The sequence below is a fragment of the Dermacentor andersoni genome, chromosome 8 (assembly GCF_023375885.2).
Source record: "Dermacentor andersoni chromosome 8, qqDerAnde1_hic_scaffold, whole genome shotgun sequence".
NCBI lineage: Eukaryota > Metazoa > Arthropoda > Arachnida > Ixodida > Ixodidae > Dermacentor > Dermacentor andersoni.
Genome location: NC_092821.1, coordinates 132442353 through 132513629, shown reverse-complemented (window position 1 = coordinate 132513629; position 71277 = coordinate 132442353). Strand labels below are relative to the sequence as shown.

The 71277-nt window shown below is 45.6% G+C and overlaps 4 protein-coding genes across 4 annotated transcripts; all 4 read left to right on the top strand.

The window, feature by feature from the left end:
* Positions 1–13723: 13723 nt before the first annotated feature.
* Positions 13724–35551, top strand: LOC129383349 (uncharacterized). Its single transcript, XM_055067793.2, has 6 exons — positions 13724–15388; positions 24587–24695; positions 26426–26532; positions 27719–27766; positions 31740–31878; positions 35544–35551. The coding sequence occupies exons 1-6, from the start codon at positions 13724–13726 to the stop codon at positions 35549–35551; spliced, it is 2076 nt and encodes a 691-aa protein (XP_054923768.2).
* Positions 35552–37523: 1972 nt separating this feature from the next.
* LOC129383404 (uncharacterized) lies at positions 37524–45034 on the top strand. Its single transcript, XM_055067967.2, has 6 exons — positions 37524–37635; positions 38669–38715; positions 38786–38824; positions 38918–38953; positions 43249–43345; positions 44811–45034. The coding sequence occupies exons 1-6, from the start codon at positions 37575–37577 to the stop codon at positions 45032–45034; spliced, it is 504 nt and encodes a 167-aa protein (XP_054923942.1). The 5' UTR covers positions 37524–37574.
* A 2119-nt stretch (positions 45035–47153) lies between these two features.
* LOC129383348 (uncharacterized) lies at positions 47154–53626 on the top strand. The gene is made up of 4 exons (XM_055067792.2): positions 47154–47498; positions 49624–49659; positions 51680–51875; positions 53358–53626. The coding sequence occupies exons 1-4, from the start codon at positions 47397–47399 to the stop codon at positions 53390–53392; spliced, it is 369 nt and encodes a 122-aa protein (XP_054923767.1). The 5' UTR covers positions 47154–47396; the 3' UTR covers positions 53393–53626.
* Positions 53627–54901: 1275 nt separating this feature from the next.
* On the top strand, positions 54902–67996 carry LOC126526025 (uncharacterized). Its single transcript, XM_055067966.2, has 9 exons — positions 54902–56035; positions 56111–56149; positions 56267–56299; positions 57381–57480; positions 58681–58793; positions 59126–59173; positions 60173–60208; positions 61677–61842; positions 67855–67996. The coding sequence occupies exons 1-9, from the start codon at positions 54902–54904 to the stop codon at positions 67860–67862; spliced, it is 1677 nt and encodes a 558-aa protein (XP_054923941.2). The 3' UTR covers positions 67863–67996.
* The last annotated feature ends 3281 nt before the right edge of the window (positions 67997–71277 follow it).

Genomic DNA, 71277 nt, shown 5'->3' with positions numbered 1-71277 from the left:
CAAATCTTGAAGTCATCACGAAGTGCTCCAAAACTTCGTTTCAAGACATGAACCGCACCACGGATACAGGAAAGGACGTCACCACGCACGCCTATAGTGGTGAGGGACGGTGGACGAAGTAGGAAAGCAAGGGAAACCTCAGCCTGGTGTTAAGGCCTCGAAAAAGGCCTTCAAATGCTGATGCACGTTGAATCGCAAGCCTGCCTATTTGAGCCTCCTGGATTTGATAAGGAGCATGTAGAACGCATGAACTACACTCAGTACATACGCACTTACTGTGGCTGCTGTTGTAGTGTTTCATCACATATGGTCGGTGCATTTTTTGCACTTTACCGAAAGAAGTGCACGTCGTAGCCCCGACATGCTTGACAGCCATTTGAACCCACTTCTTTCTTTCGGAAAGCAAAATTAACTTCACTTCCATATTGTTTATGAATCCGTTTGAACCCTAAGCCCTGAGGCCATGTGTAAGTTTACTTCGTTGAGTAGTACTTGCCGCTGAGTTATTTGGCACATGTAGAACAATAATCTAATTCTGACCAAAGACACGATCACAGAGATCGGAGGACATAAATGAAGGACCTGCGTTTCCTGTCAACTTTGGAAAGGCAAGTATTGCAAAGAACAGGAGCGACACAGGACCCGGCACATACGCCTTGTTATTCTTGTAACTTTTTTTTTTCACTTTCTTTTATTCGAATCAGGGTTGATTAAAGGGGCCCTGAAGCATTTTCTCTCTAATCGAAACATACCGCGATTGAAGTATGTCGTCCCAGGAACCTCACACCGCAAAAAGGTTTCCAATCCTTCAACTCTAAGTGCAGTTACCGCAACGACACCTTGCTTTCACTCCCTTTTCGTCTCTGTTGACGCGATGGAAGTTTCACGACCGAGAAGCAACGGAGCAAAGTTCTGGCCCTACGTTTAGTGTCGCTGCGGAGGAAAGGTTCGTCACGTGACCCCGTGGCGGCCACAGTTGACTATGCTACGCAGTACGCCACTGCCATCTCGTAGGCCACGCGCAGCTAACGTAGCTACGCGCAGTGCAAATATGAAATGACTTGTCTGCCTATTCGAGATTGCAGACCTATATAATAATCGTTTATTTCGACTCAAAATTGGCAACTACATACTACTGAGAATGTTCTCGCGATCACGAAATGATCTCAATAGCGTTGATGCACCAGCTGCTTTCGATGACGACATTGCGCATCCAAGAGCAAGCGACTATTCTCTGCTTTCGATGCGAGTGTAAATTCCCTGATGCGTGTAGTACAATGATGTATCGCTCATATGCTGACAGCAGCAAGAACGGCAACGCTTATTTTGACCACATTCTAAAAGTGTTTGAGGGCTCCCATAAGGAAGCTTTATCGCTCTTTCGTGTGATTAATGACCTTCTTAAGGCACGGTTCCTCCGTCGTGATCAGGACACACCCTACCATCAATTATGCAAAGAACTATTTACGATACGCAAGACACAATGCTCATTCGAGCACGTCAGCAAATGCCTCTCACTTTCGCAAAAATTTTACCTCGTCCTTGAGCTTCTCAGCCATGTGTGCGCCGACGCAGTCGTTCACATTTAGACCCGCTTTAGAAGGCACACAGCACAGAGATTCTTTTTTTGAGGTAGCCTATACGCAAGTGTTGTCTCAACAGCGCTTTCATGCTGGCTCCCTAGGAGTTCCACGACACCAGAGGGCGCAGTTCGCATTCGGCGATCACGCCTACTCTATAGCCCTCTCCCACGCGACCCTAAATTAGGTCCGTATGCCTCTTCTCCCCCACAAAAAAAGCCGGCAGGTCCGACGCCCTGTGGCAGTTAATGTTTTGACAGGCAGTGTGCAGAGAGCCTACCACGTTAACAAAACGACCATGAGAGCGACAAGACGTAGACGGCTTTTTCATGACCTACCTGACACGCAGGTCATGAGAATCATTTAATGACCTATCATAACGGGGCACTGTGCGAGTCTGGAGGACTTTTACACTCCACTTGCTGGCCGATCCTGTGCCATTGATAACATGACTGACAGCACGAGCCAACAGCGACGGCGAGAATGCGCTTCGATATATTGCGTATATCGCAGCTTATATGGATCTCATGAATGTCTTGTTTGAATTTACATCCTATCCAAGAAAATGTAGTAAGGTAAGGTTTGGAGAAAAAAGGGAGAGGCAACGTAAGTCTCAAGTATCCTGACCATTCCACTCGTTTCATACGCTGGATATCCTCGTATTCAGGCAATGAGGTTATTGATTGTTCTTGCATCCCCTCTGGAACACCTATCTTGCCTTCTCGCAGGTGGCCAGGGTACAAAGAAACCTAAACCAACCCCCGACAAGGGTCCGGGTGAGTCAAACATGTTGATAGCTCTTGTTTCACCGTCACGATCATGACGTGGCCTCCTTTAGAAATACAAATGCAGCAAAAATTATAGAAATATTTGTTATGGATACTAGGTCTTGTTTCTTGTTTCTTCCCTAGTGTCTTGACTGAATTTGCATCCTATACAAAGAAATGTAGTAAGTTAAGATTTGTAAAAAAAGGGACAAAGATATGCAACGTAGGTGTCAAGTATCCAGGCCATTCCAGTCGCTTCGTACAGTGGCTATCCTCGTATTCAGGCAATGAGGTTACTGATCATTTTTGCATCCACCCTGGAACACCAATCTTGACTTCTCGCAGGTGGCCAGGTGACAAAGGACCCTAAACCAATCCCCGATGAGAATCCGGGTGAGTCGACCATGTTGATAGTGGTTTCACGCTAACGATCATTACTTGACCTGCTTTAAGAACACAAATGCATGAAAAATGGTACAAGTATCAGTTATTGATACTAGGTCTTGTTCCTTGCTTCTTGTCTTGTCTTGTGTCTAGTTTGAATTTACATCCTATACAATGAAGTGCGGTAAGGAAAGATTTGGAGAAAAAAGCGAGAAAGATAGACAACCTAAGTCTCAAATATCCTGACCATTTCACTCCTTTAGTACACTGGCTATCCTCGTTTTCAGGCAATGAGGTTATTGATTGTTCTTGCGTCCGTCGTGGAACCTCCATCTTGCCTTCTCGCAGGTGGCCAGGGGACAAAGAAACCTAAACCAACTCCCGACAAGGGTCCGGGTGAGTCAAACATGTTCATAGTTCGTGTTTAACCGCCACAATCATAATGTGCCCTGCTTTAGGAATACAAATGCGACAAAATAATCGAAATATTGTGTATTGATGCTAGGTCTTGTTTCTTGTTTCTTGTCTTGTGTTTTGCCTTGTTTGTATTTACATATTATACAATTAAATGTGATATGGTAAGATGGGGAGAAAAAAAGAGAGAAAGATAGGCAACGTAAGTCTCAAGTATCCTGAGCATTACACTCCTTTCGTACAACGGCTATCCTCGATTTCAGGCAATGAGGTTATTGATTGTTCTTGCATTCCCCCTGGGACACCAATCTTGCCTTCTCGCAGGTGGCCAAGGAACAAAGAAACCTAAACCAACCCCCGACAAGGGTCCGGGTAAGTCGAACATGCTTATACTTGTTTCACGCTCGCGATCATTACGTGACCTACTTTAAGAATCTAAATTCATGAAAAATGCTCCAAGTATCAGTTATTTATACTAGGTCTTGTTCCTTGTTTCTTGTATTGTCTGGTGTCTTGTTTGAAATTACATGCTATACAAGAAAATGTGGTAATTTAAGATTTGGAAAGGATTCTGAAATATTGGAGACGTAAGCCTCAAGTATCGTGACCGTTCCACTGGTTTCGTACACTGGCTATCGTCGTATTCAGGCATAGAGATTACTGATCACTTTTGCATCCACTTTGGAACACCTATCTTGCCTTCTCGAAGGTCGCCAGGTGACAAAGGACCCTAAACCAACGCCCGCCAAGGGTCCGGGTGAGTCGAACACGTTGACAGTTTTTTGACGCTCACCATCATTACGTGTCCGACTTTAAGAATAAAAATGCATGCAAAATGGTCCAAGTATTAGTTATTAATACTAGATCTTGTTCCTTTTTTCTTGTCTTGTCTTGTGTCCTGTTTGAATTTACGTGCTATACAAGGAAATGTAATAACTTATGATTTGGAAAAAAGGGAGAAAGATAGAAAACGTAAGCGTCAAGTACTGTGACCGTTCCACTCGTTTCGTGCATTGGCTATCCTCGTATTCAGGTATAGAGGTTACTAATAATTTTTGCATGGACCCTGGAACATTTATCTTGCCTTCTCGCAGGTGGCCAGGGGACAAAGAAACCTAAACCAACGCCCGACAAGGGTCCGGGTGAGTCGAACATGTTGATAGTTCTTGTTTCACGGTCACGATAATTACGTGACATGCTTTAAGAGTACAAATGCAAGAAGAATTCTCAATATATTAGTTATTGATACAAGGTGTCGAACACGGAGTGTGGCTTGTTGGATCAGTATGGCTTAAACAATAAAACCAGCAGTCGCTTCCTTCTTTTCTTGCACATTTATGCTCAATCGCAATTGCAAAGTAAAATATTTTGAAGGGAACGCACACACGAGAAAGCACGTCAACAAAGAAAGGAAATTACTCGTGTGACAAGCATACACGTGCATTTCAATAAATCCAACATTGATCAATAGGTTGTTGAGCCTAGAAACTACACTATGTAGCTTAGTTCTTGTAAAAAACAAACTGTGTGTACCACCAAGATTCGATATTTATTTCGACCATGCCAGTGCTCTATACAGCAGCGGTGGATCGTGCAGAGTAAAGTGACTTACTAAGTTGGTTAGGTTATGTTAAGCAATGTTATGTGTCGTTGGTTGGAAATGAAGTTGATTCAGACAGCATGGCTGACGTATTGTTATTGCAAGAGCAGCTCTATCGTTGTAGTGACTGCAGACAAATGGGAATGCTGGCTTTGTTAGACCTGGCTGTTAGGGCTGCTACGATGACAGAGTAATTACGTCGTCATTGCAGCAAGACCGGTCTACGAAGAGGCGCTAATTGTATCGCCTCTCCTCCACAGAAGTCGGCAAGCCGCCGCTTTGTTACCCTCATCCAATCAAGACGACAGTTGAAGGTGAGCACCTGATGCCGTCTAAGGCAGCATGGGCTTCGCACCCTTCAATGGCTGGCGAGAAAAGAAAAGCTGAAGAGGCCCAAAAATGGTTTTGCGGTGGAACAGTGCGCTGCGAATCAATACTGTGGGCAAAGAAGTGAAGAAGTAGGACACTAAAGACACGCGCAGCACAGACTATCAACTGTTTTGTGAAACAGTTGATAGCAATTGAGCTCCATGTATGTCTAGTGTTGAAGTTTTTGATGTCCTTGCTCAGAGTATTGGTTCGCCGCGCCGTGTTCTATCGTGTAACACAACCAAGTAGTCTACTGTAATACATTCTTAAAGGAAAGGTGTGGCAAATTTATGCAAACTTTTTGTAGACCCACAGTACGGTCCAGTGCTAGACGAGGCAAACTATGTAGTTTATCCAAACTTTCTTAAACGTATCATCTTCACAGACAAATGAAAATCGTTACTAGAAGCGTTAGGTGAAGGTTAGGGCAAAGGTCTGCTTGCGCTCACTTCCTCGCAGGGTTCCCAAATTTACACCTTTGGGGCTTATCTTGTCCCACAACAATAATCGTCATCTGTTTTGCCCGCGTTTCCTTTGTTTAACGCTGCGAGCCCGGTACTTGCCAGTCGCGAACGGCATGCGCGTTATCAGTGTGACGCAGCATTCTCGACAGGAAAGTAGTGAGCGCCGAGTTTTCAAGAAAGGAAACGCAAGCAAGGCAAATGACGATTATTTTTCTGGCACAAATATACACCCTAAAGGGTGCAACCGTTTTAAGAGTGTACACTCTAAAAACAGTTGCACCCTTCGGGGTGTATATTTGCCACACAACGATAATCATCATCTGTCTTGCCCTCATTTCCTTTCTTTAACGCTGCGAGCCCGGTACTTTCCAGTAACGAACGGCATGCGCGTTATCAGCATGATATAGCGTTCCCGACAGGAAAGTAGCGGGCGTGGCATTTTGAAGAAATGAAACGCAAACAAGGCAGATGACGATTATTGTTGAGTGGCAGATATACACCCCAAAGGGCGCTGCTGTCTTTAGAATGTATTTCACGCCTCACACCCTGCAGTAGCTCAGTGCACTGTAAAAAAGTTTAGACCCTTACGAGGAAGCTTTAGCTCGGGCCCAACTCCAACGCGGCCTATTCAAATGCATGTAAAACGCAAAAACGTTTTTCTGAGATAACCCCTGGACCGATTTTAATGAAATTTGTTGCATTTGAGACAGAAAGTCAAATTATAGTGACTATTGGTCGTGGAATTTCCATTTATGTCCTGAATTTCGTTTAAGGAACTTTCGAAACTTCGAAAGTTTGAAAATATAGAAGAACGAAGTTTACAGATTCCTAGCTCTGCATAAAAATCAGATATCGCGGTTCTGTAAACGGAATCCATTAGATCATTGAAAGCAGACAAATTCGATAAGTCAGTTTATATCTTACGCGAATTGGTTACCTTGTCTACAAGGGTTCTGCAAAAGCTATATTTCCATATTACTAAATTTTTTGAGATTCATGTGTAACATATCAATTTTGTCCGCTTTAGATGCACTATTAAATGAAATTCACGGAATTGTATCATCAATTTTTGTTGTTGAGTTACAGAGTTGTAAACCTGATAGTATCGTTTTCTAAAAATTTTCAATTTTCGCCAATTTTTAATAAAACATTGACGACATAAATCGAAAATCCGAAACCAACAGTCACTAGATTTTAAGTTTTTGTTTTAAATGCAACAAACCTAGTCAAATTTGGTGCTGTGGTTGCAGAGAAAAACGAATTCTCCTTTTACATGTATTTAGATAGTGTGTCTAGTGACTTTTGAAGGAGAGGAAGAGAGAAGTGCAGTGCCCTAACTGTCTCTCAGAGGAGGACACCTCAACAGCACTGCACAGGGAAAGGGGAGTGGGGAGAAAAAGATCAGGGAGAGAAGGAAAAGAATATTTAGATGGGACACCCGAGCTAAAGCTTCCTCTTAAGTGTGTTTTCTTGCTGCACTGGTAGCACCCTTACCGTTAGGGCCTTGCAAAACTTTATAAAGGACGAAAACGCAGCTATAACTATTCGTGCTATAACAGAAGACGTAGTTGAAGACTATGTAATCATTCTGACAGCTTCTGGCGCACAGAAATATGCGGCAGGAGAGTTTCATGTCCCTCCCGGTGAAATTCTCTTGTCGCATATTTCTGTGCACCCAAGGCTGTCAGAATAATTACAGTTTTCAACTACGTCGTTTGTCATCGCACGTCTGGTTAGAGCTACGTTGTCGGCCTCTATAAATTTTTGTAAGGCTCTAATGTTAACAGTGTTACCAGTGCGAAAACACCCTTAAGGGTCTAATCAATTGTGCAGTGTGGTTACGGAGCCGCGCTGCTGAACATGAGGTCGCGGGTTTGAGTCCGACCACGGAGGCCGCATTTAAATAGGGGCAAAATGCGAAAACTCTCGCGCATTTTAAAAGAGCCTTAACCCGAGCTTATTGGCACTGCTTCATGGCGAAAAGCAGAGCAAGAAACAGCTCGTATACTTAGATGTAGGTGCACGTTAAAGAATCCGAGACGGTCAAAATTACTCGGGAGTCCCCAGTTATGGCGCACTTTATAATCAGGTAGTGGCTTTGGCACCTAATACTTCAAAATTTAAGAACAACAAGTTATCTTCTGGTCTCTCGCCAGGCATGCCCGAAAAAAATGAAGGCCGAACTCATCTGGCGTTGTCTGTCGATGGTAAAGCGATTAGCATTCGAGCTATGTGACGACACTCCGTACTTCTGAGGTCACGTTTATTAAGTGTCTGTAGTGGTCATTTTAAATTATGGGGTTTTACGTGCCAAAACTACTTTCTGATTATGAGGCACGCCGTAGTGGAGGACTCCGGAAATTTCGACCTCCTGGGGTTCTTTAACGTGCACCTAAATCTAAGTACACGGGTGTTTTCGCATTTCGCCCCCATCGAAATGCGGCCGCCGGGAGTCGATCCCGCCACCTCGTGCTCAGCAGCCCAACACCATAGCCACTGAGCAACCACGGCGGGTATGCAGCGGTCATTTCGAGACGGCCGCTGCTTCATCTATACTCAACATATTCCGCTATTGCCCGACTTCGCTATGACGCCCACTTGCCAAGGTCGCCCATGAGCTTGTCGCGGTGCTGACTGTATGACGCCGACTCCACGCCGCCTGTGGAACGATGAGAACAGTGCGAGCATGACGGCATGGCCACAATGAGATAACGTTAAATAATGACAATGGTATAATGATGACAGCGTGACGACGAGGACATGATTGCAATGAGGTTGCGACGTTGCGCGATGACGACGGTATGACGACAAAGGGATGACGAAGCTGCGATGACGACGATGGCACTGCCACGAAAGCATGACAACGGCGGCGTGTGATAACGGATGCATAACGGCGTCTGTCTGAAGACGACGCATTGACGACCATGGCATGACAGTGGCGGCCTAATCACGATTGAGTGAGGGCAGCATGATTAAGATAGACTGAAGAAAGAGGAATGATGTCGATGGATTGACGATGGCTGTGTGAGGACGATTAGCCGATGACTGATGACGATGAGGTGATACAATTGGATGACTTTACTAATACGACGATTGTAAAACGACAGCGCGATAACCATGACACGACGGCAATGATATGGCGATGACTGTGTGATGACGATGGCGTGACCAGGACGGCGTGACGAAAGTCGGATGTGGAATTTGTAAGGATGGCGATTGAACGACCGCGACGGCATCGCGACGACGGTATGACAACGAATGCATGATGACTAAGATACGACGACGATGACACGACGACAATGGTCTGACGATGATTGCGTGACAACGGTGGCATGATGAGAGCTGGATGTCGACGTTAGAGTGAAGGCGATCGAATGTCCGCAATCGCATCACGCCGAAGGTAGTACAAAGAATGCATTACGAGGAGTGCATGACGAGGATGGCATTGCAACGGTATGGTGACAATGGGATGATGACGAGCATAGGCGCCGACTGGCACGAGGTCCTTGCGATGTTTTCCGGGAATCGCCGGGGGGAGCAAAGCCCTCGCCTCTCCCCGGCAATGCCGAAGCCATTCCCCCCCCCCCCCCCCCCCTGCCAAAGTGTCCTTACCAGAATTCTGTTATCCATGTTATTTGAGGTTTTTTTTTAGTTTCCTCTATGTTTTCACTTAAAATTTGATTGCGGTTAAAAGCTTACTAAATCCTTGTTGGCGCGGAGGTGCACGGCTTTTGATTCGTACTTCCGCGTTATTGTGCAAATCCTGACAATAGGACGACAAATGCATTAGGAGCACTAGCGGCGGCTACCTGATCCGTATTTCCTCACTCGAAAATTTTTTCTAATTTTAACTGTGAACGACATCAACACAGACGCAATATACTTAAATATATGCCCAAGACAAAATTTATTATGTTTTTGAAAGGGAGAATGTGGCCAACTAGCAAGCATCTTTAATGACATGGATAGCCTATGCACAAGGAATGAATGTGTAGCTGCATGTTGTCCTGCTTCGAATTGATTTCCGTGCTTTCTTGACCGTGAAAAAACTTGCAGACTTCAGTGTCCCCTTCGGCAGAGTTTTGTATCAAGGGTGTGTGAAATGAACGCGAACGATATGTGTCGCAGGATTGCCTCTCTTTCCAGTAGGAAATGCTAACGACCCATAGAAAAAAAAAAGAACTCTTGTAATAATTTACATCCAACAGATGCGTGTAAAGCGTGCGGACAGAAAGCAACGCTGCGACCCATGCTCTGGAAATGTGCTGGAAACAACGATACTGAAAGCACCTCCTTTCGCGACGCGTCCATAATCGCGGCCGTAGCCAGAGTACGGAAAACCTCGAGCTCGTTTCTTGCCGACGCCGCTCCGGCTGCGAGAGCCGCCGGCGACCTTCTCCATCGGTGTCGCCGCCTCTAGGAGGCGGTTCTCAAAAGTTCAGAGGTGGCAGACCAGCTCTGGGTCGTCCGGTAAGCCGAAGATGCCACCAGAAGTCTAAGGACTTCGAGCCGCCACCTGAGGCCACCACAACAAAAATTGCCGGACCATTCTTTAATAATGTTTCTTCTTCTTCTGTAATAATTTGCGACATTTATTAGGGAAGAAAACATCGCTAGTTGCACGCAGAAGTCATAAACATATATAGTTTAATCAGTAACCGAAATAAGGCCAAGCCGGATTAATTCGAAATCAGAATCAATAGCCGTCACGGGCAGCGGCGGTTTTACTCGGAGTCACAGCAATAAAAAAAAATTTACAGTGACGTTTCACTTGGTGAACGCGGATTATGCACAAGCGTATGAGCGTTTTTTCCTTTTTGTGCATTACGCGTATAATGTTTGCATTGTGGCAAGGCGCCTGGCACATTCCTCGGGAGTCTCCCCGGCACGCCAAGCCCGCGCCTTTTGCCGGACTAATTCAGCTCGAGCCCGGCGCTTGGCAACGACTTCAGAGTCGGTCGACTCGCACTTGGCCTGCTGTCACTGGCGTCGCGGCTCCCTCCTTCTCGCTCGACACTCGGCCTCTCGATCACGAGACGAACCCGGCACGCCCATAACAAACACAGTGCCCGTAGGAACTGCCACCGGAGGTCAACCCAGCACGCCTCCGCTTACCCTCCTGCTCCGTGACCCTTCGCCTCATTTCTCCTTCCCCGGTTCGCTCAACGCCACCTAGACTTTCCTCCAGGTGCCATAGCCATAATTTGAGCGCAGCTGTATATGCGTTTTCACTTCGCGATACACTGACTGGCACGGACAGTCTGCCTCGTGCGGCAGGTTGCAAACGGAGCTAGGTGTGGCGCGACTGCCTCGCTAATCTGAAGATCGCGAGAAGGAGCGCGTGGGTGAAGCGTGGGCGCCATTCACAGCAGCCGCCGCAGACAACCTCCACTCATGCTTTGTTTAGATACAGATGACGCGCACTACTCTGGCGCCATCTCGTAGCCATCTTCGCCGCGAAAACCCTCGTGCGCGGCACTGAGCTTTTCTCCTCAGGCTTTCGCCATGCCCTCCTCCTCCGCTTTCCTCCTCGCGTTCTCTTCGCTGTCGTCGCTTTTTTTTCCTCCACCGCAGCGCTCCGCATTTGCTTTCATTTTTCGATGTGCTCGGTCACCCGGTTGCGAGGTACGTCACAGGCGCCCACGCTTGCCGCGGGAACGGACGCCGAAGAACAAGTGTCTAAAGAAGAAAAAAGAAAACTAAAGGCTGCAGTTTGACTGGAAAGGCGAATCAGTATTAGTGATAACGATGTATAGGACAATTACACGAAGGAAGATTTCTACCGTTTAAATTCGTGTAAGGGCCGCACCCCGAATAGCGAGTATTATACATAAAACCAACCGAGAAGTAATCGTATTCGGTGCGCTCATTCTGAGCGCGCTCAGCAGCGAATTTTTGCGCACATCGTACTTTCGCGCGTGGCTACTGCATTTGCTTTGAGATGTAATTTAATTATTGCGATATGGAGTCACATTGCTTTATGCTAACAATTCTACTCATAAGTTGTCTTCAGAAATTGTTACATATTGTGTAATTTTGACATATGTTTATGTTATGTGTTATATTCTCAAATAACCTTTTTTCAGGAAAAGGTTTCTTGAGTGTGTGTTTGTGTATTAATATTTTCAGTTTTTCACAAGGCGTTACATGGCTCGTTTTCGTAGATGTTTATTTGTGCGACGATGTATATATGTGGGTGGAGCTTGGATAGCTGGACGGGCCGCTGACCTCCCCTCCCCCCCTCGAAAGAAAGAAAACGTTCCGGCCATGATGATGACGAGTGTATGAAGACAATCGATCGACCACAATGGAATCACGCCAAAGGCATGACAAAGAATGCATGATGACGACGGGTGACGAGGACGTCATACTGAGAGTCGGATTGATTGGCGATGGCTTGATTACGATAGAATGACAACGAAGGATGAAGTTCGATGGAACGACGAAGGCGTTCGGCATGGCGAGGACTGTGTGACGACATGACGAGAGTCGGATTAAGAAATTAGAATGACAAGGATTGAACGACCGCGGACATCACATAAACGGCACGACAACGAATGACGGACGACGACTGTATGACGTGCCTCACAATGACTGCGATGGCATGACAACGGTATGAGGGCAGTGGGGTGACGGTAAGTGTATGACGACAATTGCACGACAAGCACTGCACCACGAGTCTGTATGACGACAATGACGTGACTACGCTCACATGACGAGAATCGGAAGACGAAGCGATGGCGGTGTGACAACGAATGCGTGATGACTGTAAGACGACCATGAAGCGACGATGCCACCGTAACGGCAGTCAAATGACAGTTGCAATGACCACGATACAACGGCCACGACCACGAGAACGTACCTAGTAGCCCATGTTATTATACAACTTGAGTCACTTGGTCAATGTAGAAGGCGTGATGACGACGATGGCATGGCGAGAGCCAAATTACGAAGTTGGCATGACGACGCTGGAATGACTCCGACGACTTCACTTCCACGTGAACTTACCTCGTAGCTCAACATGGTGGGCAGCTTGGGCCGCTATGTCGGTGTACTAGGCTAGATATACAGATAAACTCAAAACGCCGAAAGTAGCCAAAGAATGCTAATCACATTAAAAATTGCTTCCACGATGCTTTGGTCAATATGTCAGTGCTTGCGTGAACTGCCTCGGGTGATCTTCGCGGTTTGTACGACCAGAGATAGCTTCTCGAATCTCAGCACAAGAAGCGATGTTATTCACGTAGTCAGACTCAAACCTTGCGTTCCTGGGATACTCTCTCCACGGCAAGCTTGCACCAGGCCGGAGCTGTTGTTGTTTCCTCTCATATATGTGGCTCAGGCCAGAGTTACCATATCGGAAGGGTGGCTACGCTACTGGGAGGATGGCTTCGCGAAGAGAACGAAGGTGATGGGATCGGCAGACAGCAATAAAGTCATTATCGCCGGCTAGGCTGCCTTGCTATCTATTGCGTATTTGAAAGGTAAAGCGAAAAGCTTAACAGCACGAAAAAAAAAACAGAACGAATGAACAAGGCACTGACATTCAGCTGATGGTAATTAATGTTCCAATGGAAATTAATTAATGTGTTCCTCTGCAAGGCAATATGAATAGCTGCGGGAGCAATGGTTTTATTGGAAGCCCTTAACTCTCTTTACGCCACGTTGTCAGTAAATAAGTGAGTCAAGCGTTCACATAAGTCGTCACCTTGTGAACTCTGAGACCTTTCAGAGGTTCTTAACCGACTCCGCTAGTACTTCGCATGTTAAGCTGGATTCACATGACGGTATGGACCGTCAATTCAATCCGCAGGTGAGTGTGACGGGGTCTAGCTGCAACGAATCGCAACGCTTGCAGCTGCTTTATGACGTCCCTGTGCGTGGCGTGATCCGGCTGCACCGGGCCACGTCATGCTCATCCACGGATTGAATCAGCAATCCATCCCGTTGTGTGGGTCTAGCTCTACGAACGCGCAAGATATGTAGAATAGATTAGGTCCAACATTTATTTATGGAGCATTCTTTTTGAATAAATTTATCGAGCCATTTTCAGAGTGTTGTTGTTCGCAGGTACTTGTGGTTTACTCCAGAAAACCTAAGAACTTTTTTTTATTTACAGTGCCTACCAGCACCTCCACCGGAAGCATGGCATGGTCATCCACCAGTAGCCCTACTTCTAGCTCTACGTCTAGCCCCACCTCAAGCTCTACCTCCAGCCCTACTTCTAGCTCTACCTCCAGCCCTACTCCTAGCCCTACTTCCAGCCCTACGTCTAGCCCCACCTCTAGTTCTACGTCCAGCCCTACTCCTTGTCCTACTTCCAGCCCTACTTATAGCTCTACGCCTAGCCCCACTTCTAGGCCTACCTGGAGCCCTACCTCTAGCTCTAGCTCCATCTCTACTTCTAGCCCTTCTTTCAGCCCTACCTCTAGTCCTACTTCCAGCACTATTTATAGCTCTACGTCTAGCCCCACTTCTAGTTCTACTTGGAGCCCTACCTCTAGCTTTAGCTCCATTCCAACTTCTAGCCCTACGTCAAGCTCTACCTCCAGCCCTACGTCTAGCCTCACTTCTAGCTCTTCCTCCATCTCTACTTCTAGCCCTACTTTCAGCCCTACCTCTAGCCCTACTTCCAGCCCTACTTCTACCTCTACTGTCAGTACGACTGCAAGACCAAGCTGTGGCTGCGACACAAGTGGAACTACCACAAGTCCTGCAAGTTCAACATCCAGCCCGACATCAAGCTCGACATCCAGCCCAACATCAAGCCCAACGTCCAGCCCGACATACAGCACAACGTCTAGCCCGACACCCAGTCCGACATCTAGCTCAACGTCTAGCCCGACATCAAGCACCACATACAGCCCAACGTCTAGCCCGACATCCAGCCCGAAATACAGCACAACGTCAAGCCCGACATACAGCACAACGTCTAGCCCGACATTAAGCACCACATACAGCCCAACGTTTAGCCCGACATCTAGCTCAACGTCTAGCCCGACATCAAGCCCTACATCAATCTCGACACCCAGCCCGACATACAGCACAACGTCTAGTCCGACATCTAGCCCGACATCAAGCACCACATACAGCCCAATGTCTAGCCCGACATCAAGCCCTACGTCAAGCTCGACATCCAGCCCGACATACAGCACAACGTCTAGCCCGACATCAAGCACCACATACAGCCCAACGTCTAGCCCGACATCCAGCCCGACATCTAGCCCTACATCAAGCTCGACATACAGCCCGACATACAGCACGACGTCTAGCTCGACACTCAGCCCGACATATAGCTCAACGTCTAGCCCGACATCTAGCCCGACATCAAGCACCACATACAGCCCAACGTCTAGCCCGACATCCAGCCCGACATCTAGCCCTACATCAAGCTCGACATACAGCCTGACATACAGCACGACGTCTAGCTCGACACCCAGCCCGACATATAGCTCAACGTCTAGCCCGACATCTAGCCCGACATCAAGCAACAGCCCAACGTCTAGCCCGACATCCAGCCCGACATCTAGCCCTACATCAAGCTCGACATACAGCCCGACATACAGCACGACGTCTAGCTCGACACCCAGCCCGACATATAGCTCAACATCTAGCCCGACATCTAGCCCGACATCAAGCACCACATACATCCCAACGTCTAGCCCGACATCGAGCTCACCAGTCTGGACAACCCGCCCTCCAACGCTTCATCCAACAAAACCAACAAATGGCCATACTCGTCCAACTAAGCCACCAAAGGGAGGTTCCTGCATCAATGTCAATATGCCAGACGTTCTCGGGATTGGAAAGGTAATGATCGCTATACGATTCCGGCCCCTTACACATGTCTTACTGAAGAGTAATTTAACTGCTTACATGTCGAATGTTCCGTCAAAAGGAGCGTCCATGCAGATACCCCCATCACTCTTCCAGCTAAACTACAGGCTGTTGTGAAGTCGGGGGTCCGAGCGGCCACGAAGGTTCCATGGCTGGTTCAGTGCCAGGTGACGGGAAAAAGAGAGGTCGAGAGTGACGTCCGAGCGATGAGAAAAATTATTTATATACAAATTTACATGATGGTGCTTCATAAGAAGGGCTCCATGATTCTTAGAACACACTACACGGTAAAGTCTTTGCATGTCCGAGCACGTCTTCACAACAATCCCGCTCCTGTTTTTAAGCATCTCAATTCCTCCTTTCGCTCATCGAGGGAACTCAATGTCCTTCTTCTCGGCCAATCACAATCGTCGAACCGTTCATAAAATCCCGCCTATGACGTCGCACAGTTCCGCCAGACTCCGCCTCCAACATTGCACGATCCAACGTTGCACGTTGCATACAAGGCCACCACGTGGCAATCCGCCTCTTTCATGGCGCGGCGGCGCATGCGCCCTGCCTTAGCGGATTAGTCGCAAAACGTTTTGGAAGGGTCGCGCGTGTAGCTGCGCGCCGGGAATTCCCCCGAAAAAAAAATAAAAAAAAAGAAAGCGCTCGGGCGCGCGCTGCTGCAAGCACTCGTGCCGCGTACCGCGTTGAAACTCTACTGGTAGCTCGACGTCGGTGCGGTGCCGAATACGTGCGTAGCGTGAGACCGCAACTCTGCTTTAAAACAGAAAGCGGCCAGGGCATCGTCCGAGTGGTCCGGACTGCACCGTGAGCCAGGTAGTTGCCGCCTTTCATGAATGGCTCGCTAATTTAACGGAAAATCCGTGCGTTACACTTGGGCGACACTTAAGTACATCACGTTGCTGACGAAGTCTTTTTGCAGCATTGGTCCTCACTTGCTGGTGGTGGTGGCGCCTTCCTGACTGCACGTACTCGTAAGGCGCGGCAACACTGGGTCGATACGAGACCGACAGGACGCTCACTCCAATGATTGACCGACTATTGGGCGTCACTGAAACCACTTTATCATACCAGGTCGACAACGACGCAACCGACGAGCGCGAGTTGTACTGCGACAGGCTTTCTTGTCGAAGATACCGGCAAAATCAACGTGCCGACCATAGCTAGACCTAACCCCGCGCGATCGGCCATGGAACCGACAACACGATAGCGACAGCGTCTTCGCTTGCATATATAGTTAGTCGTGCTCAAAATAAGTCAAGCACGCCTACCAAGTTGAAATGCACAAGCTTTAACCCTCTCAACCCGTGCCCACGAAGTTTGAGCCAATGTCGATCCTGTTCAGCGATAGTTAACCTGGCGCCGTCGAGTTTGTGCACTCGCTACCGGCGGACCTGAACTGGAATGTAAGCAGTTAGGTCGAACAAAACTGCTTTTATTGTTCAGTTCTGGCCTTAGCGATTTGAAATAAGCTACACTTCACTTCGCACAGCGCGTACACAATAAGCGGTAAGCGGCGACACAATGCTGTGCCAACATCTGTACGTAACCGTACCTGTAGGCTGTCGGCCGCATTCGCTACGTATATGGGTGGACCTGTACGTGTTGCTTTGCCGACACATTTCTCAATTTCAGAGTTGCACTGCTTGCCTCGGCGTCAAGCGGTAAACCAGAGATGGTGTATTCGGTATACGGCAGCATAAAAAACCGCCTCGCTCATTTATACCAACGCCGTGTGAGCGATAGCACCCGCGCGTTTTCGTGAGAGAACAACATGGCCTACAAATGAGCACTTACGCGAGCACAGTTTTCTCTAATAATGCTCTATGTCACGCTAAAGCTGTAAGTATGATGAAGTTAAAGAAAAGCGAGAATAAGTTAACAGCCCGTAAGATATGTATCTGGATCACAGTTGCCGTTGTGTAAGTGGTTCAGCAGCTCATATTTACTCGTCTCAGGGTGTAACAATGTGGCACATATGCGCAGATATGCATGTTTTGCAACATTTTGACACTATTTCATATCAGCGTTGGACCAGTTCCACAATATTTGACGAGAACAACGACTTTCGGCTGTAGATGTCGATCTAAACAAGTGCACCGCTTTAATAAATCCGACGCAGAAGGCTGCGCTAGAAAATTTTTAAATATGCGAAACGTCTAAATAATGTGTAAAAAGAATGCAAGAAGTGATGTCCAAGTGCAGAAATCAGTAACAAATTCTAAGGCAGCCGTGCCGCCAAACGGAACTCGGCGTGCCTTTATCGGCCGCACTGTTTGCAGAACAGCGCTCTCAGGCCTGCTCACCCAGTAATCATTGAGTGCTACATGGCTTCAGGAACGACATGCCGTTCCGAAGAAGCCATTAATAATGATTTGTGATCCACGAAACGCACAACCGACGCGCACTCAACGTGGGCGCAGGTACACAAATCAACCGGCGAAAGCCCCGGGACCCTTCCAAAACGTTTTGAGAGGCGTGCGGCAGGGGGCAGCACAGGAAAATGAAAGAGGCGGATTTGGGAACCTCAAGCCAACGCAGTTTCCACGGAAGTCCTCGACGTTGGCTTCTTGAATCAATTAGTGGGCTTCCCGTGACGGTCAGCTTGTCAGGATAATGAGACTGGCCTTCGCAGCAGTCACTGCTTCCACGGAGGGCGGCGGTTGTCGTCTCGAAGTGAGCTCCTATATTTGCGCGTCACAGTCGGCGCCGGCCCCCGTCGTAGTCCAGGTGGGCGCTGGTGATCCACGCTCGGCAAACGCACAAACGGCGACGTGGCCGTTTAGCGACGCATGAGGCCGATGACCCATTGCCGCATAAGGTCCCTTAACTCTTCTCTCCCGTCAGCTCTGAACGGTCGAACAGCCGAAGAAACGAAACATAATTGCTTGTCCATTAGTCTCAGGTGACGCTGATTTAGTCGCCAGCTCGCTGGCTTCAAGAAAACGACGAAGCGTGCGCATAGCGCTCCACAGCTGCACATTTGCAGCCTTTGCTCCGAGGGACCGCCAGGCACAAGAATTCGCGCTGAAAGCCACCACAGAGGGCGCGAGTGTTTCGTTGCAGTTAAATTGTCGTATTCTGAGTTGCGTTAAAATTTATTTTGAGCGAAGTATTCCGGTAATGCTCGGTAACGCGAAAGCAAACTAGATCCTGCGAAATATACGACCTTGGAAATTTCACCGCCGACAAGCAGGCGGTTTAGCTGGAAGAGTGATGTATTGCCGGTGCTCTTACTGACGAAGCATGCGGCATTTAGCAATAATTTGTTTTGTTTATACCAGTTGTGTCGACGATATAAGTTTGCTTTGTCAAGCACAGAAGCTGTCTACAAATTTTTTTTTACGAGAATATTCAAGCGAGATATTGTTGGATAACGATCACATGATAATTAACTGCCTGGGATCGCTCTAGGCATACGTGGGGCCCAGTTTGATTCTGATTGGTCATTCTCTCTTCGTAATCGCTCCCGTGCCCTTGTTCCCAGAAATGAACTGTATCCTTTAAGTTAGTAATAAGCAAATACTAGCAAATTAGCCTTACATTACTCTTTCTACTTATATTATTGAACACATCAGCGTCGCAATGAACTTCAGCAGCCCAGGAATCCTGTTGTCTTGAGGCCTATTGCCTTACAGTACAATATTGCTATGATTGAACGACGGCAGTTCATCGTCATGTGCTCAGATCCAAAAAGTTCGCAGTCTTCGATAACTCGTATGGTTTCTAATTTAGGAGATGACCGAGCAAGATAAACAGCAGAACTTGTTTAAACATACTCATGCAAAATGGCAACATTATTTATTTTTCGACGTAACAAGAGTGGTCTTGGCCATATTTCAAGGCACTACTCTCATCCCACCAGATATCCTTGCCACTACAGGTCTGTAGATAGTGTTCGTGCTGTGTCGCGATCAGACGTCTTGATGGTCACACAACGCCGATTCAGCGATTTCTGATTATGTCTGATGTGTTGTTAGATGAGGCGCGTTTACGATGCGCTCGCAGAAAACTTTGTAACCATGACATGACTTACGATGGGGAATCCTCTCGCGCTTTGAAAGACTGCCTTCTCTTTTAGGTTGGCCCAGATAAACAGAGGACAAAATACCTCTTGTAAGAAGGATCGACGTTGGGTTAGTTGGTGTAACAAATTTGGAAGGGGTAAATGGCGCGTAGGACGACGACAAGTGAAAGAACGCTTTTGTTGTCGTTCTTTCGCTTGTCCTCAGCTTACGCGCTGTTGACTCCGTCCTTAAAGTTCTCCTAACTTTCATATTTACATAGGTTCTCAGAATACACGACATTGTATTGTCGGCCCCTACAGTCGGACTTCGCATTGAAATGTGCTTGCTACCTGTGCCGTCAATTCCCATCATTTCTTATCCAGACCTGAATAATTTATGTTATATGGAACAGTAAAAATTGTTCTGCTAATAAACGGTGCTGCCTTTTTTCTTCCCGTTTCAGTGTCTGGGATCAGATCTGTATTTGTGCAAGCAAGGGGAGGTATTTACTCATCCTGCTTTTCTTTGCACAGAATGAATCAGTTCATTTCTATATGTACTTGCTAACCAGATAAGAAATAGGTGAAAGAAGCGCTCAAAGTATGAGGGCCTGGTTTACACAAAAGATTTGAGTTCCTGAGTAAAGTATGGAGCAACTACAAAGGTTTGTACGACATGTGGATATTGAAAATGGAATGTGTCATTGCCGGCGCTATACCAATGCGTGGTTGGGGACAAAGACTTTGCTCGATATACGTGTAAAATAACGTACCGATTAGTAATTTTCTAGGATCTTGGAACAGAAATTGGGACTAGCCATGATGGCATTGTTTTTGTTTATGTTAGCCAGGAGATTATCAGGCCATTCGGTATTTGAATTTTATTATTTTGTTTCTCCTTCATTTTGTTTTTAATCATTTTCTTGCCCTTGTCATGTCATTACAATCACCCTATCTATGAAGTAGCAAGCGTTGCCTGCAGTAAGGTTGACAATTGCTTCTATTGATCAACCGAGTAGGTTATGCCGTTATTATTTTCTTTTCCTGCATTTTTCGTTGGAATTTTCTTCTCTACTACTGAAATAGCGTGCCTTTGAAATTTGAAGTTCATTACTAACGTTTTATTTATTCACAGTCATACACTGTACTTCGCTCATTAACCTATTGATAATAGTTATAGTTTTGCGATTACAAGTTTTATCTGTTGTCACTTTTGGATTTATGATCCCTGTTAGCATGCATAGGAAGTCCCAGTTCACTTTCCATCTACGAGACCTCCTCGGGTGTATGCATGTTCGCTGGTTCTTTTTCCAGTGAAGCTTGTATTGGCTCACAAGTTTCGGTGCCGAGATAGTTCCGCAAAGGAAAAAAAAAATAACCCAGTTGCTCCCAGAGCAGAGTAGCTGCGGGAAAGGGCGGTTTGATGAGTTGACAACTGCGCCGGTGCCTGAACGTGAGTCATTAGCAAGGATTGCAGCTGCATAGGCCCGCGCTATGCCCGCGCTCACGTCACGCGCTCAACCAATCAGAGCCGTTTCGCTTCTGTCGGCGAGGGAAAAGTCAGGAAAGGGTCTCGCGCGCGCTGCCCGTCGGCTTCGTTTCCGTTCAGTTCTTTCTCGGAAAACATATGGGAGGGACACGCATTGTCCGTTCCCCGGAGGAACTGGCAGCCTTCGACGAGCTGCGGCGAGGACTCGCCCGTGAAAGGGCTCGCCGTCAACGCGCCGATCCAGCCGTTAGCGTCGCCCTAGCCCAGGCGATCCGACGGAAACGAGCAAAAGATCCCGAGCTGCGGGAGCGGGAGGCCGAAGCAATCCGGCACCATTACCCGTGGGTTACTTGACCGTGATAAAGGTCAGGTGAACGCAGGACAAGCTTAGCTTACCCTCATTTTCCGGTAGGGGAAGCATTGGTGAATTTTTAATTACTACTTCACTATACTGATATAAATAAGCTCATCCAGATAGCGACTCATTAGGTTCCCTCTCTTTCTGTATCTCGATTTGCGTATTTGCGTGCATATGTTTATTTGTGCTAAACAAAAAGCAAGGAATTACTCGGTAGAGCCGTAGGGCCTTTTGCCTTTCTTGGTAAAGCCTTTCTGGCTCAGATAGAGCAGCTCCGACGAGTCGTCGATCACGAATGACAGCGAGTGTCACATTTTCTATTTTCATGTGCGCTTGACCTGACAAGACCCTTCTGCGAGGACTAGTGAAATTGATTGCGGTAAGTTCCGTCGTTCCATCTTCCGGCAAAACGAGGTGAGAGTGTTGCTTGCTGCAGGCGGACGTAGCCTTGCAAACTGTTGCAAAATTCCCTAAGCAGGCTTTCGAACACGTCTAATTTATTTACTGTAACCAACATAGCCGTGGTACCGCTAGTTAATGAGGTCGCAAGACGTTCCGACTTAGATGGGACACGTGACGTTTTTAGCGCCGTGTTCCGGCTGTCCCGTGGCTTACGCGTGGGACGCTGTTCTGACCCGCTTCAACCTCTCCGGAACTCGCGTTGTTCTGGGGGGGGGGGGGGTATTCTGCAAGAGTCCGCCTAGATGACATGTCCAATTCGTCTGCTGCTGAAGTGCTGATAGGCTGGGCTGGGGTACGCTTCAGAAGGAGGCAGGCACTCCAGCCAATCATCACTTCAGCAGCAGAAGAAATGGTGATGTCCACTAGGTGGACTCTTACAGAATTCGCCCCCCCCCCCCCCCTCACCCGGGAATGCCTGGCCAGCTGTTGTGCCGAATTGGCTGTTCACATTCGCGGATGTGGTAGCGCCACCTTCATGAATACTCGAGGGGTAGGCGGCAAAGCGAAACACTGCCGGATGTGAAGCAGCAGAACCAGTTGTGCGATCTCATAATGGTTCGGAAAGCGAACTGTTTTCTTGGCCTCGTGCGTTTGGTCAGAATGGCGCGATTGCTGACGAAAGCGCGATTATAATCAATTACGCTATGGCAAGTCAACGATTAGAAGATCGCAGGCCTCCTAGAGCGCATCACCAGTTGCGACTCGTACGTTTTCTCTATATCGGTGCAATGAACTTCCCTGTGCATTGGCTAACGAGCCATAGCCAAGCCAAAGCGCACTAACCATGCGGTCTTACTTGTCGCGCATGTAGTGTTGGATGAACGTGGAATAATTTGAAAACGAAAGTGCAAATTTACTGAATAGCTTGAAAAACAGTTCGATTTCACATAAACGAAAGTTAAAATAAACGTTTAATCTCGTTTCTCTGTCCATTTCTACCTTCCATAACACATCCGTGGGAGGCCACCATATGATATATGGGAACAAACACTGGCTTTTATATGGGACCCACATATGCTCATACGGGGCCTATGGGTTTTTTAGATAAGGAATGCATGAATATTAGATGGCTGGTGGCATGGGAGGCTATCAGTGACAGAACGACCTGTGTATTTCGGGCGCCATTTATTCCTTAAATAAATACTAAGGCATATATTTACAAAATAGCAGAAACTCGACCACAGACTTCTCTCAGGAAAAATGACGACACTTGGCAAGTGCTAAGGTTGGCAAATGCATATTTTTAAAGTTTATACGAAAGTTATTCCTGAAAGCCGGACCTATCGTAGTCGATACAGTCTTGGCGTCATGACAGAGCAAGATTAGCTGACGTTATGTAGGAACTAGGTTAGGTATGAGGACGTTGCTATAAAAAGAAATAATATAAAAAGAAAGAGTGCTGGGCGCTTTCGTTTTGGCTCCGCTCGCATGCGGTGGCCCGCAGCGTCTGCAAGAACGGTTCGACAGAGCGAGGCAGTGTATCATGACGAATCCACCGGCTGGGTACCGAAGCCGAAACCGGTTCGTAGGAACAATGAGCTAGAAGAATAGGTGGTGTCCAAACATGGCGGTGTTGACTTGTATCCGGTTCCGCAATCACTTCCGGCGCATGCAGCCCGCAAAAGCATAGCCTTGGATACCTCTTTCCGTTTTTAGAGGCAACCATCACTGTGGCGTCGATTCTGACACCACCTATAGGGGGATCTGAGGGGCTCGATTTTTCGCTAGCCAAAATCGTACCAAGTGAGAGACTACGAAGCCTGAGTAAGCGCAGGGGAAGGTAATTGTTATATTTAATTGAAACGGAGAAATAATCAGGTCAAGTGAACTAAAAGTGGGTGAAAAGAGAAGTCGCAGCAGGAGGGGAGCGAAATCACATCCTTCCACATTACTTAAGCTCGTAAGCTCACCCACTAACTCCCACTAACGATTAAAAGGGGCGATGGTCACCGGTCTCACATAGACTGGTGACCATTACATCGATAATATGCAGGTTAGGAATGCAGGCAATTAAATTGAAACTGCAAGCATTGTCAGAGAATAATGGCATATTGGGAGAACTTAAGAATGGCTTCAGAATCGGTAGGTGTCTGGGTCACACCTTATTTGTTCTTACTGAGTGTATTGAAATATCCAAACAAGAAAGGAGGCCATTATATGTGGCTTTCTTAGACATTCCCTGAGCGTATGACAACGCAGACCGCAACCTTTTGTGGTTTAAGATCATTTGGCCTCCTTGAAGCCCTTGAGTTCAGCGATAGCAGGGGGAAAGTAAGCATGTACGCAATAGAGATTAGTAAGAGGAGATTGGCAGCTTGGTGGCAGAAAAGTGCGGAGGCGAAACACAGACGGAGGCATAAAAAACAAAGTTCCCAATAGGGGTTCAGGAAGTTTCATGCTGGGTTTTGTACGTGTTTTTCTTCTAAGTGTAGTTAGGATCTTAGGCAAGATAATAATAAGAGCTTGGTGGCGCAAACCGCCCCGCTTGAAAGCTGACGCTCACAGAATCCACCCATCCACGGTAAAGCGCTGCCCGGGTAATGCGAATGATGTGGGATCGACTTCCAAATGCGGCAAGTTATCTTTACGTTCACTTTCATTTCCCTTACCCAATTGCTTTTACGCTTAAATTAAACATAACGATTGCCTTCCCATATGATTTTTCTGGCTTCATTGTCTGTCACTTCGTGCGTTTGATAACTGAAACAAGTAATACAGCAAATTATTTACAGCTCCGTGACGTAAATGACAAGTCAAAAACGTAATCTGAGCTAAGTGAGAATGTGTCCGGTCTTACTATTCTTTAACGCGCTTCCAAGATTCTCTGACGCATCTCATCAATCGCAGTGCACCATCACCGGCTTGCTGAACCGATGGAGTCCTGCCCAGGCGTTTTTCCTCACAGAGAAGATTTGCTACTCGTTGCTCAACAAGCTGGTGCCATTTAATCCACAGCGTAAGCTTAGCCCACGTTGAAGGCTCTTCAGCTATGAGCATAACCGGTTTTCACAACTTCGAATGCTTTACGGTTGAAAATTTGTAACAAAAAATAATTTATTGGGAGCGCAGCTTCCAGACTGGCGACCACTGGCGCGGCGGTTCGTGAGCAAGCACCACGGATATTCCCAAGTGTAACACGCACTGTGTGACAGCTTGCACGCGATGGTCACGGTGCACCCCAAAGGGTCCCTCACTAGGCCCCTCACCAAGCACCACTGGAGATTTTTGTTATGCACTGGAAGTTGTAAGGTGCCATGTAAGAAGCGTTTTATCGCGATAATATGTCAAATTGCAGCATTATTGAAGGAGATTAAAGTAATTGAGATGTCCCGCTGTCAGGAAGCGAGCTTCACTGCCAAGGTGGGCCCACTTTCCCGACCCCGACTTTACCTCGACTGCCGGCTTGCCTTCCCTGATTTCCGTACCAGAACCGAGGAACGGCATCACATTTACGCCACGAGCCCTGGCTCCCTTTTTCCCCCCCTCTCTCTCTTCCCTTTTTTTTTTGCCTCGCGGTGCATTCTATTGGCCGTACGGCGCGTTCTGCATTGGATAATTCATGGAGGACGGAAATACCTAGGAAGGGCCACATCGCTCCACACGATCGAACCCAAACGAGTCGGTCCCACACGTGATCGCCACGTCAGAGCGCGTGGTTGGTTTTAGTGCTCCCAGTCCGTTCGCGCTCCGCAGGCAGAGCTGAAGGCGGAGCAGCCGAACAAGTGAGCACCGATTAGAAACTACCGGGAATCATACAATCTCGGCCAATAAGCTGAGTGCCAGCGGTCACGTGTTGGGCCGACTTTTCGAGGGAAAAAGCGAAGGGAATCTCATCAAGGTGAGTTGGTTTGCCGAGGCTGGCTGCATCACTCGCACGCCTTGGCGGTGGATGGGGAACATGCTCTTTCTGCCGCAGGCGTCACGTGTACGTGTGTACGCCACCAAGGCTTGTGAGTGGTGGCGCTGGCTAACGCTCCCAGGGTTAGTTCTAGTAGATAGAACATAAACACCCCAGTATTCGGACGAGAAAACGGTGACGCGGTAGCTCAACTGGTAAGAAACCGGACGCGTAATGAGAAGACGTGGGTTCATATCCCACCCGAGGAAGGTTATTTTTCCATCCACTTTCATTTCCATTTAGTTATCATTTCTTAATTTCAATTAATACGTACAAGTAATTTCCACCATGCTGTCCTTGGTGTCTTTGTTTGTTGACATCTTATGATATATATATATATCGCTGGTAGAGGCCTTCGTCCTGCAGTGTCCATATATAGGCTGTTGATAATGATATAGTGCAACTGACAGTGGGCTGCTCCGGGGACCACAGTCAGTTGTGCTTCGCTCCTCGAAGAGGCAGAATGTGTGCCGTGTGAGCTCCTAAACAACACCTTGCAATGTGGTGAACGCGGTTCAAATGAAGCATCCAGGACCACAAAGAGGTTCGACGTAATGCTACCGCATTCTTGTCGCATTTACCGCTGAATCACCACTGAATTGTTTTTTTTCCACACTTCTATTACACATGACAAATATTTTTCCGCCATGCTTTAACTGGCTTAATTATTTGTTTCTTCCTACGCTTAATTGTCTGCACTGTATCGCATCCTTGGCATAGGCTTGCACCCAAATTCGTGCACCAAAATTGTTCATGGCCCTACCAAATTTATGGCTTCCTTCTTGCAGAGAAATTTGACCTTTCGTCGATGGCTAAGAAGTTTCCCACTCCGCGTCACGACAGAGAGATCTGTAACGGGACTATCAAAGCCGGTTTCCCCAACAGCATTGGCAAGGTAAGGCAACCCAGCTTGAGCCCACTTGAATACAAGCGGGCAAACTAGTTGCCCGCTTTTTACTGGCGATACTTTCGCAAGCGACCTTGTTTGTTTGATCGAAAAATAAATTCTGGGATTTACGTGCCAGTACCACGATCTGATTATGAGGCACGCCGTAACGGAGCTCTGGATTAATTTTGACTAATTGGGGTTCCTTAACGCTCACCTAAACCTAAGTGTGCGAGGGTCTTTGCATTTAGATCCCTCGAAATGCGGCCACCACAGGTGGGCTTTCTCAAACGATGCTTGTCGCACGTTCCCTTTTTTTTATGAGGTTTTACGTGCCAAAACCACTTTCTGATTATGGGGCCCGCCGTAGTGGAGGACTCTGGATATTTCGACCACCTGGGCTCCTTTAACGTGCACCTAAATCTAAGTACCACGGGTGTTTTCGCATTTCGCCCCCATCGAAATGCGGCCGCCGTGGCCGGGATTCGATCCCGCGACCTCGTGCTCAGCAGCCCAACACCATAGCCACTGAGCAACCACGGCGAGTGTGTCGCACGTTCTCGTTAGAGTGATGAGTACGTTGCCTCTTATTGTTTTGCTATAGCATTAGTAAATTGTAACAAACCTCTCATGTGAATTTCAAGTTCCTATCCTGGCTATGATGTTATTGGTCTTCAAAAACGATTTTGCTACTACTGTCTCGCATGGTGCACGCGACCACGGATTACACTGCCTCAGGGATCGGTACACCTTTCACCACGCATCTCTGGGATCAGCCCAGTTTACTATATTGCACCATCTCCAAAATCCGCCTCCCCCCCTCCTCCCCCAGGTTATTCGACAAGAAGCCGACCACACAGACGCGCCAAATTCCTTGAAGAAAACCAAAGAAAACCTTCACTTGACAACGGAGTTATGCACTCGAAAGAGTAGATATTTGTTGCAGTGAGCAAACGACTGGGTTACGCTTGATGTTCCAGTGCGCAATCCCGTTGACAACAGAGTGGTCTCCAGCATGCTTGTGGGGTTAGTGCAGGTGGCCATATACAAGGCTATACATGAAGCATGTGCGTGCTATCTCGTCCTGGAGCTATTCAGCGAGACAGTGGCAGCACCAAACACTTTCAGCAAAGTCCAGAAGGGTTCGTATAGAAAGCTTAACTTCAAAATTTACTGGTGTTATTTTTTTTTGCAGTGCTTCGACAACACCTTAGAGCAGTGTGAGAAGGGACGCCTGATCAAGGTAAGCATGGGCTGAAGGTCTTAGATTCAGGTGAACCCCGCCGACAAGTTTCTTTTTTTTGCGTCCGACAAGATTGTGATGCAGTGGCTTTCGTGAAGTTGAAAACAATGGTGTGGTGGCAGAAAGCCCGAGATTGCTAATGCTTGCCTTCTAGGTTAATGCTATCGAATCGTAATGATCTGTGCTAATGCTCGTGTTATATGCTGATGCTAAGAACGTTCCATCTGATACTCGCAAATGCTAAGGATCTATGCTAATGCTTGTAGTTTATGCCATATTAACAAATTCTAATGCCAATTTGGTATGCTAATGCTCATGTATCGAAAGCGAAAAGGGCTAATAATCTACACTAACGCCTACGTTCTGTCTAATGCTAACAAATTCTAATGTTCTATGCGAATGCTAACAAATTATAATGTACTATGCCTGTGCTCATTTTCTAATGCTAACAAATTCTAATGTTCTGTGTGAATGTGCTTGGAGTCTAGCTGATGCTAACAAATATCAATGCCAATGTTTTATGGTAGTGGTGATGTTCTATGTAGCGCTAACAAATGCCAAAGCTAACATTCTACGCAATACGCTAACAAATGCTACTGTGCTATGGTAGCGCTCAGGCTACACTTAATGCTAAAAAATTTTTATGTTCCACCTGATGTTTACAAATGATAATACTAATGTTGTATGCTGATATTGTATGTAAGGTTAACGAATACTAATGCTAATGTTTTATACGAGTGTGATGGCACTTAGGCGCTATTAATACTTTCACAAAACGGAAGAGAAATGCTCAACAGGCTTAGCCTGAGATAAGGTATTCTTTCAAAACCTTCTTTGCCAATTTCGCTGTAAGAGATTCATTACTGCCAAACAAAATCAAGCCTTCCATCACAGGCCAAGAATCCTTGGCGTCATGGATTTCGAAGTACTTGCTCGCGCGAAAGGGGAAAAAAATCTTCATCCTCAGACTTAAAGCAGTTGTAGCGACTTGCCGCTGCCAACAGAACTGATTTGTCATATCCAGTGTCTCTTCGCCTCGAGTTGTCGGTCGATTCAGGCCTCGCTTTGCAATTAATCTGCTAACGCCCTTTCTAGCTCACGTAGTAGAGCTATCACTCCGATAGGCGTTGGTAGAGGGTTCGAGCTCGGGCCAGGACGGATTCATTTGCTTAAAACTCCGAAGCCTTCTTCCTGAGAGACCCTTGTCGGTTTCCGTTGTAGCTTCGTGCTTGAAGTCGCGTGTATAGAAATTTTCTTTCCCTGTCATGAAGCTTGCTAAATATTGAGGGCTTCCGCAGAACTGATTTGCCGCAACTTCTCGCATTCAGGCCAGTATGGTACAGTTAAAGACGCTGTCCAAACTTGATATGTTCAGTCTTTGACTCCTTTAGTATGAAATGTAGTCCATATTTACCGATAAAAAAATTGACAACACCCAAACAGACTACGTTAAAAGTTCACGACCTCACGGCCTCGCTAGTGCTCAATCTTGCAGGTGCTGTCACGACCCGTCTGGTGGTTTTTTTCGGATTTCTTAGCACGTTAACCCTCCTTACAGGAAGATACTGTCTTTTTGTATTCTATAACGATAATTTACTAATCCAACTCAAGTTATTTTTTTTTCAGTGTCCATTTAAGGACTGTAGCCAACAAACGTAAAGTGAAGGGTGGGAACCAGTCACGTGGTCTCTAATGACCATCCTGACCATACCCTCCTCTTCCGAGACTTGTGTATTAGTTCCTTTTGTCGAGCCATGCGTAAAAACAATAAATCACGCCATGTGAGAACATTCCGACCACACTGAAATTGCGAACATGAACACGTTGAACAAATTGTGCTTATGTCTCAATGTCTCCCTTCCTCGTTTTTTTTTTTCCGCAGGAGTCGGTGGTCTCATCTTTCGTAGATTTTATAGTGGTAAGAATGCCTTCCTATCTCTGCTAAATAACACTGTGGTTGTTGCATACAGGTACGAATGAAGTGAACGAGTACCTGTCCGATTTATTTTGGCTGTTCTCAATATACTTGTAAAGTTGGTCACATGATTATGGTCACATGAAATATGATTAGTTCAGCGTCACTGGTACTGCTCAAAGTAAGCCGAATGAAATTAGTTACTGCTCTTCCATGCTAGGACTGGAAGCACCCAAGAGGTATGCTGAGTGTGTTTCAGAGACGACGTTAGATAGTTCTCAAGAGAAAGCGCTAGCTCGGGAGTTTTTATGTAGATACGTGGAAACACAGAACTCAGTTTTTACGATATGCACTGCACCGGATTTGATCAGCGTTGCTGCAATTATGAGTAATGAAATGCTGACTAGAAGTTCTTGAAGCTCTCGAAGTAAAAAGAAAATTGAATATCATGTTTACACCTTTATTATGAGTAAGGGGGCCGACAGATGGAGTAGCACGCTGGAATATAGAAGTTACATGAACAGAGGAAGTCTGGCCAACGTTTTGACAGGTGCATATATCTTTGTATAAGGCGTTTGCAACTCTGCAATGAAAGACGATATCACAATTTTGTCAACAGCGCCTATTAAGGCACTTAAAGCGGACAAAATTGATTTATTACATAATGCCTAGAAGTAAGGTGAGGTCCCGTTCGGTCGTTGTGGGCGGCAGCCAGCCGTAGCCGACAACTACTGAGCGTCACGTCACCCTACTAACCAGGTCAAACTAAACCACCGGGGATGACAAGGCTAACTTCGACAAAAAACAGGTCCACATGTAGATACGTCGGCCAGCCTTTCTGAGGCATTGTTTATGCAACTTCTATAACCCAATGTTCAGCTTGCCCCTTTCCCTACTCGTGGCCTTGTCGAGTGCTTAAACTTAGTATCTTCCCAATATCATCTCCGCAGCAACTGCATCACTCCCACCGGGCCCACACCTAACGGACAATACCATGCGTTGAAATTATAGTCATGTATCCTCACACTGAGAAATTTAAAAGCAGTTATTTCTTCCCCGCCCTGTGGAACACCAGAACGTTTCGTCACGTGATTTGAAATCTTCATCGTTTGCAGAAGTTCTCTAGCAAATTGTGGTTCACAATTTTTTTTCATGTTTTTTACTCTCAGTTCCGGCAACAGCCCTTTGGGGCTTCAGTACGTCACAATAAATAACAAAAGTATTACTATGACTCACCAGCGAATCTACGATGCCTCTTGTTTATCACCTGCTCGCTACTTCTCACGCGATGTTGTTTTTTTCATAAGCACTGCTATCTGCTTTCATAAACATTGCTTGAATTAACGTCACGACTCTGGAGAGGATAAAGAAAAACACTTTGATGAAAGGGAATCATCCACCCAAGTGCTTCGATGTTGTGTAAATACATTGCACGGACCTTTCTTTTTAAAGCTCCAAGCTTCAAAATTTCAGTGCTGCGTCGCCATTAAACCGGCGTACATAAGACGAAATTTTGACCGCCAAAGTTGTGCGAGTGCGCGCACATTTGTGTAACAAAACAATAAGTCCGGTCCTAATCCACGTAATACGTAATAAAGTGGACTGATAGGAACCTCTACACCACGGGGGCCTCTTAATAGAACAGTGAATGACAGTGAACGTTTTCTTTGATTTCCTTAGATTCCTTATTCTTATGCTACCCCGCACTTGTACCATTGGGTGTATGCGGATGTTTCCATTCCTGTCCAATACCACTGAATGGGCACGCGTCTCTGTGACACAAGGTGCAGAGAATCCTTCAATGTATTTGCATATGCGGCGTATTAGCTCGTTTAGTGCAGCGCATCACCAGTCTTCCCGTCGACAACCGTCATACATCGCTTTAGCCCTCGTGACGTCGCGGCGTCGACGATAAACATGATTGTAAGCATCACATTTAGTTGCATGCCATTTAATTATATGAGCGCGTGTCTAAAGCTTCGCTGCTCGTGGGTTCCAATATGCGTTCCATATACTAGGCATAATTTTGTTTTGTCCTTTTCAAACCCTCGCCTGCAGTGCCTGATAGAGTACGCCCTGACCGCAAGCTTCGAGGACGTAACTCGAGACACCCTGTGCGACATCATCCGAGGCGCGTTCGCCATTCTGCCCAGCATCCTGACGGCCATTTTCAAAGAGTTCCTGAAGACCATGTCATGTGAGTTCATTTTTTTGCGTCCGCACTTGAGAAACTGTAAGAGAACCGAAACCACAGCAGTTTGATGCATTGTCATCATCAGAATGAAGAGGCAACAGAGGAGGGACGTAGCAAGCAAACATGGGCGCTACTCGCAAACTACAAAAAGTATAGAGGGACGCACACCGCGCTTCACCGGACATTTTCGCCATACATTGGGACTTGTAAAGCGCCATCTAGGGACCTCTTTACTACAAGAATGTCAGAGCGCAGCTCTTAGGCGCCCGTTCCTGAGGCGATCGTCGTCGCCGTCCGTTGGCGTCCTCGTGACCGAGCGAACGAGCACAGCAAAAGGATGAAAGAGCGGACCGGAAGCGCTGATGAAACACGCTTACAGCGAAGAGAGCGCGAGGAGGAAAGTGAAGGAGGAGGGTATGGCGAAGGCGTGACAAGGACAGCGTAGTGCTACGAAAGACGGGATTCCGGGCGGCGATGGCTACGAGATGGCGCCAGAATAGCGCGTGTCGTCTGTATGTAAACAAAGCGCTGCATGAGCGGAGGTCCGTCTGCGGCGGCTGTTCCCAATCGCGTCCACGCGTCACCCACGCGCTGCCTCTCGCGATCTCCTGATTAGCGAGGCAGTCGCGACCCACCTCGCTCCGTTTGCAACGTGCCGCACAAGACAGATTGTCGACGCCAACCAATATATCGCGAAATGAAAACACATATACAGCTGCACTCAAATTTCGCATTAGGGAGTATCGTAATCGTCCGCAAAATGTTTTTCGCACAGGTTTGTTATTAAAGGGCATACGAGAAATTGAAATGCTGCGTCGCCATGATGCCGAGAGGTGAGCTTAACAGCACTCTCTCCCTCTGCATTGACTATCGCCGGCAAGCGCCATTCTTTCCCCGCCTTCTCTCACACCGGAGCCGGGAGAAACCGTGACACATTTACGTCACAAGCCCCGCCTCCTCTTTTGTTGCGACAGAAATTACGCGCGTACTCCAGACTAAATTTTCGTCGTCGTCGTCACCGTCGGTGTCGCCGTGAGGTTCGGCATAAAGTCCAGGTGCGATAAGATCGTGCCCCGCGCGCCGTTTGCAGCGGGTACGAGGCAAAGCGTGCGAAGGGGAGCCGAGAAGGATGGCGATGCCGCCCACGCGTCTCTCGTTTTGGAGCTAGTCTGCGGCGGTTGCGAGGAACGGCCGAGTCGAGATGGCCGGTCTCTTCACGTGCGCTGTGCTCTCTCGCGCCCGTTGCTGGAGGTCGCGTAATCAGAAGCGTCGTACACGCGTATACGTACGCGTTGAAACGAGAGGCGACCCGAAGCGTTCGCTCCTCCATGCCGGCACTTCCGAGACGCCATGCGTTGTGACAGTGAGTGTTTGCGGTCATCGTGTTCATGTTGGCCTGTGCGCGCGTGAAATAAATAAATAAATAAATAAATAAATAAATAAATATAATTCTGAGGTTTTCCGTGCCAGAACTACGATATGATTGTGAGGCACGCCGTAGTGATGGGCTCGGGATTAATTTTGACCACCAGGAGTTCTTTAACGCGCACCCAATGCACGGTGCACGAGAGCTTTCGCGTTCTCCTCCCATCGCAATGCGACCGCCGCGGCCGGGGTCGAACCCACGACATTGACCTTTCAAGCGCGATGCCATGACCACTAGGATACCGCGACGGACAGCGTGACACCATGATGTCTAGTTCCATCAATAAGCGAGTATTTATGGCAATTGCAAGACAGCCGATAAAACCACGAAACTTTCTTCGCGTACTTGTATATTATTTTGCTATCGCCATCAATGTTTGACTTTCGGGCTAAACTACGGCTCTTCTTTTTTTATTCCCTTACATTTCTTTCTGCGCGGCACACTTGCATTTGTAGTTTCGCGCATTCCGCATGGGGCGAAGTACTGAAGCCGCGTACCACAATCGCTGACGTTACAGGCAGTGTGTCTTACGTTGATGCGTTTCTGAACGTGAGCTTGACTCTATAGAAGTAAGCGGGGCTCCATCTCCAATCTCCATCTCCAATAGTGCTTTTAACCTGTTTTCGCTCTACGAAACGGTTTGATAATCTACGGACAGAATCGCCAACGCGTAATCTACACGCCATGCTTCTCTATTTGCGGTACCCAAACCTGGCGAGGGACTCTATAATGTAGAAAAAAGAAAAAATAGTACATACACAATCAGAAAAGTCTATTTTCTACATTCCTTGTCCGTTGACATCTTGTTTTGTAGTTAAAAACTAACTTCGATCGTACGACATACTCGAATGAGCTGAAGTTTTTAGTTTGCCTTGAAGCCATCAAAAGATGGATGGATGGATGGATGTAGACTTGCATGAAGGCTTTTCGAATAGACGCATGAATTGATGGGTGGATAGGCGGGTGAGTGAACGAATGGATAAACGAGTGGGTGGGTCGGATGGATGAGCGTATGGATGAATGATTGGGAGCATCCCCTCTGGAACGGGGTAGTGGCAAATGCAACCAATCTCGTTCATCTTTCAGCTGTATTCTGTTCTGGCCGTTCCGATCAGTGCATAGTGGCAACAAATCATCAAATGAATAACTAATGCCTTTTACACTAGACTACTTTGTGTAGGTTGTAATATGCCCTGTATTGTGCTTTCTTTTCGCACATTTGTATAACCAAACTTTCACTTTTCTGCTGACAATAGTCCCTCAGTTTTTCCGTCCATCAAGGTTTGCCACACGTTTGGCACGAGTATAGCTCACTAGAAAGGATAAAAGAAAAAGAAACATAGAATATGTGACCTTGGGTCGGATCGAATATCACAGCTGCCAACCTACACAGAATTAGCACATTACCAGCATCAGCCTCATCACAACAATCACCTCCACCATCGCTATGGCGAAGGCGGCCTTTTCCAGTGATTTTAGATTATCTCTATTCTGCATCAACCGTCTCCTTTGTGTGCTTACAACCTTTTCTTATCTGACCAATCTCTCTAATTCTAGGTCGCTTTCAGATGTGCTCTCTTTTCTTTTTCCTCGAGTTACATATGCCGTTAACTTCTACGCTGTTACGTGATCTCACGCTTGCATTTTCTCCTCTCAATGTCAACGAGAATATTGGCTTTTCTCTAATGACCCCTCCCATCTTCCTGCCCCTTAATGTCAGATGACTATCTTAGAACGACAGAAAGCTGAGCTAGTTGGTAAGGATTCATTATGTAAAAAAGGTGCTCGGCGTTCATGTTATTCACTTCTCTTCTCTTGTGTGCTGTCTGAACGCCCCACCTTTTTTGCATAATAGATGACTATCAGTTTTTTTTTCTGTCCAAAGCACACTTCGCGATTCTTGACTGTTCAAGCCTTATCAATGTTCCCTCGAACATAAAACAGTTTATAAAAAAATCTGCACTTTTATGTTCATGTTACCCGGATAACAACTCATCTCCCGAGGAATGGGGTACTACAGAAAGCATTAGCTAAGCGAACATCCTGTAATGTATTACACATGTCGGCTCAATTACGTGTCTAAAGCTACCTATAGTTTTGCGTGGCTGTGAGATAGTCTATCTAGGTGAGCAGCTGCAAGTGACGTTTTGTTCCCTTTATCTTTCCTCCTTTCCACTTTTTCGCCATTTGTTTGTTCGATTGCACACTCGTGTGATTTCATTGGTTCTCTTTAAATTCGCAGGTCGATGAGGACAGCGATTTTGTCATCGCTCAACCACCGGTAGCAGCGCCACGCGAATGATCGAGTCCAACGAACAACGTCGTTTGCGCCAGCCTTCTCCGCAGGCAATGCTGCCAACTGGACAATTGAAATTGATTTTTGTGTCAGAAGCTCTTGCTATTAATGTCCTTTCTGCTGAAAAAAAAGAAATAGAAATTGTGCTTAACCATGACTCTCGCCTTCCCAGTTAAAGTGGCTTGTGAAACGTAGAAAAACTCGTAGACGGCGCAGTCGAAGCAATTTCATTAAACATTCTTTCGATTTTTCAAAAAAGGAAGTTAAATTGTACTGAATGCTGGACGTAATTTTTTATCCGTGCCATCTTGAAAGAAAAGCTTAGGAAATCGTAAAAAAAGAAAGGTTGATGCGTCAGACTTATTACTAATCTAACACCGCATGAAAAACAAGATATCAATGTTCTTTCAATTGAATAAACTGGGAAAAGTAAGCGTGTGAATTGGATGTATTTTACTGCATCCATGTGGAATGTCCAGACACTATTAGTGTACAGCCACCGTCGTTCTATACCGGACAGATCAAGGGGCCCCTCTAGTGGCTTAGTTATAACATACGTGGCCCGTAAGGAGCAAACATTAAAGGCCTTGGAAGGTAGAGGCACTAAGCTATTCGCAGTTGAAAGGCGCACCAACCAGAACATTATAATACTGCACCAACCGCAGGGAAAGCGAGAAGTTGCACTTAAGGAACGTTCGGCTTAAGTACGACAGAGGCTGTACTACATCAGAGGCAATGAACATGACAACATGGGTCATACCAATCATGGCTGGCGTTTTTCACGAACGCTATGGACGCAATGCTGACAACGCGAACATCATCGACGATGACGACTCCGCCACCATGGCCGAGGGCATGTTTGGAGGCCACAAGAACAGCCATCACAAGCCGCCGTGGTAGCGCAGTGGCTATGGCGTTATGATGCAGGACTGCAGGTAGCAGGCTCGATCCCGCCCGGGACGGCCGCATTTCGATGGCGGCGAAATGGAAAAACGCTCGCATACTCGGGTTTACTTTGCGCATTTGAGAACTGAAGGTGGTCAGTATTATTTCGGGGTCCCCCACTACGGCATGGCGACTTTGGCACATAAAACCTGAGAACTTAATTTTATCTCAACATCCATGGCCAACGGCAAACAACCACGAAAGCAATAATGCCCGGATGGAGCCGATGCTTTAGCTTATCATCATCATCGACGACGAACGACGCCATAACCGTGGGCATACATGTTTTCTGCGGTTTCGTTCTAACTGCGTTCTTGTATGTTTCTTTTTTTCCCCACACAAAAAATTTTAGCTTGTAAGGCCCAACATCAAAAGTGCTAATTTCCTTGTTTTTTTATCCACTTGATTCACCTACCCGATTCATAGCCAATCATCTCCTGTGAGTAGGCGCCACGACCAATGGGATCAATAAACAAAACATCAGCAATATGTTTTGAGACTGCGACGACAACCCCCAGCACCACCAACAACGGCAGCAACCACAAAAAGAAAAAGAAGGAAAGAAAAAGAAACAGCGACGGCAACAATAACATATAGAAGAGCCGTTGCTCTAGCCCCTTGTTATGTTTACGTGCTTGTCCCACCTCACTACAACTGTGCTAGAAAAAGAGAACAGATCGTTCTTGACACACTAAAGCGACCTGAAGGAAGTGCACAAGGCAGCTCCGCTGGCAGGATCTAAGTTTAAAACACATGCACACAAGTGTATACAAGTTCAGCACTGATTTTGGAAACTCTGTGTCACTGCCTAGTGGAAGAAACCTCACACACCGGGGCAAAACAATGGCTGCCAACGTGACGTGTGCCGATGACGTAGCAGGGACAAGGTCTCGACGCGCTGGTCTTCGCTTCCCGGTCTGCTGACAAGGGCGCTCGAAGCTCCGCAAGACACTCACTCATTGGAATTTCACACACCGCTTGGTTAGGTTCTCTAAGTTGTTTGAGTTCACCGCAAGGCCTAACGCTGCAGCCATGAGTTTTCCGAGTGTTCTGAGCTGCGTCATTCTTGTTTCAGCACTCGCCCGGTCCCACGGTAAGTTGGTTGTGTCTTTCTGCTTGTATTGCTGACATTTCTCAACCATGTCGAAAACAGAGCTTTTCACATTGAAATGATTAGCTTCCATGCCGTCAGGCGAGTTCTTCCCTAGGGAAGTGTGCGTGTCGCGCTGTAGTCGTCCAATTATCCTTTTTTTCACATTGCGTTGTTGTATTGCTTTAGTTTTCGCTAGCTAATATACAAGCGGCTTCAGGGAATGCTTGAATTCCTTAGGACTATGCTGTGGGGCCACAGTAATGAACTTTACGGGTAACCAGATATAGGGGAATCATGAATAAGCACTGGTTACCTCTTCCGTTACCAGCATACGATAATGAAATACATTTTTTTAATTTAGGAAATATGTAATTGTGAAGCCGGTTACGGAAATGATGTTCGGTTAACAAGAATTTTCAGGCTATATAACCGCGCATCAACGGATATCTGAGGTAAATGTCCTCAAGCTTGGGACGAAGTGCATTTGCATTGCACCTAATATTCTTACGAATACCTTGCTCCCGCTGCGCCAAACAATACGGTGCTAGGTGCCACAGCATTTGATGAACAATTTCTAGACAAATATTTAAGGATTCCTGCTAAGCAGAGATAACATGAGTGTTGAACGAATTCAATTTCTAAATTTTAACGCTCTGAATGAGTTACATAATTAGCTTTTGATTCACGAATTTTAAGTTCTCAAATGTTAAGACAGTGATTATTGCGCTAATTCTGTGTGCGGGCCTGGGTGTTATCGTGGCAGAAAACCTCACTGGGCTATTTTTAATTACCGAGCCTTCACGAGGACACATCGTATATTAGATCAAAACCTTGTAAAAAAACTAAGGAAATTGCGTAAATATGTCTTTTCTCCACATGCCAGGTTTCATTATTAGTTTGTGAGACACATGCACAGGCGCGACTGCAATTGAGAGAGGGGGAACTTGAATGCTATTGCGGTTGTTTGTGCGATAAAGATAATAACGAGATCGCCTTTTGCATCACAATAATGCAGCTGCGATTTTCTCTGTAGCGCAGTGTGACAACGTCCTGTTGCCAAACGTTGGAGGTCTGTCACAGGTAAGGGCCGAGGCAACGTCATGACATCTGACTAAAAACAAAAGTAACGCCACTCACTTTTCATTCACAGTGTCTCGATACGAGGTTAGGTGACTGTGGCACGAACGCTGTAAGTTGCCGATTTGCTTTTTCTACACTTGTGACTGGAGGACATATAAATCTTCGCAGAAGTTAGCAATATTTTCTTCATTTCTTTTTGCAGGAAGGGCTAGGAGAAGACTTGGAGCAATTTTTTGATGTAAGTACACTATTATGTTTTTTGTTTCAAATTTACATAATACTTCATTTCTTTCTTCTTTAGCTGATACTTTGATTTTGGGGCATCTGCGGACGCCTTGTAGCATGAAGCACAAGGTTTAAATGCTTGCGCTTTTGGTTGTTGTATGCCAAATAACCATAGGACGATACACGGAGTCTTGCTTAATTCCGTACGTGTGATGTTTAGGACATCATATGGGTGCCAGTTCATGAAGAGTAAATGGGCACAAAAAATCCGATATTCCCATAACAGCCACATTAAATAATCAGATATAATCATACCAGTACTATAACACCGGGGTAGTTAGTTTTTCATCTTGTTAAGCAGCGTGAAACCAGACAAAGAAAGCAAAAAAGAAAGAAAGAAAGAAAGAAAGGAAGAAAGAAAGAAAGAAAGAAAGAGAGAAAGAGAAAAAAAGAAAGAAAGAAAGAAAGAAAGAAAGGGAAGTGTCGACACGCGGTGGGCTCCAACGGTGCTGCATTGCGCAGAAAGTAGTTATCGCACAATGTTGCACTAAGACTCTAGCCGAAATGCATAAAACAGCTGTTGCTACGCATATTAAACCATTATTGATACAGGTTGGTCCCCGGCCGAAACGCCGAAAATAAGTTTGCTTTGCGTGATCAATAAGTTTGCGTGATCAAGCGGCGGTTGGAAAAATGGCCGACAGCTGAAGGACTAAAAACACGTGAAAATATGCTCGAATTGACGTCACATTTCTCAAGGATGCTCGTGTAAACAAAGTTAATTAATGCCTTTGAAACGAAAATTTTGTAAATCTCGGCCTGAGTGGGAATGGAACCCGGGCCTCCGGGTTCGCTTGAATCAACTTGTAATTGACCTTGATTGAGCTTAATTACAGTGAATTACAGTGAATTAAAGTTAGCGCAAGTTACAGTAACATTACTTAAAGTGGAGTAAAATGAATTAAGGTGACGTAAAGTGCATGAAGGTGAATGAACCTCGATTAAGGTGGATTATAGATGGTACAATTTAGACGAAACTAAGGTGACTTAAGGTGGAATACAGTGAATTAAGCAGAAGTAAAGGGAATGAAGGTGAATTAATGTAGACTAAGGTGGCTCACATAAAGATACTTGAGTGACTGTCAACTTGTTTAGCGGCACCAAAGCTTTAAAAATGGACTGCGGCAAATAGCACAGTTCTAACCATTGACATAATAAATGAGGCGGCCATTAACTGTACGAGAAATGAAAGAACAATTAACATAATTAAACCAACTAACATATAATTAATTACTTTACGGGAAATACTTCAGTCCATAAATTGCAGTTATACTGCGCTCCATACATGTCAGTCAACGCTGCGGAGGCGAGAGAGACTTCTTGCGGTGGCTTCGTTCGCACTTGGATATAGTTCGATGTTTTTTGACCGCAATTGTGCGCGATTCTTTTTTTTATGTAGTCTCAGTATTGAATGAAACAAGTTGTAGTGCTTAGAAAGAAAACACTGTGACATGCGGCTGCCAGTGCATTGTTTTGCATCATATTTATTTTTCTTGTTCATTTCGGGGTGTTCTTTTTATTTGAAATCCGTCGCGAGGAGCTCACGTGCATGCTCGCGCGAGGAAACGCTGCTGGCGCGCAGTAAAGCAGGGACGGAACGCGCGGAGTGATACATTTTCTTGACCGAACTTCTTTCGTAGCTTCCACAGCGTTGACTGCTATGTATGGAACGGAGTATACGCGGCGTGCACGCCGATGGCCGCGCCACTGGTGGCGGCCTTGCGCAGAACGCATGGGAGAGGAGCGAGCCGCGCGCCGTAGCACGCCGTAGTTTGTTGCGTCGCTGATAGTGCTTCTCCATCTTATTTGTGTTTTCAGAGCAAAATAAGCAACACCCTTCGCATGTGTGGGATGGCCAAAGCTTCCGAAGAATGTCGAAGAAGAATTGTTGCAGGGTGGGGGGGCTCAAATACCGGCGAAAACGTGCCGGTGATACGGTTCTAATTATTCCCCGCAAAGCCTCATCAGCAGGAGCAACGGTGGCAATGGATCGTAGCTTCGGCGCGAAATTTCTTGTTCTCATCCTTTCCTTTGTCGCTTCGGTGTTTTTTCTTTTTTATTATTATTTTTTTACTCAATTGTAGTTAGACGGGTAAGCGACGAAGTTCGTCTGCAGTGCAACCTGCGGTTGAAAGGCATTTCGCTAAAGTTCGGAATGCCGTTTGCCGCTTATATTGTTTTCCGCTTCTTTACCGCGTTGGGCTAGCTAGGCAGCACGACTGCATGAGCGCATTGTTTTGCATGTTAAAGCTACAGAAGTTTGCAAGAACTGAAATTGTTAGTTTTATGTGGCCCGGTAAATCCTCGCACCAGCTGTCGCGCACTTCATGTTTTTACATTTATTTTATGCGTGGCTTCGCCCATGTTTAACTGTTGCTAGTTGCTTCATGCATAACTCCTGATTCTTTTGAGCTGCGAGGTTTTCACCCTGCCTCGTTTGTAAAGGGTATAAATCACGCTGTGTCTTATCGGAATGACACCAAGCAAGTGCTTCTTTAACAGCTTTATTCATTTCGCCCGAGGGCACCTTAGATATTGTGGTTTTTTGGGAAATGTGTTTAGAAAATAGGTAGCTCAGGGCGAGAATTGCTAATAGTTACTGCATATGGTATTTTTGTTCTATTTTTCGCTGATCCATTTTTCGCTGAGTAGTTCGCGTCACATCATACCTTGATGCTGTCTGAGCAGACTTAACACGCCGAGTGATTTGTTTGTTTCACAACGTAGTCGCTTCTTGCAAGTGAATTTTGCACTCAGCTGAATTATTTCTTAGTATGATTACGCCGCATAGGACTAAACCCGGCCTTGCCGCCAGCGCTGTATCTAATTTGACTGGCGCTGCTCTGCCTTTAAATATATCATGTGGCCTTTCTCTCTAGTAACATTTAAAAAAAGTACTGCAATGTTTGTCACACTATAGCTTTGTACGTTTCCAAGCAGTTCCCTTAGGGAAATTAAAATTGCAAAAACTGCAGCGCGAACGGCAGTTCATCGGCGGTACAGCGCTAACACGCGCTTTTATTAACCCGTGCGTTTGGTGGCTTCGTTGACTATAGTGTACGCGTTTCTATCAATAAATTCGCAATTATTCTACTTCAGGCGACTTTCACTACACTTATTCGGCGGCGTCACATGTATTCATCGGCAGAAAAATCACAACGGTATATGCAGACATCGCACCGTGCGGATTTGTTATCTAAGTCTGCACTAACGGCGGGTGCTTATTATTGAGGTACAGAAGCAGCATTACGGCAAGGGTAGAATTAAATAAAAAAAAAAACGGTCGAGACATCGCATTAGTCAACAAAATTTGTCGGCTAGTTTACATGAGCTCCACTTCATGTAAATGGTCTTCATGGCGTTTGTCTGCGGGACGCACCTGGCGCGTATGTGGACCATGTTGCCCCAAACACCGGTAACACCTTGTTCATACCCGCTCCTACAGAGGTCTGCGTCTTCCCTACAGCTGTCACCGCAGAAGAAGCAGTCTGGCGCCCGAACCAAGGACAAATCGCAGCCGCGAACTTCAGTCACCCTTGCTGCAAAGCGTTGTCGTCTGCTACTGCTCCCACGCGTATTGTTGGAAGCGCCCGCTAGGTGGCTATCAGTGGCGCCTCTATAGGCGGTGCACGCGGCCTATAGTGAGTATTCAAGTCATATTTACGACGAAATATGGATGATATGCTTCGCTGCAGGGAACGCATCTTGATAGGTTCGATCACGTTGGAGCTGCAAAAATTTTTTTGTTTAGTTTCACGAAGAGAAACAAGGACGTGACATGGGAGTTTGCATGTGCGACGCTGGCGTACAACAATGACATAGGAATGTGTAGACGATCAGTAAAACGAGAACAAGGTGAAAGCAGGAGCCAGCGTTTCGACAAGTGGACGTGTCTTCTTCAAGGATTGTTTCCAGGATTGTTCAAGTGGCTCTCCTGAACCAAGCCCAGCGAGCCGCTCGCGCCAGTGGAGCCCTGGACTAAGGACCCAACCACGCTCGCCTACTTTTCTTTTTGAAAAATAAAGTTTCTTTACTTCCTTCCTTCAAGGATTGTTCAAGGATTGTTCAAGGATTTTTGAAGGTCAGCTTGAAGAAGGCAAGTCCACTTGTCGAAACGTGCGCTTCTCTTTTAGCCTTGATCTCGTTTCGATGATTGTCTTGAATTTCCATCTCCCGCCTTCCCCCTGTTTTCCCTAGATAACAATGTGTGGTCTTTCATGACGTAGAAGTGCTCACTTTAATTTGCAGTGCATGTTTGACGAGTTGCCCCGCATCACTGATCCTGCCGCAGCGCTCTTCAATCTTGAGGGCCTCTACCAAGCGGTGCTCTCCGAGCTCGAACTGCGTGAGTTACGCTTCTTCCTTTCCGACGCCAGGTTTCGGGGCCGTTGATGAAAACAGCTTGGCATGAATGACAGTATGAAGCGCCTCAGCAGCTAAAAATAACTTTTGCTTACTTCTTTCCTCAGCGGAGACAATAAGAGGCCAAACCTCCCTTCTTGAATTTTGCGACCAAAGTATCACTGCCGACTGCGACGGAGTTGAGTTGCATATTTCGGTCTAGTTCGTCCGCTGTCGTGCAGAAAATGACCCGAGAGCGTTTCACTTTGAGTGCTTGTATACTTTCAAATGCAAGGTAATTCCCCCTCAAAGCCGAGCGCATAATAAGCAGCGGAGAAATGCTGCGAAAAATATTAGTGACGTTGCGAGGAGCTGGTACGGGGATTTAAGTGTGGTGTCGCCACCTTTCTTTATTTTTTTTTGCACCATTTATGGCTTTCCAAGCGTTCTCGCACTCTCTTCTCTCTCCAGTAATCGCTTGCGAGTACTTGGCCCTTCTACGAAGCTCCAGCTACAACGAGGCCTCCCCCGTGACTATGCCACATTGTTGTGTCACTTGTGGATGAGTGCGGAATTCACGAAGATCTATTCGCTCCTCTCTGGGATGAGTGACAGATCTTCGTGCGACAGTTGAGTCTGCGATGAGCCTGTTGAACGTCTCTGCATCGTACTTGCTTTGACGGCTGGCTCCTTCTACTCCTCACCGCGTTTAAATCGAATCCGTTCAAAATCTTTCGCGGTAACAGAAAAACTTGGACCGTGACGACATGCCTCACAAACTCAGAAATTGTCCCGACTTTCCAAGCACTCGTAACTTTCTAGACTTATTCTCTTCGCGCATGCAGGTGATTTATGGATTGTTTCACTTGCATCAAACATTTTGTTGAATATGATAAAGTTGAGTGGTCACAAAGTCGTTTGAAGCGAGAAGGACGCAGATTAGGCATGTCCGTGTACTGCCCGTCATTTCTATGGTGTACTGGCGCTCTTTGGTCAGAACTGCAGCCCTTGCGCCAAAAATCACTCAATCAATCAATCAATCAATCAATCAATCAATCAATCAATCAATCAATCAATCAATCAATCAATCAATCAATCAATCAATCAATCAATCAATCAATCAATCAATCAATCAATCAATCAATCAATCAATCAATCTCATGGTGCCTACTGGGCAGTGTTTTCAGATCTCGTATATGTCTTTATTTATCTATATGAATACATGAATACATTCAATGCCCGAAGGCGTTACAGAAGGAAGCCCTGAAGAAAAGTACATGTCATAGGCTACATCGAAAAATCTTCAATGGCAGATTCAAACGAGGAAAACTTGAGAATGGCGACGACAAGATGGCGAAGCCGGTAAATTTATTGCCTGCATTCGTACACTAATGCGAGCCAGTAATGCCAGATTTCTCTGTGGTAATTGTTGTGGGAAATTCCAAGCTTCTTTCACGCCCTTCCCGCAGCGGTCAACGTGAGTTCCGTGGCGACGCTCCTGTGCTACCGCCTCAACTTCTCCCTGGAGGCCTGCGCGCAGCCTGCGGTGTCGGGAGACGTTCGCTGCGGCTCCCTCCTCAGCGTGTTCTTTCCTTCGTCGTTCGCAGTGCGCCAGGCAAGACAAGCTCTGCATATTTATCCTATTTATTTAGTACATACTGCCGACCTTTCGGTCCAAGCAGAGTGGCAATAGAATGCATACAAACAAAACAGAACAAATTAGGAACAAGCGAGTACAAATTTATACAACGTTTAGTCACACTGTGTCTGTAAACTGTCGTTCCAGTGTGATATTGTTCTGGGGAAAAAAAAGAAAGTTTAAACGTGTCAGTTCGAGCGTAATAAGGTGTTAGTGAGTCCGGATGTTCTATCTTGTTACCGTGTTATTGCAGGCGTTATTTAAGTCGCTCGTTTCATTTCAAGCCTGTTGTTGAGACGTTCGCTTTGAGGAAGACGTTTTTGCTCGTGTTCCCTTGCCATTCCCGTATTGAAATGCATGTGAAGCGATAATAAATAAAGTTATAATTATTAAGCAGTGGCATAAATTCGACGGGAAGTTCCTTGTTTAAATGAAGCAAGACGTTAAACATGAATCAGAGTAACAAGACCTCTGTTCAGGTTGTGAAAGGCTGAGAAACAATGACCAAGGAGACCAAGAAAAGAAACGCTAGAAACGGATCTAGATAAAAAATTGTCAAACTCCATTACCGCTAGATATCGAAAATCAGTTGCTCGACTGTTTAGAGCGCCCAGACTTAACTCACTGCACTTGGTTTTAAACTAGGTAGTTAGCAAGTGAATAGAGCCTTTTGCGAATTGATTTAACCGAACAGACAGATACAAACAGCTTGCGCGGTGGCATATATACCGGGTTTAACCTTATTGGGCACTGTTAGTAAGCAGAAAGTCGCAATATCCTGGCACCGGCGCATTTCGATTTCTTCCTGCTTTCCCGGCAGGACGTAATATCCACGCGAAATATAGTAATAATAATAGTAGTAATAATAGTAATAATAATATAGCAGTAATATCCGACGCGAAAGAGTGAACCTAATAGGGAAACGGCAAATTCTTTGCACGTAACAACCCTGTTCCACCTTACATCCTGACAAAATATTCGATGGGTCATAGAGTAGTGCTGGTTTAAACTATGAGGCTTTGTCTCGAATTCGGTGTTAAAGTGGCGACACTACTCCTGGGGGAGTATTCAGAGATAGCTCTGTAGCACTGTGTTGGAGGTCAAGACTAAGACTCGTCGGGCAAGAGTGAAAATTGTGCTTGGCGGCATAGGGCAGGCCCGTGATCGTCATCACAGTCATAAAGCAACTTCAACTTTCTACCGTCAGGTGTGCCATTGTCCTCATCTTACTCAGCCAAGAAATGGAAACCCCACGCCGGTGACCTACCAATTCGTTGGTAACCGAATACTATTCAACATCTTAGCTCTGGGCGCAAAACAAAGACGAAACACATAGACGGCGACACAACGCAGTGCGATGAGAGATAAGATGTACGGACGGCACCAACTTGCCCAACAACGTGTGCTGACTGCGCTGTAAATTCTATTGTCACTGTGGATGTCAATGTAGCTGCTATACTACCGTAGTCTGAATCTAATTGAGTCGCAAATAATGATGCACTGTGAATGAATGTGTGAAAGTTACGTAATTTTTATTCCGAGGTACTGCGGACTCCACTGGAAGTCAGCGTGGTCCTTTGCGCTTTTTCAGCGAGTACTCGTAATTAAAGGGTATTTAAGCGTACAGTGAGTGTATAGTTAATCATGTAGCGTTTTTTCTTCAACCTAACTTAATTATCCGCTCAAAGCAGATCCACAAGCCAACTATCGGCTGCAAGAATCATTATGAAAGAACAAAAAAAAGTACACCTCCGCCGTTGTCGATGAAACGCGGGACTCTGAGTATCCCCTCAAACGTGCTAGTGGATTCAGGAAAGAGGTCGCGCGTAGAGATACCATCCAGTCTGGAGAGAAAAATGAATTCACATACTGTGAGCAGAGGGTTCAATTTACCGGTAGCTCATCGGCCATGCTTGTTCCCGTGACGCTATCTGGACAGAACTGGCGCGAGAAAGTCGCATACACAAATGGCGTTATTGCGTAAATTGCGCTGCTTAGGTTGCACATGCAGCGACACTGACAGATGACCCGAGTTTAAAGGTGGATGGTAGGGCAAATAGGTTACCTTGGTTTCAGCATCTATCGCGAAAATCACTGCACACAATTCTGTACGCCTTCATTTGGGTATGTGGTCGCGCACGTATAGTCGATTAGGCGGAAGAAATGGTCGACGCGGGTTTAGGTTTTTCTTATAGATCAACAAAACACGACGTTTTACGCATGACCTACTAGGCGAACATCGTTTATTATGCATGTAGCAGAAAGAAGACGTTTGAAAGCGATCATTTTCTGACGCATTTTCTGCTTTCTTGCTGCCGAGTTCTGTCTAAGATATCCATTTTGCTCCAAATTCGTGCATTTTCATGGGCCTTAATTGTGGGCACTTGCTTTTTCGAAAGCTCTTTTTTTCGTTTACATGTTCATGTTGATTGACATTATGTCCTGGTTCATTGCACGTTTTTTTTTGCAGTGCGTCGATAGATCTGCTCTGATTTGCTTCGAAGGTGACCAACCCAAGGTAAGATTTTCTTGTTTTTAGTTTGCTGTACACTCAAATCACACATGAACGCAAAAAAAAGAAAAAAAAAGGAATAACACCAAATTTGTATATGTTCTAAATATCGTCTGATAATTCACGAACTGCTGTTGAACACTGTCCGACAATCACTTGCTAGGTGACCATTATTTTGCTTGCACCTGCCAAAGCGGGCATAGAGACTGGACCACTTTAACCTAAAATGAGCTATTTGTGCTGTTTATTTATCACATATCAGTGTTGCTTTGATTCTGCTTGGCTCATTCAGAAAGCAAACACGTTTCTTTTGTGGTTGATTACAAGGAAACGGAGGGAACTAGAGTACGACCATGTGGATTCTATGGAGATGCAATCTTTCAGCTGGCTTTACAAATATCAAGCAAGTGAGCAGAAATGCAAGGCGCATGGTTAGCCACGTGTCCATTGCGGGAGTGTTACACCAGGAAATTTTATAACGTGCTATATGGCGAATTGTGCCCTATTTGCGTTCTCGGGTCATTCAAACAGCGTGCGGCTGCCTTATGATCCATTTAGATCACTCAAGGTGGCGAATGTAGTGTAATAGCTAAATTCCATGATGCCCAGAATGGCATGTCATTTTGTCAGTTGTAGATTTGTCTCCCGGTATTGTTTATTATGTTGTTAGAATAATTTTTAAAGGAATTTCTTAAACGAGAACTTCTTCCCGGAGCCAACTCCAATTGTCATATTCAAGTATGGATGAAAAGTTTTAATACTCTCGTTATAGAACTCCTGAAGTGATTATCGGAAGTAAACTTGATGCACTTAAGGAAAAAGAAAAGCCTTAGTACACCAACTGCAGTACCAAAAATTTGGCTATGGGCCTGGAATATTTCACAAAAATTGCCAAAGCTTGACAATAACCCCCCCCCCCCCCACAAAAAAAAAGAGGAGAGAAGAAAGAAAAAACTCAAGCACAAAGTTTACAAATACGTGTCTCAGTTCCCAAAAAAGGTATCGCAGTTCTGAAAACTCCATTTGTTAGAGTATCTGTTGCCGAAAATTTGAACATGAATTTGCAACTTACGAAAAACTGTTACAATATTTACAAAGGTTTTGTAAATGTCTTACTCACAAGTGGTATATTACGCAGTTGTGTGCAATGCATCATTTTGTACACTTTAGTTATCTCAACAGCTACGGGATCACAGAATTTCGATCTGGATTTGTATCGCCGAACTACAGGGTTGTACACTTCCTGTTGATTTTTAATACATTGAAAATTTTAAAAACTTTTATCAAAGCGTTGACAACAAAAACAAACATTTACTTTTATAGTCAGTATGATTAAACTGTTTCTCTTAAATGCCCAAAATCGCACCAAATTCGGCGCAGTGGACGCTGAGAAATACATGTAAAACTAAAAAATACTTTATGACTCAGCCACTGGAAAAATTTGTATGAAATTTGTTGTACTATGGGGACAAAGTTAAATTCTAGTGACAGCAGGCAGCACAATTTTGATTGAAAGCTTCGAATTGTTTATAAAAATTTTCGAATCTTGGTAAGTTAAAAAAATTCAGACACAAAGTTTACAAATTTGTAACTCTGCACCAAAAACAGATGTGATTTTGTAAGCTCCATCCGTTAGAGCACCTAGAGAAGACAAGTTTAATATATAAATTCACCGCTTAAGTAAGATTTTCACAATGATTACAGGGTTTTGTAAATGTCTTACAAGCTAGTGGCATATTCCGGAGTGATATACAGTATATCAATTTGTTCTCTTTAGATGTAATATCAGGTTCAGTTTCCAGAAATGTGATATCGTACTTTTTTAATGTTGGGCTGAAAAGTTGTTAACTTGACAGTCGACGTGTTTAAATTTTGTAATTTTGAAGCGTATTTCCTAAAAATTGAACGGCCTCCATAATAAATCTGCTTCCTAAATTTAACAGGTTCTACCTTTTTCTTTCTTATATGCAACAAATGTAATCAGAAATGGTGCAGTGGTTGCTCAGAAAAATAATTTCACCGTTTCCATGCATTTAAATAGAAGTGCCTGACGTGGAGCTTCTTCTCTAGCATTGCTACAACAGTCATTCTTTTTACTTAAGTCCATGCAATTTCTCTTCTTTTTTTCCAGGAGAGGACGATAAAGGCACTCTTCGATATGCTGACGGTAGGTAAAAGTTGCTCCGGAAAGGAGTCACTTGCAAAGCATGTCATAAGAAGCCAACAAACACTGACTCCAAGGAAAACATAGGGGAAATTACTTGTGCTTAATAAATGAAATAAAGAAACAATAAATTTATGGAAATGAAAGTGGGTGAAGAAACAACTTGCCACATGTGGGGAACGATCCCGCAACCTTCGCACCATGGGATGGTTCCCCACCTGCGGCAAGTTGTTTTTTCATCCACTTTCACTTCCATTAATTTATCGTTTCTTTATTACTTATTAAGCCCAACTAATTTCCCCTAGGTGCCAGTGTTTGTTGGCTTCTTATGATATGACTAATGAAAATCGGGCCCCTCGGTTAACCCCCTTTCTTCTTGTTTATTGCAAAGGGTGTCTAAGACGATTCAGTGAGTTAAATGCATTCGGTTTTTTTTTTTCGTTCTTGTAATATACATTTACATTCCAAGCAGACGTCACGGGTTTAAGTTTTCGATTGCCTGGCGAAGAAACGTTTTTAATTTACATCATATACTTCATACTGGCAGAATACCAACTTTACCAAAGCTAAGACATATGCCTTCTTGGACTCGACAAGAAGCTTTGATCTCAAACGCAGACCGTGAAATTTATGGCCATCGGTGCCGTGCTTTGCAGGCTAAATATCACCCTGCGTCCTCAGCAGTTGTTTATGGCCTACTTCTGTAAACTTTACCTCGATCGATGTTACCTTAGACCTTGAATAAAAGTAACCAATGCATGAGAAGCAAAGCGGATATCTATATTATTTAGAATAAAATCTTGGCTGCTATCTTCAAATATACAGATGTGCACCATTACATAAAGTTTACCAAGCAAACTGGCTACCACTACCGACGATGAGCAAGACATGAGAACGGTCGGCTTCTCCACGTGATGATATATAGTGAGCCAATTTAAACAATAGCTTTTTATAGCGAGTTGTGTACTCACACAGGGACTGGTTTTGCAGCAGCACAAAACCACTCCCTAAATACCTTTACCAGTCTTTCGCCAGTGTATTATGTGTCATAAGACGTTTTACGAGACCACTAATAATGATTTACCACTTAGCGGAGCTTCGATTCTAACTGTCTTATTCTCATTAGCAACATCCACAATATAGAAGGATTTACTCATAATAACTAAAGGGCACGAAAAACAATGTAGTTTACAAAACAGAGTTAATTTTCGTTCCATATTACTGGGAATTACAGCACAAACAATTCACTTCCTGTCCTTGTCCCGGTGCGCGATTTGTATCACAGTCAAAACAAGGGTTAAATGAAGCAGTGCATATTCTTTCGTCACTCATTCATTCGTTTGCGAACATACGCTGATTTGTATTTTAAAATCGAGGTGTACACACGAACATGGGGGCCTGAAGTAATCGACAGTGGAAGAATGAGAGAAGCCATCTTTTGGGACCAACGTTTCGACGACGACGACGACGACGACGACGACGACGACGACGACGACAACAACAACAACAACAACAACAACAACAACAACAACAACAACAACAACAACAACAACAACAAAAGATATTTATTCGTTGTGATGACTTGTCCGCCTCATCGTTCTCAATGCAGTAATAAATTGGTCGTCGCCAGGGCTCCAGGTTGACTCATACTATACGTTCATCCACTAGTTATGTAGGCCTTTATTTATTCGTATATCATAGCTAAAAAGCCCCCAGTGGGACATTACATGTGGGTTGTTGCAGTACATGTGATGTGAAGGAAGGCCAGACAGAGATGTAGGCTTTAAACAAAGGGTCGTCAGTTAGGAGGGCAACGTTGCTGCTATTAACGCTGCGTTTGCACAAGTTGCAGCTAACCACTGTGGGGGATTGGCCAAGAATTGGTTGCTTTGCGCAATATCCTCTGAGCTTGGAGTGCGACTGCTCAACACTTGTCTTTGTATTGTTTCTTTGTAATAGTCGCAGTGACAGTTCTTCCTTGGTTCTTGTGAAATACTCTGAAGGGAGTCCTCAACTCTCGCAGTGCGTCTTCGAAGGTGCTCCTGAGAACATCAGACCACGACTGGCACGCTCACTGGCCTGTCCACTAGTACAACTACTAAGGCTCGCTCTGAAGCAGTTCGCCGAGGTGATCACGTGGCCCCTCTTCGCCGAACAGGTCCAGGACTCAGTGGAACAGCTGGCCACGCTGCTACTTCACTTGGCCAACTGCCAGAACGGTGAGGAAAGGATATATATTTTTTTAGCATCGACGCTCATTAGTCGTCCCAATATCTAAGTTCAAGTTAACCCGTTTAGCTAAATAAAATTTGAGATTTTCTACGAACTAATACGGCGCATCACGACCATTACGGCAACTTTAAATGAGGCAGGAAGTATAACATATTCGCCAAAATTAGGCTTCAGCGCTGATTAAAGAATTGAAGGCGTTCCAAATTAGTTCCTCTCTTCACCAACTAGTCTTTTCATTACGTTGCAATGTCATAGGCCTGGTGCAGGGGTGTTTCAAAGCACCACCCACGACACATTTCAACCACCAGCGGTCCGCAAACAAGCGCTTTAAGGGGCCCGCAAACAGGACAATGCTTCACGCTAGAATTACTACAGGGAAATGGGTCGCTGTGATCGCACAATTACCGTGAGGACCACATGTACGTTTTTACGATTAAGCTGAGCTTCACTGGAAAGACGCGGAGCGGTTTCCTTATTATTTCCGTTGTCGTTGGATCGCGAGGTGAGTGTTGCAAGGATAATTTTCGCTTTCTCTTCAAAACTATGGAATTTGATTTATTGGCAATACGCTACAATATCGAGGCGCTTTAAAAACTACAGGCTCCCAGGGACCTACTGCCTTACTCCTATTCTTGAAACAAAGTCGTCAAATCGGGTTAGACGTTAAGCTCACCTCGTCTCTTCGAGGTTTCTAAATCCCCAGGTCGTATGAGGATACGTGCCGGTGACCCCCGAGCACTTCGTTAAGTCAAAATTCTTTTACAGACCAGCTTTTTTTTAAAGGGCCCCCTCACCATGTTCGCACAACGCAAACATGTTAGCAATGCAGCTCTGCTCACGCGCTGACGATCGTGTCACCAACGCATTAAACCACCGCAGGGCGCAAGAACAGCGGAAACTTCAAGTGAAAGCCCGCGCACCCTTCCTCCTTGAGAAGCCCCACTTACAGCCGCAGAATCGAGTTCACACCCACAAACGCCTTTACGTCAGACGCACCGCCTGCAACGTCAATGATAATGGCACGCGACTACGGTTATTCATCCAACGCAGAAGGCGCAAAACTGCCCCACGATTTGCGGCGAGCAGCCAAAAAGGAAGAGAGAGAGAGAAAAAAAAAGGGATACTGGGGGTTTGTGACATAAACGCGACGAGGCCCTTCCTTCCGGTGTGAGAGAAAGAATTTTCCATACGTATATCTTCTAGTAATGAACGAGTTTGAATAATTTTTGGGATAAAACAATGCCTAGGCCGAACTTTGCGAATTGCAGTGTGTAACGGAAATTTCTAGTAGGTCATGGGTAGGGGATCTTTAAGCGGAGCTATAGTGATCGTTTACCACGCTGGCATCATCGATGCATTGTCGGCTAGCGCAGCTGCTAGATTCAGATTAGTCTCTGGTAGTTTAATTGTCGAAACCCTACGCCTATGTAATTTAGTCTAAACGACGAATTATTCTCTATTTATTATAGGCGGCGGAAATACTCTGCATGCTTCGTCACAGTAGATCCTCCATCCAACTCGCAAGCTACAGAGATCTTCTACCAATAAGGAACGCCATGGCCTTCTGCATTGCCGTCACGATACCCTTGCAGTCTTCTTTCACGTGGCCTCTCGTCATAGCAGCTGCCAGCCAGCAATAGGATGCCACGTATACAGTGTGAACGACGTCTAATACTTAATGCAATAAAATCTGATATACATTACATAAAGTCTAATAAAATCTAATAAACAACAAGAAGCGTGTTGTCCCGTCTGAGCTCAATTCATCGTAATGAGGAAACCCGTGACATTTTGGTTGGGCCCACAAGACAGCAAACTTTTATATGTTGTCGATTAATTTAGGTAAACCCCACCTCTCCTATTCTTTGTTAGGCTGATTTACTTCACAAAGCTTGCAGAAAAAATAGAAAGAAAATCAGCTCGCGCCATCTTTTATCTTCGCTTCTTATACAGATAGTAAAGGTGCCGATCACGCTAAGCACGTAGTGCTTGCTGTCATTGTTGATATAAAGAATACCGTGTTTCCGCCAAGATCGAGACAGTAATAGCACTTTGACAAACGCGGTCATCTAATAGCGCGTCAATCAGCGTCTGTTGCACGTACACAAAAATGATATTGACACGGAATAAGATTATCTTCTCCAAGAGACCACTGCCTCTTTCTTCATGCTACAATAATTGTGATTACTTTAAGCAAAGAAAAGAGCCCGAGGTTATGAACGGTGCGTTGCTTGCTTTCTTCTTTTCCATAGATATGGCTACCATAACAAGCGGCAGTGCAAGCAGCATCCCTACTACCTTGCCAAGTTCAACTACAGGGACAAACTCCACAGCAGCAACAATGATGTCCTCGACCGATTCTCCGTATAACACTCCGACCCCAACCAGCACATCCACGAACACGGGACGATTTACGACAAACTCCAGTGACGTAACTACAGCAAGCTCGAACACTACAAATCTGACGGGCGACCGTACGGGGGCAACGATTTCGTCTGCTTCTGAATCAAATACCACTTCCCCAAGTCAAACTCCGCTCTCTACAGCCTTGAGCAGCACACCCACTCAAACATCTTCGTCAATTGTGTCAACGTATTCTGAAACGACAAACTTGGAGACAGCGTCTGCGACGGCAACAAGTCGCCAGGGAGGCTTGCCAACAACAAACATAGGCACGCCTGCGACAAGCGCAGGGACTATGAATTTCTCCACGGTCTCTCAACCAACAAGCACTGGACCACCTGATGGTGACGCGGTCACGACTTCTGCAACACTAACAACAAGAGGATCATCTTCGGTCAACCCAGACCAGGACGCGGTTTCTGCAAGCTCCAACATACCGAATTTGGGAATGACAACGGTGACTGCGCCGACGACCCCAATTTCTCCGGCTTCAGGGTCTGGCGAGAACACTCTCTCGTCTACAACTTACGTTACTACAAACACCTCTGCGGCGGTGTCGAGCTATCCAACCACGAGTACAACCTCTGCCACAGCGTTCTCAAATCGGACTATGACATCTTCTGAGCCAACTACAGGTAGTTCATCGCCAACATTATCACCCCCTTCAACAACAGCATCATCGATGACGTTACCGCCGTCATCGCAAACTTCGTCGCCATATTCGGCACCAACGTCATCAGTTCCATCTACATCTTCGCAGGCGTCCATGCAGGCTTCAACGCAGGGTCCAAGCTCTGCCCCTGCAGAAAACGACGAGACAGGCAGCCCAGCTAGTGTCCTTATGTCTACAACTGTCCCCACGCAAATAGGAACTAACGCTTCAATTACAATTTCAACTATCATAAGCACATCTACGTCGCCTATTCTTTCATCCACTAGTAATGAGATCACATCGATGCAGCCGACAGAAGCAGGCTCACCGTTTACGGTGACGCGCTCTCCAAGGACCGAAGTCAATAGTGACTCATCGAACACGACCACCACTGAAAGGCTTTCTACTACGCAGAGGACAATTTTGACAAGCCTGACGATAGCAGATGTGAATGCTACATCTGATGCTACGACGCAGATTGGGACGTCTGTCACGCAAGCCAGCACTTCAAGAATCTCTGCTTCTATAACGACAGTTTCTCCATACAACCTGACAACAACGACAGGTGAAACAACCGAGCCTCAAAATAGCAATACACCAATAAGGGTGACTACAATTTTCCCGACGTCAAATATCCCCACCGGTTCCACAGTCAGCGTACCGTCCGACAGCAGCAGCATTAATGGGACGTCGCCGACGGAGGGCCAAACTATCAGTCGTGCGACAACGGCGAGCAATTCAAGCCCGGGCACCAGTTCGGATGGCACAAGCTTCTGGCCGTCGTTGCCATCTCCCTCAAATACATTTAATCCCGAAACTTCCAGCACTGTTTCCGACCAGAGTTCGGCCAACAACTCCACACCCGTTACGACGGCGACATATCGCAGCACCCACATGACGTCATTTATGACCGTATCGTCCGTGACTTCGACAGCAAGTCTTTCCACTAGTGCCTCGACGATGCAAAGTAGCAACGAAACGCCAGAACGGACACCTACTGTCTCAACGGCAGTGACATCTGCCATCCCGACTACAGGGTCATTGGCATCATGCGTCAACATTACGCTGCCAAACCTCTTCGGTCTCGACACGGTAAACCGAGTTCTGTCATGCAGTTACCAGACACATGACACGCACGGTGGTTGACTTGAAGTTTACTTTTTGCAGTGCCTTGGACGCACTCTTGACGCTTGCACTACTGACAACGTGAGTTGCGGTATGCCTCTTCTTGGTATGAGTCGCATGTTGCGCATTAGTTTGTGCGCGCTTTTGGAGCTTTCTGGGGATCACACTGAATGCAGTTTCTTTCATTTCATTCACTAGGATGTCTACAAGATCGCAGGAAGCGTGGTCACGGTAAGTGCGGTGCTTTTACGGGCTGGAAAAAACAAACAATGCTAAGCTGGATGCGCGAATTAAAGCAGCTTTAAAAAATTCACTTTCCGTCCCTTAGAGGAGTTTGTTTAATCTACTCCATGAGCTTAGATGAATGACCTCCTTAGTACGTTTCGCAAAGCACAACCTCTAGAGATTGCGCAAGACAATATTTCTAAAGCCAAAAAAAAATGCGTAATGTAGTAAGAAGCATTAAAAATCTATCACATGAATTTTATGGTGCTAGCTATTTCATTGTTGTGTACTTTCTTTTTGCTTGACTGATATAAAATACTGCAGGAGTAGTACGCTATTAGGAACTACAATATTTTCTAGGTATTCTTTTTCGATTATTCCAAGCACTGCCTTATCCAAGAAATTCTGAAAATGCACAATTGAAATAAAGACAAATCAATTTATTTCAACATTACGATTGCAATAGTGCAGATGCTGAGGGCCGTAATGTAAAAGCCACAATAGGGCTTGACGGTCGCCCACGGTTCCTTCAGCTCACTGCATTTGTGTGTGAACATAAGCGCAGAATAATGGTATGGGTAGCTTTACAACAAAACGAAACAAAACAAAACAAAACAAAAGCACAAAGCGCAAACAAATAGGAGTGCGTAGGAATAAGCACAATCATGTGGCACGTCGAATGCGGTACAAAATAGAAAAAAATAAAGTAGAGGAGAAAAAGTATAAATTTCAAGAGTTCTTTTCTTTGAAAAGTTATTAGTAAGTGCATTGGAGAAATATGAGCCCCAAATACTTAGTGAACAACATGCTGGACTTAGACACACATGTACAACAATATTCGTTTATTGAAACATTGTAGAAGAATACACAGATCACAAAACACTGCCCAAGTGATGTGGTCATCCATCGCCTAGTTTAGCGCGTGAGAATAGGTGCTGCTATGTGCAGCGGTCTGTTGTTGACAAGTCAGGTCAAATAATGTTAGTAACGTCACGTGCCAGGGCAGCAAATCAAGGTTCGATTTGAGTTAACAGTCTACGGGTGCGGACCGGTGTGAGTGATACCGAGCCGCACGTCTTTGTTTCAGTGCACAATCCGGGTACTCAGCACATCCCTGAGCCTGCAGTGCGTGCTTGCTTCAGCCAAGGAGATCATCGTTGCGGCGTTCAGCAGATTCAGTTCAGAAGGTAATGTTTGCTACATTTTCGCTCGCGCTAGGAGCATCCACCGAACAGCCATAGCATATGTGTACGCTAAGCACGCCACCTCGAAAAACCATCTATCCTACAAGGTCCTCCTGCACAACGACTTTTTTACGCCAGAGTTGTTCACAAGGTTGGATTACCAGCTAATATGGATGTTAGGAATAATAACTAGCGAGTGAGTTTCGCAAAGCGCGAGCAGAACTTACGATTGGCTATCTCTTCTTACAGGCAACACTACTGCAGCGTAGGAAAGCTTATGTGCGCACGTGTCCAAAGGCACAATTCACAGCAGTCAGTTGGTTGATAAATGTTGTTTCGCCACTGTTCGGTCCCCTTTACTGATATTTTATTTTACGTATTATTTGCGTATTAGTAATACTTTACTAATACGCAATCAGGATTTACTGACATTTCCTCTAACCAACAGTTCTAGCGTAAGAATGTTTTCTGTGAATACGGGCTCAGATGTTTGCGCGTACAAATGGGCAACTCCAAGCTCGTCCTCCGTAAGTAATACATGATTTTTCCAACTCAAGCAAGGTAAGTAATATCTAAAGAAAGAAATTAGTATGTCTTATACCTTCGGGATGAAAGGAATGCCGAATAGGCACAATACAAAGCTTCAGTGTAGGAACTATGAACGCATATATTACTGCATTGTTTTTAAAGGACGCCCTTAAGTGAGAAGTTGTGAATGTCGCACAGGAGAAAAATCATAATTCTTTCTCGAATATCCACATTTTCATAACTGGGTATACTCCCCAATAAAGTCGAATTCCAGTTGTAATGTATAAAATGTTCCCTTCCTGGTGGACGCCTCACTTTTGCTTACAAGATTGAGGCATCTGCTTTTGTTAAGGGGTTACATATTCGCAGACCTTACGCTCCGGTTTTGTTGAGTTTTTCTATTTCTTTAATATTCCTAAAGCTATCGTAACTCAGTACAATAAAAGATTCTGACAACAAGTGCTAGAATGCGCCATATTTCTTTAGAAGCACGAATTCAACTAGAATTGGCTCATTGGTTGATGAAGAAAAGAGTGAGCTAAACATTTGCTATAAACTTGTGTCGCTAGAGACGCCTATTTCAGTGGGCCGTTGACAGTGTTTTCTCAGCCTTGAAGTGCCCAGTGATTACAGCGCTTTCAAACGTGTACCATTGTACAAATGTCTATTTTGCAGGAGACGACAGCCTCGCGAGTGTGCTGAGTCCTTTCAAATGCAACAATATGGCTCTCGATGGGCTGTCCTGCAGCGGCAACTTGCGCTTGACATTTCCAAGAAGGTTCGCAAAGGTACGTCAGCGGAAAAAAAGCGATTACAAAATGTGGCATCCTTCCTGATATGCTGTCATCATCAGTGCCATAATTATCGTTACGTGCACGGTCGACCTTTGAACCATAGAATAATCGCGTTCTTCTTCTACACAACAATACCAAAGTTAGGCGCGTGGATAGTGGGGTTGCAAAGATATGAACGATAATAGTATGACATGTACTTGCTACACGCGGTTTTAGCAAGTTATGCTCACCAACCTGAAAGACGCTTCACATCAAAAAGAAGGATTCTCTCTAATGCGATGTCTTGCTGAACGTATATTACTATACTGACTTTAATTCCTTTGCAGTGCATGAACGGAAGCACTGAAGTCTGCAGAGGACAGGAGCCTATTCAGGTAAGCAATTTCCTTGGATACCTTGCAATACCTTCGTGCAAGACGATACTTCTCTCTCTCTCTCTCTCTCTCTCTATATATATATATATATATATATATATATATATATATATATATGTATAACAATTAAAATAATTTATTTAAAACGTGCATGCGGCAAAGACGAAGGCACTGGATAACAACACGTAATATATACAGATAGTACACCTCACAACTCCGCAGAGCGACATGACTAGAGATACCTGTGTGTACAAAATCACTTCCTCAACCTCGCGTGCCCTCTCGAGTTTGCACCTGTAAAGGGTTTTAGTAGCGGGAAACATCGAGACGCAGCCGAACACGTCTCAATTGAGGAATAAGATTGTGGTAGCCCTTCAGAAAGAAAAAGCAACAACATTATTTCGTCGTGCGCATTTTTCAATCTTATATTTTCTAGGTTGGAGTCTTGGCACTTCCCTAGGTCCAGAAGTAATGCATGCTAATGGTGCTCTAAACATATCGAACCGTAATTTGGCATTATAATGAAGGGAAGTAAATTGGCATTTGACTCTGTTGATATTGCATGAGAACATGGGAGAGTGCGCAGCGTGCAAGGCCAGTGTTGCTCCAATGTCAGGGCACGTTCGCCCGAGCTGGTGCCTACGTGAGCCCCAATCCGAGTGCTACTTGGGTAGATCTGGCGGTAATGAGCAGCCTTGGGAAATAGCGGTGATTATGGTCATTCTGCAGCGGCGTATCCGCATAAAGCGAATTTGTATGACATCTCGATAGTTAGAGAGACACTAACCTCGCACTTCGCAGAGCAGTCCCTAGTTCTAACAGCATTATTGTTTGGCCAGCGAGGGCTTGACCGCAGGAGCTTATTTAGTATGTGCAACTGTGAAGATGATATTTATATGAATCTATAAGTGGAAATTATTAAATCAGCAAGGGGGAGGTACCAATGGTTCCAGCTCTCTGTGTGTGGCATGAAAGATGAGTAATGACGTTTCTTTGCAGGAACATCTGGTATCTTCTCTGCTGAACCAAGTCAAGGTAGGCTGCCTGTTAGAAGAACTACATGTGCATCTCCTTTTAGATAGGCAGAGAAAGACATACTGATAATTTACTCACAGGAAGGCGGTGTGTCGGCCTAAAGAAGCAAATTCTAGCCTGCTGCTCTGCCCTAAAAGAGCGGAAGACGAAAGGTAATTGAAAGTGCGATGAAAGAAGGCGATGGCCGAAGAGCAATGCGCGTAGTATACTTAAGCCAGTGACATTTCAAATATGCGATACATATGTCTTGTCGAAGTCTTTGCTGACAGTGACGCGCATTTAGTGTGGAACGAACGGCCAAGAATGCCAGGGAGCTGCGGTGTCCTGTTGGCGAGCACGAGCTCCACTCTCGGTGGAGGCACTCTGGTGGGAGAGGTTAGGGAACACACTGATTACCCAAATTTTAGGTGGCAGAAGTACCGGGGGGGGGGGGGGTCTAAATTTCAAAGATCAAAACTAATCCTGAGATTCTCACTGCACCGTTTCACACCAAAGGAGTGGCCTTAAGATTTACCCCCACCCCTTCCCGTCTATTCTTTGGAGCGAAACTTTCTCTGCCTACCTTAAGCCCATTCCCTAACTGACACGCTGTGTCCCTGGGTAAATGTCAATCCTTGGTCAGTTGTTCAGAATGTGGATGTTACACTGTAACGCAAGAGCGACAAAATCGTTTATTGTAGCTAGATATGTGTCTTACATGAAATTGAGTTGAGCGTTTATTTTTTCTGGCTGTACGTAAATGATTCTGGGATGAACAGCTGCACTCTAGCAGTTTGACTGGCTCCCACTACCTACAATGGCTGCAAAGCAGTGATATCTTGTTTTTCACATTTATCAGGCTACAACAATAGCTATTGAATAAACATCGTGGAATTACTATAACGTGGAAACACCGATCAGAAATAGAAATAGGTACAAGCGTGCGTATACAAGATGCATAATTGGACTACAGTGACATGATTTGGCAAATCAAAGCTTTATGGCATAAAATTAAAAAACAAACACTGTTGTGATATTTGTACACGTACATGTCTTTGCCATTCTTCCCTCGACGAGCACCATACATCACGTTCGTCCACGTGACATGATAGCGTCTAGATGTCTCACACTGTGCAGCCGCCTGGCTTGTTGCTTGAATTTCGGAATAGCTTGTGAGCGGTGCAGTGCATAAATAAGAAAATTGCGTGAGATTGATGGTGGCACCTTTTGCGGTGCATAAGCTTAAATAAACGTTGCATGAGGTTACACGTTGCAGAGTATGAAAGCGAACAGAATTATGCGCATTGTGTTTCTCGTGTGGCATTTAATTACGCGCTTCACTAAAACTTCATTTGAATGCCTTCGAACCTGAGCTTTAGATTGACATATTATTTTTTTTCCTGTCTTTTTTTCTGTTAGCGCATTTCATCTAGAACGCCCCGCAATTGAGGAAATCTGGCTTCAACCAGGTTTTTTTTTTCATTTGCAGTGCATTCTGGTCACGATTGTCGGCGACGCCCCTTCGAGCGTCCTCTCGGAAATCCTCTGCGAGGTGTCGTCCGTTCTGGCCGAGAAGGTCCGCCAACTGCCCTACTTCGGATTCCTGCGCAGCTTGCTCAAGCCGGTTCTGAAACTTCTCAGGAGGATCGTCGGATGTAAGTGCCGCTCCGGGGGGGGGGGGGAGCGAGCGAGAAAAAGTTACAGTGACGTTCCGCTTCACGAACGCGGGTGACGAGCAAACGTATGGGTGCTGTAGCGCACACGAAGCTATCGGCCCTTGGTGCTCCTAGACGCCTACACTATTCCAATCGCAGATCGTGTTCAAGACAGGGCTCGCGCGGCCACGCCATACGGAGCAGCCGCCGGAGTAAAATGCTCCCTTGTAAACATTCGCTTACTGACTAAATTACAAGCATGGTAAATTAACAAGCGTCCACAGGCAAACATGAATACATCACACTCGATGACCACAGACGCTCGCTGTCAAAACGCTGGCGTGAGGAATCACGGTAGCAGCGGCGAGCGAAGTGACCTTCGTGCTGTCTTTCGCTTCAACGCAAACTGAGCGGCGAGAACACAGCGCACGCAAAGCTACGAGCCATCGGCCTACCTAGACTGCATCCCAAAGAAGATCGCTTTCAAGATGAAGCTCGCGCGACCACGCACAGCCGAAGTACAACACCCCCATCCCTGCCCTCCCTCGATAATATGTGCGCTTCCTCCCCCTTCTCTCCCTTGCGCATGCGAGATTCAGCTACCATCGTCGGCTTACCGTCGCATGCTTTCACCCGCACACAAAGCGTTAGGCGTGCGACGACGATGTTATCACGAGACGAACCCGGTACGTCCGTATCGCAAACAAAACCTGAAGCAACTGCCAGAGGATTCAACCCAGCGCGCCTCCGCCTACCTTCCTCCTCCGTGACGCTTCGCCTCGTTTCGCCTTCCCACTTCGTTCAACGTCACCTAGACTTTCCTCCAGGCGGCGTTGCTTTCACTCCAGGCGCCTTCCTCCTCCGCTTCCCTCGCGGCTTCGAACAAACGTTCGCCGGTTGCTCTAGCTGGTCAGTTACGCTTGCGCGTGAAAAGAAATATTTTCTTTAAGAATTATTTGGTTGGCCAGTTGCAACATAATTCCTGAGTACGAGATATGGCAGCGCGAACGCGTCGGACAAGAAAGGAATACGAAAGTGACGCAGACAGAGCCTGTCTAGGTCGCTTTCGTGTTCCCTTGTACAGTCCGTTCGCGCTGTAACATCTCGTACTCAATCTTCATTAGTATCAAATTTTGAACAGTGCAACACTGGATAAAGACAGAAGTAAATTATGCACGAAGCGCTGACTTCCAAATCTTCTGTATTGCGAAAGAGCATGCATATACATGAAGAAAGAAATAGAAAAAAGAAACCCGCACAATGTAACTGATCAGTATGATATCACCGACGGGAGTGGCATGAAATGATACATATCAGTGTCATTTTTTCGGGCTTATTTGCTTTTCATTTTGTCTGTTTATACGTGTCTGTTCTGTGGCAATGAAGAAGTTGAAAGTCTGCTGTGTACACTCATGTTCGCTTCTCCCTGTCTCCTGTTGTGATGTTCGAAGTTCAAGATGATCAACGAACGAGCCGAAATTTGGATGTTATCAAGATTTGTTTTTTATTCGACGCTAGAAGTACTGACCTGAATGCTAAGGTCCTAGGATGGTAAATGGCGACGCTCTAAATGACTCACACATACATAGCACACACGCACACTTTATGCACAAATTGCACAGACAGCGAGGATAAGTACACACGGTAACAGACAACGGTAACAGGGGAGCGACATTTTAAAGGCGAAAGCCTTGAGTGACTCTTTGCGTGATGGCCTTGAAAAAAAAAAGAAAACGTGGCGTCTAGTCGAGTGGTACCAAAATTATCATCAGCAGCAATGGCTCATACCCTCGTAAGCAAGCAAGAAATGCAACGGCTCATACCCCCTTAAGGGAGAGGCTACAAGCGCTTAGCAAAGTGAAGCGAACAGCGCACACATTCATTGAAATCGCCCATACACCACACAGAACAGCATACTTTTCAGTAAAGAACAAGCTCAAAACAACCATCCTAACCATCAATAAAGCATTCCATACCCCCCCCCCCCCCCCACTCCCTCCGAAGTACGCTACAGTCGAGTATGCTCGCCAAGCGAGAAACGAGGTGAGACGTGCGAAGCGGTGGGAGCTAGGCGTTTGACCGCGAGTGATGCTTTCCCCTGCTGAGAGGATGCAACGTAAAGTCGAAGAGGATCGTCGTTGGCGTGAGTCTGACCCCGCTATAAGAGCGCGTGAAGCCGCAGCTAAGTGACGACAACGGGCCGAAGAAGCCGAAATGTGAAGGAAGCAACGCGACGATGCGAGACGGCAACGTGGAGAGGAAGCCGGAGCTCGCAGACAACGGCTTGCCGCACGTCTATTTCCCACTACGGCTCGTTATGTCTTGCAAGAAGTCTGACCCCTCCGATCGTATAACTTAATGGATTACCAAGTGTGCAGGAGGCTTTCACCTTCACGTGTTGCAGGAGTGTAACATGCTGCCGAACTTTTTAGTCAGCGACCGGTCGAGAATAGGGCACGAGAGGCTCCGGCCACGAAACTGTGCTGCCTCTGTTTGCCATCCTCCGCGCTTCAAGAAAGCCACTCGCTTACAGACCACACGTGCAAAAAGGGGAAGCTCCTTAGTGGTTCAGCGAGAACAAACATGGCTGCGGTCACGCGCAACGCAAGTACTTACAGCCAAATTCGACAACGAAGAAAGCAGTTCACAATAAGAACACACGCACTGTCGCAAAAAGTCTGTAGAATTTGTGATCTATAAGACTGCACGGGCCTTGATTCTAGGCCTGGGCCAGGCACATGTAAAAATTTGCCCGCTCGAATCCTGCGCGGTGGATCAAAGCGAAACCCGGGCCCGGCCCGAGCCCGAAAATGAATTCACCTACCTGACCTGGCCCGACTTGACGCTAATCAGGCCCGACCGAGGCCCAAACGTTCCATCGAGAGCAATGTGTTTCAAATAGCAATAATCAAGGATTTTTTTTTTTGCGCATGGTTTGCTAACAAGTACTTTAACCTTCAGTTTATTTTACTAGAAGTCCCAAGGTGGATAAAAAAGACGAGACATAAAGGGTACGAGGAGCGTTTATTCAGCTGCGGCGTACTGTACTTAACTTTCTGGATATACCATGATGGGGATCGTTAAGTGCGTTTTCGAGCAGATATTGCAGCCGGCAAAATTATTTGTAGCACCTGTCTTTACTTTAGTAGCAGGTTCCCATAGCAAAAGAAACTGAGAATGAAAGCCAGATTTATAGGCTTTGTTGCACAGCAGTTGAACTTAGATACAAGGAACCTGTATTTAACGAAGGTTCTTGTTTCCCGAACATTTCTCTATTGCTGCATTTTTTACCCGCGACTAAAATTTTTTGCCATGTTCTTGATTTAGAGAAGTCTTCGTGCGCCGCGTGTATTTGTGAGACCTGGAGCTACCCTTGGCGTTCGTTTCGAAGAAGTAAGGTGACAACAGAGCTTCTCACTGCCTACCCATTGGGTGTTTATGGTTCCAGGTAAGGGGGCATCCCCTGACTGTCTCGCTCAAGCCTGACAAGGCTGCACACATATTGCGGCACACGCCTTGTTTTATGACAGTACATTCATGCACATTCATGCACATTGCAACACTGTCATGGCGGTCCCATGAAGCTCTCGCCGCCTACAGTCGACTAAGACTACCGCACGCGTTAACATAGCCACGCGCGGAAGCGCCAGACCATGCTCTAAGAAACAAGCAGCGCAGTACACGGCTTGCAAAAGTAATGTCGTGTATCAGATACCCCGAAGTTGCCAACAGGTTTATATCGGTCAAGCCGGACGGTGTTTCAATGAAAGGGCGCGTGAGCACAATTGGGCCGTAAATGAGAATGCGAGGGGCCATCTAGCTGAACACTGCAAACGTCACAATTGCCGCCTGTACCTTCGTGACACCCGATTTCTGGCACGATGTAGAGATAGACTAGAACGGAAGATATTATAAGGTTTCTACATTGCAAAGGCTGAGGGCACGTGCATTAGCTGCCCGTCAGTGACGCTTACCGAAAAAGAGATAGCTTTTTTAATGAGATAGGGAGGTCGTGATGTCGCGGTGGGGCTATTCTAAGTTGTACCTATATAAATAACTGTTTCTTCAAAAAAGATTTAGTTGGAAGTAGCGCCTTGTACGTCGTACATGTTCCTCCTTTAGTCCGCGTCTTCGTAGCGCTCATTTCTTCAAGTAAGCGACCTCCGCATGTCCATTCCGCGTCCAATGACAACCGGGAGCCGTGACAGAGCCCTGGGAAAATATTCCTCTAGTGAACCTAAGAGACTTCGAGCAAAGCTTTCGTTTTGTGCATGGCGACAGTTTTCACGAAAGTTTCCCGCTTTTGGACCCTTTCATCCCTCTCGCAGCGATAAACAATAATTCTCATATTACAGTTATCACTGCGATCATAAAATAATACTTAGAATATAAGATACTATAATAAATGCAAATAAGAGCACAGAGAAAATAACTAGATAGATGCTACAAGGCAATATCTTTGCTGTGAGACAAAAAAAGTTAACTGGAACGAGCGGCGGATCCACTTACTTCACTTCCGGTTTACTTAAATCAAGCATCAATAAACAAAACAAATCTAGTATTCCAGAAAGCTTCATCAAATGATTTGTTTCCCATAAAAAGAACGCTTGTTTCTGCCAAAATTTTTGGAACGTATATATGCGTACGCAAACTATGTGAAAACTAATTAAAAGGGTACCAAAGAACAAGTCAGACCCGACCCGTGCCTGTCGCTTCAAGCCCGAGCCCGACCTGAAGCCTAGAGCTTCAGGCCCAGCCTTGGCTCGAGCCCGGCCCAAGCCCGCCGTTAAAGCTAGTTTACCCGACCGGGCAGAGCTCGGGTTTCCGGGTAGGCCCGAACACTTGTGCTGTACTAGGAACAACAACGTCTATTAAGTGTAAGTGTATCTGCATGCCGAACTTCACTATGTGCAAGTTCCTCAGTCTGGCACCCTCGCCTCACTGAAAAAAAGTAAAATGAGGCTAAGCTGAACATTAGTACCATAGAGCCTGCAAAAATGAGATTTGGAAATGAATTATCCTGGTATCTCGCCCGGGGAACCTTTCGATAATCCTGAGGAGAGCGCTAAATGCAAACTAAGAAGCTCTGAAAAACGAGTTAACGCCGACTTGAGTGAGCCCAACGTAGTCTTACGTAGGCAAGGCAAATGGAGTCTGATGTTGGCCCTATACTGGCACTGCTTTTTGTTCTTTCAAGGAAGATGTGCGTGCTGCAGCCAAAATGCATTGTACATGACCGAGTCAATTAAATTAATTGAATGGCAAGCAAAGTGCAACAACAAAAAACAGCCCCATTGCCTCCAGAAATAATGAGGACGTTCATCCCGGTGCAGACACTTAGGACGTGGGGATTCGCATTGACATTGTACAAGATTTACGCTAGTTGTATTCGCCGCTGCATTCTTGGAATACTCCTGTTGAACATGACAGACCACCTCGTTAAAAGTGTTCTCAATGCTACATCAAAACCATACGGTCATAACGTGCTAAACTATGCGTAAGCTTCTCTTGATAACGCATTCATCTTCGTGTGTGATATTGCTTCTCTATTAAGATGTCATCATATGTGCGACAAGGGACGACGCCACTGGTAATAAATGCATTCACCTGAGTTAATATACACACATTTTTTGAGAACGTGAGTGGACAGATGACACTCCATCGTTGTTTTTTCTGCGTTGTATTGTAAGACCTATCTGAAACCCCCGCGTTTTGTCGCTGTAGTGACGTCGCTTTACAGAACAAGTGCATTTTTTCCTCTTCATGAACGACACCAAGAGCACGCACTTCTGATGTAAGAAGTCAACGACAAGCTAGTTTGTTCCGACGTTTTATGAAGGAGTAAAACTATGCTAAAGTCTTCCATTCTTGAAACTTAGACGTTGTCGTGCCACACATTATGGAAACAAAGTTAGTTTTGGGACTTTCTATCGTGTGTGTTCTCTACGCTATCATATATCCTGGCGGACTTGGGAAGTGTTTTATTAATATTATTTGTTTGTTTCGTTACAGGTGAATAAAAACCACCGCATGTATCCAGCTACTGCCGTTTGTTCACCGTGAATTTTACAGAGCAAAGAAGGTCGCTTGCAGCGCCAAGTGATTTTTTTTACCTGGATCTCATTATGCAACATTAAAATTGGCTGTATGACGATTTCATTGTTATAATTGTTTTTCTATTTAGTGCTTCCAGCCTGTTACATGAAACGTGGGGATTCTTCAAGTTTGTTACTTCGCGTGTAGACATTACTGGTTTTGAGGCAGTTTATATACAGTTTTCAAGTACCTGCGAGAAATAAGCATAGTGAATGGGGCTGTGTTTTTATGCGTATATGATAAAGCATTTGAACTGCTGGAATCAATCAATCAATCAATCAATCAATCAATCAATCAATCAATCAATCAATCAATCAATCAATCAATCAATCAATCAATCAATCTGTATATCTGTCTGTGTCTGTCTGTCTGTCTGTCTGTCTGTCTGTCTGTCTGTCTGTCTGTCTGCGTTACTTTTTCTTCTCTACGAGAAAATCAACTAACGAAGAAACATTTGAGAGTTGGAGCTGGACAGAGCTTTAGCCCATGGTAGGCTATTCTGCGGAATAGGAGCAACACATTCAAAGCACGAAGATGTAATCGTGGATCTAGAGCCTTATGTCTCAATGATTGATACCCAATCTGGAGGATTGGCCAAGAATAAGACACCCCAATATAATAAATCATAATACATAATATACAACCGTTGGTGAACGTACCCACTGCTCCAACAATCTAGTATTTGAACAAAAGGCTAAAAATTGGGAAACCTTACAACAATTGACAGGCCAACTTCCCACTCGGGAAGAGTGGCGCAGAACGCAGTAACGAAAACTAATAATTATAGTATATAAAATATAAACCGTGCTGGTCGTAACATGCCCACTGCACTAACAGTTCACTGTTTGAACCAGATTGTTCAAAATAGAGTAACACGCCAGCAGTTGGATAGTAAGCAATAATGGGCTGCTAAAATTTAAGATGCGACAACAAGAACACCCCCACCACCGCCAACAGGCGCAATTGCTCTTTCCGCGAAATCAGTTACTGCGGCAGCAGCAGATATTCATGCCATATGGGCATGGCCACATTCTCAAGAATAACTTTGTTTTCCGATGCGCACAGCGTCACCTTTGTCCGCTGCAGCACTGACTGCTCTGGGCTCCGAAATACACTCACAGAGGCTACCCCGCAGGAGTACGCGAGCTGCATAAAACTAGGCTCAAGTATTCGACCTCGCAAACTGAGCGAAATCACAGTGTTTGGCAGGCCCGGTTACTCTGTTCAAATTGCCTAATAAAGAAGAGTTGGATACGTAACAGTGGGCAATTTCTTTTCTTGTATATACACTCTTAAGCAAAATTATACTATTTTGCCACACAACGATAATCGTCATCTGTCTTGTCCACATTTCCTTTCTTTAATGCGGCGAGCACGGTATTTCCCAGTAACGAACGGCATGCGCGTTATCAGCATGACATAGCATTCCCGACAGGAAAGTAGCGGGCGCGGCGATTTCAAGAAAGGAAACGCAAGCAATGCAGAGGATGGTTATCGTTGTGTGGCAGGTATATACCCCAAAGGGTGTACCTTTGTCTAATAGTGTACGGGTGTAAGAGTGTACACGGGAGGATCAGGACGTGGCCCTATGACACCGATGGCGTAGCGGAAAGGATGGCTGAGCGAACGCAGCAAACTCAGTGTCGGCTTTTGACCACTTTAGCAGTATCGTGCCTCATACACACATTTCAAGTTTTCCAAGGCTGTTTAGCCTATGTTAGTTTTCGTTGTCAAGCAACTCTGGAAGCTGGCAAAAAGTCTCTCTTCGCGCCACCTGTAGCGAAGACACATTCGCGCCATCTATTACCGAAGCACAGCGCTAACTAACACTTGGCAGGTGACGACCCCCGCTGCTTCCGCGCGGGCTTCCGTAGAGCTGTTATTCCTCCACCGGGTAAGTTTGCTCACCCTAGTTGAGGCTGTAAAACCATTTTCTACGGCTCGGCACTTTTGGATAGGGACTGAATTCAATTTATAAGTTTTACAGTTGTTATGAAATTCTTGTGGTTCTCCCGCCACCGTGAGTAATAACGTGTTTGCTACCGTTGCTAACAGACGCCTGTTCTTAAAGCAACCCTGGCGTAACAAATATTTTCAGCACACGGGCCCAAGAGACGAATACACAAATATTTTCTTCAAGAAATGTTTGTTATTAGCCACCCGAATTGGCTAATATTATACTCGCAATCCCTATTGCTTAGAACTCGTTCTTACTTTGTTTCGTGCTGGGCATGTTGGAGCCTATCTTTTCAGAAGTTAGATGGGTGCGAAGCAAATATTCGCTTACAAATATTTTATTTTGAAGACTGGTGGCTTACTGTTATGAATTGCAGTCAAAACAAAACTGCATTTAGGTAAAGCCACGTAAAAATTATGTCTGAGGAATAGTAGCCACTTAGCCTTGCACCGCCAAAATTGCGCGTGCCAACCATCACTTCAGATAGTTAAGCTTCAAGGCGAGACTGCAGATAAAACAGCACGTGAAATTATAAAAGCTTTCCACATCACTCGGCAAAGACATGATTGTGTGAGTAAAACATTTGTTCGTTTGCTTGGCAATGACAAGAAATTTCTTACTCGTCTTAATAAAATAATGTTTTCTTTGGTGGAAAAGTACAGATGTTGACGGGGGGGGGGGGGGGCGAAAAACTTCAAAGATAAATAGTTGGAAGTGAGCATCTCTCTTGTCTACGTACGTCTGTCTTCGACTTCGTTTCGGACCACTTCGTCTTTTCATGCTTACGAGTCGGCAAAGAGCGAGAACGGCTTCGGAAATACGGGCCCAGGATCCCCATCCTGCAAGCTCTTAATTTGTAAAAGGTGCTATTCCATTCGTGGGCCACCTTCGCGAATATGTCGAATAAGAGAGGGAGAGAGGGAGAGAGAGGCAAGGGGAGGGTATTAGAGAGAGCAAAAGCATAAATAAAAGGCAGGGAGGCTAACCAGGACTGAGGCCGGTTGGCTACTCTGCACAGGGGGAAGGGAAAAGCGGAGAGAATTATCCAATGACTGGCAGATGCCTCGACGATCAATTCTGCCGCAAATACGTTTTGTTAATAAAGATGCCGGAGCCGAGTTCACACAGCGCATCGTTCGTAAGTGCTGTTTGGCATTGGCTGATCATGTTCGCTACTAATTTGTTAGATATTACGATTGCCAGTAATCGGCTTCTGCGAACAGACCTACCGTCGGAGCTTTAGTGTAAATACTGGACCAGCCTCAAGTTCTCGAAGCTTTTGTTTCATAAAAACATTTTATAATTGGCCGGCTTCCTTCGCCAACAGTCAGTGAGCGTAGAGTGTGTCAACAGAAAATGGAGGCCGAGAATCAGGCCATGAG

Excerpts from the sequence above, each read along its gene's own strand:
- LOC129383349 (XM_055067793.2), top strand. The coding sequence starts at position 13,724 with ATGGCATGGTCATCCACCAGTAGCCCTACTTCTAGCTCTACGTCTAGC. Across the intron at positions 15,389-24,586 it reads ACGTTCTCGGGATTGGAAAG|TGCACCATCACCGGCTTGCT; the intron begins GTAATGATCGCT and ends CATCAATCGCAG. Across the intron at positions 26,533-27,718 it reads TCCCCAACAGCATTGGCAAG|TGCTTCGACAACACCTTAGA; the intron begins GTAAGGCAACCC and ends TTTTTTTTGCAG.
- LOC129383404 (XM_055067967.2), top strand. The coding sequence starts at position 37,575 with ATGAGTTTTCCGAGTGTTCTGAGCTGCGTCATTCTTGTTTCAGCACTC. Across the intron at positions 38,825-38,917 it reads GTGACTGTGGCACGAACGCT|GAAGGGCTAGGAGAAGACTT; the intron begins GTAAGTTGCCGA and ends TTCTTTTTGCAG. Across the intron at positions 43,346-44,810 it reads GCTCTCCGAGCTCGAACTGC|CGGTCAACGTGAGTTCCGTG; the intron begins GTGAGTTACGCT and ends CCCTTCCCGCAG.
- LOC129383348 (XM_055067792.2), top strand. The coding sequence starts at position 47,397 with ATGTTCATGTTGATTGACATTATGTCCTGGTTCATTGCACGTTTTTTT. Across the intron at positions 49,660-51,679 it reads CACTCTTCGATATGCTGACG|TGCGTCTTCGAAGGTGCTCC; the intron begins GTAGGTAAAAGT and ends CAACTCTCGCAG. Across the intron at positions 51,876-53,357 it reads CTTGGCCAACTGCCAGAACG|GCGGCGGAAATACTCTGCAT; the intron begins GTGAGGAAAGGA and ends TATTTATTATAG.
- LOC126526025 (XM_055067966.2), top strand. The coding sequence starts at position 54,902 with ATGACATCTTCTGAGCCAACTACAGGTAGTTCATCGCCAACATTATCA. Across the intron at positions 56,150-56,266 it reads ACGCTTGCACTACTGACAAC|GATGTCTACAAGATCGCAGG; the intron begins GTGAGTTGCGGT and ends TTCATTCACTAG. Across the intron at positions 56,300-57,380 it reads TCGCAGGAAGCGTGGTCACG|TGCACAATCCGGGTACTCAG; the intron begins GTAAGTGCGGTG and ends TCTTTGTTTCAG.